At 63.9% G+C, this 64,025-nt stretch overlaps 5 protein-coding genes across 11 annotated transcripts; 2 read left to right on the top strand and 3 right to left on the bottom strand.

Annotated features, from left to right (window-relative positions):
• Window positions 1–14,164: 14,164 nt before the first annotated feature.
• Window positions 14,165–17,024, top strand: LOC111146743 (IQ motif and ankyrin repeat containing 1). Its single transcript, XM_022502418.1, has 9 exons — window positions 14,165–14,536; window positions 14,594–14,950; window positions 15,028–15,153; window positions 15,478–15,617; window positions 15,696–15,750; window positions 15,888–15,980; window positions 16,143–16,251; window positions 16,349–16,655; window positions 16,721–17,024. The coding sequence occupies exons 1-9, from the start codon at window positions 14,165–14,167 to the stop codon at window positions 17,022–17,024; spliced, it is 1,863 nt and encodes a 620-aa protein (XP_022358126.1).
• A 48-nt stretch (window positions 17,025–17,072) lies between these two features.
• On the bottom strand, window positions 17,073–36,634 carry LOC111146525 (scribbled planar cell polarity protein). 3 transcript variants are annotated; one of them, XM_022502082.1, is made up of 37 exons: window positions 36,466–36,634; window positions 35,320–35,437; window positions 35,128–35,206; window positions 34,946–35,035; window positions 34,778–34,834; window positions 34,615–34,678; window positions 34,445–34,519; window positions 34,232–34,376; window positions 33,729–33,847; window positions 33,348–33,547; window positions 33,093–33,259; window positions 32,856–32,986; window positions 32,639–32,764; window positions 31,830–31,976; window positions 31,312–31,704; window positions 30,626–30,688; window positions 30,166–30,255; window positions 29,634–29,711; window positions 28,768–29,091; window positions 28,585–28,665; window positions 28,248–28,502; window positions 27,792–27,902; window positions 27,401–27,694; window positions 27,110–27,298; window positions 21,301–21,411; window positions 21,164–21,217; window positions 20,891–20,965; window positions 19,850–19,912; window positions 19,060–19,167; window positions 18,812–18,971; window positions 18,596–18,710; window positions 18,289–18,492; window positions 18,059–18,201; window positions 17,945–17,982; window positions 17,758–17,832; window positions 17,543–17,594; window positions 17,073–17,455 (listed from the first exon to the last, which is right to left on the bottom strand). In XM_022502082.1, the coding sequence occupies exons 1-37, from the start codon at window positions 36,622–36,624 to the stop codon at window positions 17,310–17,312; spliced, it is 4,899 nt and encodes a 1,632-aa protein (XP_022357790.1). In that variant the 5' UTR covers window positions 36,625–36,634; the 3' UTR covers window positions 17,073–17,309. The 3 variants fall into 3 exon arrangements, with proteins under 3 accessions (XP_022357790.1, XP_022357792.1, XP_022357791.1); XM_022502084.1 differs by lacking the exon at window positions 17,758–17,832; XM_022502083.1 differs by lacking the exon at window positions 17,758–17,832 and having other exon boundaries at window positions 18,289–18,480; window positions 18,590–18,710; window positions 21,170–21,217.
• A 925-nt stretch (window positions 36,635–37,559) lies between these two features.
• Window positions 37,560–49,927, bottom strand: LOC111146593 (poly(U) binding splicing factor 60). Its single transcript, XM_022502213.1, is given in 13 exon segments — window positions 37,560–37,984; window positions 38,075–38,310; window positions 38,478–38,613; window positions 38,761–38,856; window positions 38,858–38,952; window positions 39,045–39,258; window positions 39,409–39,501; window positions 39,584–39,745; window positions 41,896–41,946; window positions 42,880–42,969; window positions 43,085–43,180; window positions 45,418–45,501; window positions 49,851–49,927. Coding segments are annotated over 13 exon segments (1,677 nt in total). The 5' UTR covers window positions 49,875–49,927; the 3' UTR covers window positions 37,560–37,684.
• On the top strand, window positions 39,752–41,886 carry LOC111146594 (cuticle collagen 40-like). The gene has a single exon (XM_022502214.1). It carries the CDS (start codon window positions 41,186–41,188, stop codon window positions 41,852–41,854), a length of 669 nt encoding a protein of 222 aa, XP_022357922.1. The 5' UTR covers window positions 39,752–41,185; the 3' UTR covers window positions 41,855–41,886.
• Window positions 49,928–54,011: 4,084 nt separating the features above from the next.
• Window positions 54,012–61,213, bottom strand: LOC111146570 (nuclear receptor binding protein 2). Of its 5 annotated transcripts, none has more exons than XM_022502166.1 (18): window positions 61,050–61,213; window positions 60,433–60,555; window positions 60,261–60,362; window positions 60,062–60,151; window positions 59,865–59,905; window positions 59,682–59,776; window positions 59,536–59,559; window positions 59,381–59,464; window positions 59,253–59,308; window positions 59,075–59,170; window positions 57,893–58,025; window positions 57,700–57,802; window positions 57,541–57,591; window positions 57,331–57,466; window positions 56,273–56,326; window positions 56,104–56,167; window positions 55,950–56,005; window positions 54,012–55,863 (listed from the first exon to the last, which is right to left on the bottom strand). In XM_022502166.1, exons 1-18 carry the CDS (start codon window positions 61,170–61,172, stop codon window positions 55,795–55,797), a joined length of 1,500 nt encoding a protein of 499 aa, XP_022357874.1. In that variant the 5' UTR covers window positions 61,173–61,213; the 3' UTR covers window positions 54,012–55,794. The 5 variants fall into 5 exon arrangements, with proteins under 5 accessions (XP_022357874.1, XP_022357875.1, XP_022357876.1 ...); XM_022502167.1 differs by having other exon boundaries at window positions 57,893–58,022; XM_022502168.1 differs by lacking the exon at window positions 59,536–59,559.
• Between the last annotated feature and the right edge of the window lie 2,812 nt (window positions 61,214–64,025).

Here is a 64,025-nt window from a genome sequence, read left to right as displayed (position 1 = left end):
CAAGAAGCACCTGGTCTCCACGTGGCCCATAAACGCCCGGCGGTGGGGGGGTGGTGGGTGGTGGGGGGAGTAATGGGAAGGGGTGGGGTGGGGGGAGTGATGGGAAGGGGTGGGCCCACGCCTCCACCGCACTGAACGCCCCTCCCCCAGGGAAGCCAGGAGGGACACGCCAGCCGCCGCCAAAGACCGGCCAGTCGGCCAAGCAGCCCGCCGACCCTGAGCGCCCAGAGGCCCCCGCAGGTGAGAGCCTGCGCGCCCCGCATCCGCTCTCGGCCGGCGGGGATGGCCGGGACTGGGGGTGGGCTGGCGGGAAGGGGGCTGCCATGGGCTGGGACACGCGTGCTGCGTGTGAATGGGAGTGTGTGCGCGCTCGCGGAGCCTCGTGGTGCTTCCTGGAGCAGGAGGAGCGGACCCGGCCCTCTCTCCCACAGGGTGCTCCGTGCTAGTCCGGCCAGGGCTGGGCGGGGTTGGCGCGGTGCCCGGCTTCCGGGGCTCCGCCTGCCTGGGAGTCCCTCTCCCTCAGAGCCTTTCACCCGCTGTTGGGGGCGGGGACGCCCTCCTCCCGCCGGATCCGTGTCAGCTGGGGCTGGTGGGCGTCCTGGGGACTGGAGGGGGGACACCACCTTAGTGTCCCATTGTGCCTCTTCTCGCTCTTGGGTGCCCTTTTTTTTTTTTTAATTTTAAAGATTTTATTTATTTATTTGTCAGAGAGAGAGAGAGAGAGAGCACGAGAGTGAGCACAAGCAGATAGAGAGGCAGGCAGAGGCAGAGGGAGAAGCAGGCTCCCCGCTGAGCAAGGAGCCCGATGTGGGACTCGATCCCAGGACGCTGGGATCATGACCCGAGCCGAAGGCAGCGGCCCAACCCACTGAGCCACCCAGGCGTCCCTCTTGGGTGCCCTTTTAAAAGATGTTTTTATTTGGGCGGAGGAGGAGAGAGGAGGTAGAGAGAGGGAGAGTGGGGAGTCCCAGGTTGGGCTGGATCTCTCAGTCCTGAGCTGAAGTCTGGAGTCTACCGCTTGACCAACCGCGCCCCCAGGCACCCCCAGTCCATCTTCTCAGGGAGGCCATCCTCCACCTGGTCTCTGGACACTGACCTCCAAGCCGCGTCTTTACTAGACCATTGTCCTGTGCCTGGAGTCCATACTCCCGCTGCGGCCCCCAGCCCGGCCTCACCACATCCAAATGCAAACCCCTCGTCCCATTCCTCTCCGCTCTCCGGTCTCCCAAGCCTGCACCCTGGTGACCCTGTGCCCAAGGCCTCGTGCCCACAGAGAGGTCCTTGTGTTCTCTGTTTCCCTCCCAGGTTCCTAACCCCCATTTGGCTCCTGGCCTGTCCCCCACAGAGTGACTGGTCTCGACCCTCACGCAAGCTTGGTCTCGTGTGGGTGGTGCTGCCCTTGCCCCAGGATGAGCCCCCAGCACCGTACGCACACACTGGGGGCTGGGACAGGAGCCTGACCTTGTCCTGAGGACAGGGCTGGACCACAGAAGGTTTGTAAAGTCCTAGCCACTGGTTTTAGAGAAGTTACATGTGCACGACACATTAATCGTGGTTCTGGATTAGGCCTAGTGGGCTGCGGCTCTGCCATTTAAGCAGAAATGGAATGTGCTGGAAGGAGGTTTGGGCTGGGAAAGAGGCAGAAGAGGGAGGGAATGGACGAGTCTGAGCAGGATGCCCCGTCTGTCCCGTCTATCCCTAGAAGCCAGGGCGGGCTCTACCCTCCACTCGGCAGGTCCGCCAAGAACCGTCTCCTCCTGTGCCCCTGGCTGGCTCTCAGTCCCAGGAGAAGCCGTCCACGCTCACGACACGCTCGCCCTGTCGGTGAGGGAGAGACAGACGTTTGTCCCCAGGCCCCCGTTCCAGTTTCTGTAGTAGGCAGAGGCTCCCACCAAATCCCTCAGAACCGCCCCCGGGCCGCCCAGGTGGGGGTCCCGAGCCTCCGGCTGCCCAGCCCCCCTTCCCTAAGGCCGGCTGTTCTGGGCGGCAGAGTGAGCTGGGCAGACCCACTGCCCTGCCTCTCTCTGCTCGAGGTGGGGGCTCTGACTGGGCATTTGGGGTCGGCAGATGCGGGTGCGAACCACTGAGCCAGTAGGAAACCCCTCAGGAACCACGTCAGCGCGGACGATGTCTGTTCAGCTGCCGCATTCAGGCCGTGGGCACCTGGAGGGTGAGGATGCGCCACCCCCGCCCCCACCGCCGTAGCCGCATGGCCCGTGAGCTCTGGGAACCGTGTCCATCTGCTAACCCACCGGGTCTGCACCACATGGGTAAAGCGTTCTCACAATGCAACTGTATTCTAGAAGTCCCTTCTGAGGGCGTCCCCTCCCCGGTGTCCTCGCCACCACGCACGTTTCCAATCGCCTGTCCAGATCCTCAGCCAGAGCACAGGAGGCGGCATCAGGGAGGTCATCGGGCCAGACGGTGTCTGATCGGCCTTGACGAGCAGGGCTCGTGCTGCTTGTCCCTGCCACCTTGGCCACTCTGCAGTGGCCTTCACAGCAGCTCTGGGTGGCCGAGGAGAGAGGCCGGCCGACATCAACAGGGCACTTGTGATGTCCACCTGGGTGTCCGGTGGCTCTTCTGCGGTGGCCCCTCTCTGGGCCTGGCACAGTGAGAGGCAGAGCCGGCCCCACACCGGCACCCCACTCCCCACCCCTGCTCAGCCTGCCGGGCCCCCGCGTGCGCCTTTCCCAGCCCTGCTTGTCCCCATTGTTCACTTCTGGCCCCTGAAGAGCCAAGCCTTTCCCTGTTGTCTTGGGCCCCCCTTCCCACCTGCAGGGAGCGGATGAGCAGGTGCCCCCAGAGGTTGCGGCCCCGCTGCCCACAGGGTCCCCGACGGAGGAGCTGCAAGGTGGTGGCAGCCCGGTTCAGGCTGCAGGTGTGGCGCCACAGGGACCCTGCTGTCGGGGCTTGCCTCCAGCTGTCCTCCTGGGAGGCAGCGGCTGTGGGCTGAGGAGTGGCGGCGACGCCAGGGGAGGGAGGAGAGTGTGGCGCGGCTGCTTGCGTCTCGGAGGGCCTCATGACTTCTGGCTCATGCGACGGGTTCCCGCTGTGTCTGCCCGGTGCCGGGGTCCCCGCGGGGGGACCGCAGGTCGTGCGGCTCCTGGGCAGCACGTGCTCTCCTGCCCTGGGGGACCCTGGCCTCCACCAGGCTCTCCTCCACACTGAGACCAGCGTCCTGCCATGGAAGGCACAGCCGCACCTCTGCCGGGGAAGGGGGACTTGCCAGCGGCTCCGCGGGGCCCCCTTCTCCCCACAGACGCCTGCAGCTTGCCGGACCCTGCCGATGCCTCAGCCACAGCCTCCGGGCCCCGCTGGGACCGTTAGCCCGCTGGGCCTCCCAGGACCCGGGGTGGGCGGTGTTCCCAGCCTCACGACGCTGCTCCAAAGTCCTGGCGGGCTTGCCTGCGGCCACGGGCCACTGTCCTGATGCAAGGTCGTACGAGGCACAACCACTTATCTTTTACCGCCTGACGTCCGGGCAGGTCCCAAGTCTGTGCACCATGAAAGCGTCCCCAACAGGTGGTTTTGTCTCTGTCCATCGGGAAGATGGAGGGTCAGCGCACTGCCAGGACGATCTTGGTTCCTGTGTCAGTCCCCGTGTCGGTCCCCACGGCCTCTGTAACCGCCGTGCGCTGGTCAGTCAGAAGCACTGCAGACTGGTCGTCTTGCTGTTCCGTGAGTTAGACGACCAACACGGGCCACAGTGGCTTACGGGTGCCGCCTTGGGGACTGTGACCCTTTCTTATGCTCTCGAGGGAAATCCGTGTCCTTGTCCTTCACCTTCTGGAGGTGCCGTGTCATGGCCTCTCGCTGCCTTCCAGGTCAGCAGTGTCGTGTCTGTCTGACCTCTGTCCAGGTCGCAGCCCCAGTGGGCTCTTCCTTCTCTCTCCCACGTTCAGGGACCCTTGTGATTCAGTGGGCTCTGTCGCATAGCCCGTTCCCTCCTGCATGTGACGCAGCTCGTGCCCAGGCTCCAGGGAACACGACGTGGACATCTTTGGGGGGACCCTTGTTCTGCCTCGTGTGGCCCCATGAGCCATCGTCTTCCAGGAGCGCCGAGTCTGGCGGCAGTCCTGAGGAAGGCAGTGAACGTGGAGCTGTCCTGGCCAGGTCGGGGGACGGGGAGCTCCGGACCCTCCCAGCGAGGGATGTTGAGAGGAAGGCGTTTGCCAGACCCGCTGTTCCACACCGGAGTGCCAGAGGCTGGGTTGCTCTGCCTGCACGGTCCCTCTGACCGGCTCTGCCACTGTCCAAGTTCAGTGTCGTCTGCCGTCTTCCAGGGCTCGTTTGTCTTCTGCGAAGGCTAGACCAGCGGGTTCAACAGGCGCCTGACGGGAACCTGGGCACCTGCTTTCCTCAAACGTGTCTGTCTGGTTTTCTTTTTCTTCAGTTAAGGCTTTATTTGTTTTTTACGATTTTATTTACTAACACAGAGGGAGAGAGAACAAAAGCAGGGAGACAGAGGGAGATGTCGATTCCCCGCGGAGCAGGGAGCCCGATGCGGGGCTCGACCCCAGGACCCTGGGCCACGACCCGAGCCAAAGGCAGACGCGTAATCGACTGAGCCCCCCCAGGTGCCCCAGGTCTTTATTTTTCAGAGCAGTTTTAGGTTCCCTTCCCTGGGGGAAAGTACAGTGATTTCCCGTGCAGCCCTAGCCCAGCTCCCGTGCAGTCTCCCCAGCTACCGCCATCCCCGCCGGAGTGGTGCAGGGCTACAGCCGATGAGCCACGCGGCTCGTTCTGCTCTCCCGCCGGCCGGGAGTGCCCGTCCCTGCTGCCCCGCGTCCTCGCCGGCATCTGGTGTCGTGGGTGCTCTGGATTTTGGCCATCCCAGCAGGTGTGTCGTGGGATCTCACTTCCCCGAAGCATCTCCCCGATGACGTGACGTGGAGCATCTTTTATTTGGTCATTCGCCACTGTACGTCTTCTCTGCCGCGTCGGTGAGCTCTCCGGCCCGCTTCTTAACGGTGCCGCTTGTCTCCTCGCTGTCGAGTGTCAGGACTCCGTGGTGGGTCCCTGCAGCCCGTCTTTTCCGGACGCGCCTGTTGCAGACATTTCCTCCCGTCTGCGGCTGGCTCGTCTTCTCGCTCTCTCGACCGCGGCTGCCGCAGAGCGAGAGCCCTGACCGTCAGCTCTTTCTTTCGTGGATGACGGCTTTGCTGTTGTATCTGAGAATCGTCGCCACGCCCGAGGTCGCCCAGGGTTTCTCCGCGCTCTTCTAGGAGCCTCCTAGCCTTCCGTTGAACATACGGGTCTGTGATCCGTTGTCTAAGAACATTTATTTACTTGAGAGAGAGAGTGTGTGAGCACAAGTGGGGAGAGGGACAGAGGAGAGACTCTTCATGCAGACGCCCCACTGAACGCAGAGCCCAGCACAGGGCTCGATCCCACAACCCCAAGACAGTGACCTGAGCTGAAACCAAGACTCAGACGCGTAACTGACAGAGCCATCCAGATGCCCCCGTGGTCCATTTTTTAAGAAATATTTCATTCTTAAGGGACGGTCTATAGCTCAAACCCACAACCCCAAGATCAAGAATTGCATAGTCCACAGACTGGCCCACTGGGCGCCCCTGGTCTCTGACCCATTTTGAGTTAATTTTTCTGTATAGGGTGTAACGTGTGTGTCTAGATTCATAATTTTTTTTTTTGGTGGGGATGGCGGTGGTTCTTCCACCGTTTCTGGGGAGGACGGTGGCTCCTTCAGAGATCCACTGGCTGTGCTCCCATGGGTCCTTCGGGCTGGGGTGTCGCCGTTGATCTCGGCGGTTCCCCTAGGAAAGTGCCGCTCCATCTTGCTCCCTGTCTTGGTGGGCATGGGGGTTCCCTGGGCTCCCACTTGGCTCTCCTGCCGTAATGACCCCATTGGTTAAGGACCCGACATGAGTATTCTGCAGAGGCTGAGCGTACCCGTCTCAGCTGCCCGGATGGCCCCACGGACCCATGCCTGGTGGCGGTGGACTCAAGCCAGGCGCCTACTCTGATTGGCCTCCAGTGCATACACAGAGGCCTCTGGTGCTGTCACAAATCCACACGGTCCATGTCCGTTTACGTCCTGTGCCTGAGTCCTCTCTAAGTCCGTGCATTCCCCTTGCCCCCCGGGCACGGTTCATCCTTGTCAGTGGATGCCGGCTCCTCCGAGGGCGGACGGGGAGAGTACCCAGTGTCGGGAGAGAACTGCGGCGTTGCTGGACCCTCCTCCAGGGGCAGCTGGCTTCCCCCCCATCTGAGAGCTGCGAGTCTTTGACCCTGGCCCTCGCCTGGGAGCAGTGAGGGACTCTGACGGCTGCTGTCGGACTTCTGATGGGCCAAGCCTGGTGTCTCTCTGGGTTTACAAACCTAGCGACTCCTACAGATGGCCCGTCCGCCCCACTCCCGGCCAGAACGTCCCAACCGCCAGTCTGGCTTGTGGCACCTCATGACCGCAGATACCGTCTTACAGCTGCTAAACGGCTTCTCAGAATCTGGCCGTCTCCCCCTCCAAGAGTGAGCTCTGCATTTGCTCGCAAGTGTCTTTCTTCTTGTCCTGGTGAAGAGATTCCCCTCTGAGCCTTTGCAAGGACCCTAGTCAGGTGGAGGGTTTACAGACTAACATTAACCATTTCCTGGAAAAAAAGAAAAAAAGCTTTTTGGAAGCAGCTGCTTCTTTCTGGAGCTGACTTGCACTTCCCTCTCCATTTGTTCTGACTCCGGACTCTGGTTCCCGGCCTGGGTACCAGGAGGGGTGACGGGGGCCCCTGCTTCCGGTGAGGTCATGACAAGGTTCAGAAAGACTGCCCTTGTCCCGGCGCAGAGCCCACTGCGTGGCCGTGGCTGGGCTGGCGGGAGGACCGCAGACAGGAAAGAAGAAATGCATTCTCCCTTGTCCCGCCTTGTCATCCCCCTCACGTGCCCCATCGGCAGACCACGGCAGGGAGCCGCCGGCCGAGGCCCGTGTGGCGCAGGCCCGGCAATCCAGAGCCCCGCAGAGGAGGACCTGCTCAGGCCCTTGCACGTGCCCTTCACGCGAACGTGAACTTTCACTTGCAAGTGCCTCTGCCTAACGAGACACGTCTTCTGTCGGGAGGAAGACGTCCTCTGTCCGTCCTTCAGTGCGCCACTGGCTGGTGTGCCTCCCACCCCGAGTTGCTCATGTCCCACTCGGAACTTGGGTTTTCTGAAACTTAAATACTAAATGGTAGAGTTTACCAGAAGCAACAAGTCTTACATAAAAAATGAGAAAATCGGGGTCTGGGTGGTGCAGCCGGCCCAGCGTCCAGCCCTGGGTTTCGGCTCAGGCCGCGGTCTCAGGGTGGCGGGGTCGCGCCCCGTGGCTCCATGCTCCGCAGGGCGTCCGCTCGGGACTCTGCCTCCCTCTGCGCCTCCCTCCTGCGCCCTCTTTCTGTCTCCTTCTAAAATAAGGAAATTCTGTAAGAAAATATCAGAGACCAGAATAGAGTAGAAGGTATCAGTTCATCTCCGCAAACACACAGAACAAACATGGAGGAAGCTTCGCGCCTGTCGCTACGCTTGTTCCTGGACCCGTCGCGGCCGGAGCTGCTGCTCAGACCTTTCCCCGCCGCCCCTTCCACGTGCCCTTTGCCCTCAGCTGCGGCGTCTGCGGGGCTGGGGTCTCTCCTGGCAGGGTGTGACCCCTCGTGGTCTCTCGCCCCCCAGGGTCCAGACACAGTCCTCACGGTGCCTGTGAGGACCAGGCAGCCAGCCCGCGCCGGGGGCAGAGCGTGTCACCCCGGCCGGGGTAGAAATGCCCTTGGCTTCCTTGTTGGTCAGGTCTGAGCTCGGGCAGCGGCCGCCGTCCGCGGTTCGAGCCGTCCTTCCGTCGCCCGGAGGAAGCCTTCGCTGGGAGCCGGCCCGTGCCCCGGCAGACCCCAGAGCCCTGCGGAGGAGGAGAACTAATGCGGGTGGGTCCCTGGGGTGATGGCGACAGGAGCCCCTCCTGCTTCTGCCTCCTGGTCACCGGCCGGTGTTTGCCGGCTGCCGCATGCATCCCACGTGGGGGGCTCCGGCGTCCTCTCAGTCCTGTGGCCAGGCGTCCAGGCACAGCCCACGGGGGTCTCCCTCGGCTGCGGTCTTATCCGGGGCTTGACCGGGGAGGGGTTTGCTGCTTTGCGGGCCGTGGGGTGAGAGCTTCGCTTCCGCCTGGCAGCCGGTCCCACCGCGTGGCCTCTCCCGAGGGCGTCTGATGGTGTCCAACACATTCAGGGACTTGGGGGAGCAGCCAGACGGCGGGTCCACGGGCTGCAGCCCGAGTCCCACCTTCTCCTGCCCAGGAGACGTCCCCGTGCTCGCTGGGGGGCCGTCGCAGGGTCGGGGACCCCAGTGTTTAATCCCTGAAGTCTGGCTACGCCTTCCTCCAGGGACAGTCACCCGCGTCAGCTGTCGGGGCTGCCTGGGAGGCAGGTGGGCTGTGCACACTGTGATGGGCGGCTGGCTGCCTCCTGGAGGGATCCGCAGGTGCTGATGGGGTCACTGTGGTCCTGTTTCTCACCATGGATTCCTGGCGGCTCACTTCCTGTCGGCAAGGAGCTCAGCAGCAGGGTAAAGCAGGGGTTTTACTTCAAAATCTCATCGTTATATCAGAAATCGGGATCCTTTACAAACTATTTAAACTTGGTATGAAAAACTTTAAATGTCAACTTCAAAATGGGCAAGGAGGAATATAGTTTTGCATTTTTTAAAAAAATACTTTATTTGAGAGAGAGCACAAGCAGGGGGAGGGGCAGAGGGAGAGGGAGAAGCAGACTCCCCGCTGAGCAGGAAGCCTGACGCGGGGCTCGATCCCAGGACCCTGAGATCATGACCTGAGCGGAAGGCAGACGCTTAATGACTGCGCGCCCCGGGTGCCCCTTTCCTTTGATTTTCTGTTTTGGTGGGAAGTTCACGGCTCTTCCACTTGGCTTTTCTTACAACAAACACTTACTGAGTGCTTACTGTATGCGACACCCCATCCTAAGTATCCTAAGTATCCCAAGCCCGCACCCTGGGAAGCCAGTGGCCGGTTCTCCCTGTTCTGGGGGCTCGCATGCTGATTTCCCGACGTGCACGGCCACACCTCGATTTTGGGTTCATCTGTCTCAGTCTTGCGCCTTTGACACCTAAGAGATTGTTGTCACAAGGTCACAAAAATCTCCTCAGGTTCCAATGCGGGAATTCAGGGGTGTTTCGCTGGCCGCGGCTACACAGTTCTTGAAACCTGCATGTCCCGATCCCCCGCTCTAGCAGCGAGAGCAGCAGCGGGGGGAGGAGGAGGGGGGCCGCCGGTGCAGAAAGGAGGCACAGCTACCGGACGGCGCCCCCGAGTCCGTTTCCTCGTAACAAGGGGAGGCCATGCCCGAAGGTCGCGTGTCATCTCATGGTCCGGCACGGGGTAGCGCGGAATGACGGCCTCATGGCCGTTGTGTGGCCGCAGGTGGCTCTGCGTCAGGAGCCACTGTTGGCGGTGCTTGGAGTCGCCGCTCCGGCGCCGGGTGTCGCCTCCCGGTTCTCTCTTCTCCCTGCGGTTGGCCGTGGGCGCCCGAGCTTGACGGGCATCTCACGGAGGGGATGTGGCCGCGGCCGGCGGACTGTCCTCCGCCCGAGGCGGAGTTTCAGCGCCCACGGCCCTCGGATCTCAGCCGCTGTCCCTCTACTATGCCATTTCGAAGGGTCCTGGCTTCTGGCCGCCTGGCCCTGGGATCCGCGGACGCGGAGCGGCCAGTTGTACCCGTGTGTTCACGAAGAGCCTCGCTGGAAGCAGCCAGCACCACCGGTTGTGGCTGCACGCGCGTTCCTGCCGAACGTCCGAGAGCTACAGGTTCGGTCTGTCCTGGAGGGTGACCCTGATGGCTCAGCGTGTTTCCTGCCAGTGCCTGGGGCCGCCGTCCCCAGCCTCCGCCTGGAGCCCAGGGCCCTGTCCCCGTGTGGGGCCTGCCGCGCTGTGGCCCGCCTTCCGCTACCCCTTTCTGAACTGGTCAGGGTGGGCTGCGTCTCCAGCACCCGGCTTCCTGCTTTAAGAGAACAAGCTTAGGGTCACCTGGGTGGCGCAGTGGTCAGACACTCAGCTCGCGGTGTCGGCTCAGGTTGTGGCCTCGGGGTCGTGGTCTCGGGGTGGTGGGACTGAGCCCCCGCGTTGGGCTCTGCATTCAGCCGCGAGTCTGCCAGAGAGTCTCCTTCTCCCTCTGCCCCTCTGCAAAATAAATAAATAAATTAAAAAAAAAAACAAAACAGTATAGAAAACCTGAACTCCCACCCAGGCTCTGCCGTGGGGCCCAGATACACGGACGAGCTCACCACGCTCGGCTTCCCTGTGGGGCGCGGTCACAAACGTTCATGTCCGCGTCCTTTATCGTTTTCTCCTCTGACACGTGGGCTATTATAAATTGTACTTCAGGATTTCTAAATATATGGGTATCTCTAATTTTTTGATTTTCTGCTTAGTCTAGCTATATTCAAAAAGCATATTTTTTAAATTTTCTGTTCGTGATCCCAGCAAGGCCAGATGCCCAGCCCCTCTAGGTTCTGTTTGCCCAAAGGTGGGTTTATTTCGCCTTAATTTTTTTTTAAAGATTTATTTATTTGACAGACAGAAATCACAAGTAGGCAGAGAGGCAGGTACAGAGAGAGGGGGAGGCAGGCTCCCTGCTGAGCAGAGAGCCCGAATCAGGGCTCGATCCCAGGACCCTGGGATCATGACCCGAGCCAAAAGCAGAGGCTTAACCCACTGAGCCACCCAGGCGCCCCTCGCCTTAATTAAAAAAAAAAAAAAATTTATTTATTTGAGAGAGAGAGCGTGAGTTCACCCACAAATGGGGAAGAGGCAGAGGGAATGGGAGAAAGAGAAGCAGGCTCCCCGCTGAGCAGTGCCCCCACGCGGGGCTCGATCCCAGGACCCCCAGATCATGACCTGAACTGAAGGCAGAGGCTTCACCGACTGAGCTGGCCAGGTGCTCCTTAATTTTATTTTTTACCCCTTTGGAGGTAATGTATCTTTTTTCCTGTAAGCAATTTATTTTCTTTAGGATTTATTCACTTTAGAGAGAGGAAGACGCACTGCCCTGCAAGTGGGGAAGGGGCAGAGGGAACGAGAGTCCCGCAGGCTCCCTGCTGAGCGCCGAGCTCAATGCGCGCTTGATCCCGGGCCCTGAGATCGCGACCTTAACCGAAACCGGGCCGCGGACGCTGGGCGGACGGACGGAGCCCCCGGCGCCCTCCTGACTCAGGAAGGCCTTTCCTGCTGTGCTCTGGCTTTAGCCGCTTTGCTAATAGCGCTTGTCACCGCTGTGACCTGATGCCTGCGAGTTTTGAAAAGTTTTCTTTCACTGTTGCTGCCTCCTGCCTGTCTTCCGTTTGTGGCGCGAGTCCCCTGTGCCTCAGACCGGTCCTGGCCTCCGCACCCCGACACCCCCGCGGGTGTCACGTTCCAGCTCCGGGGCTCCCGTGCGTCCGAGCGCAGCTGCGTCTGTGACGCCACCAGGTTTACCTGTTGAGCTCTTGTATGTCTAGTCCTTGAACTTGCTGTCGGTTCTTCGTTGTTTCCGTTCTCCGCCCAAACTCTGTAATCTTTAATTCCCTGAACGCGTGCCTTGAAGTCGGCCTCCAAGAGCAGCGCGTCCGCTCCGTCCAGGTCTCCTCTTGTCCATCGTCTTCCTCGTGTTTGGGTCGGACCGTGTTTCTGCACTTGCCCGATTATCTTGGGGGTGCCGTACGCTGCATAGTAAACGTTTTCGGGGGTGCCTGGGTGGCTCAGCCAGTTAAGCATCTGACTCTCGACTTCAGCTCCGCTCGTGAGTTCCGGGTCGAGATCCAGTCCCGTGCGGGGCTGTGTGCTGAGCTGGGGGTCCGCTTGGGACTCCCTCTCTTCCTCTCCCTCTGCCCAGCCCCCGACTGGTGCGCGCACAGTCTCCTGCACGACACCCTGCTCCTGCCACTGCAGATCGCCTGCCCCCATCAAGGACTGAGTGGCCTGCAGCTGGGCTGTCTGTGCCCACAAGGGCGGTCATTTCCCGGAGAACGGAGTTCTTCAGGATTTCTACCCAATCCGGCCACCAGATAAGACACGGCGCGCATTTACATTGGAATTTCAGATAAACAACAAATCCTTTCGCGTGTGCGTGTCCAAAGCTGCGTTGTGTAGTTTTATCAGCTCAGCCCAGCGAGCCCAAACCCAGGGCTTCCTGGGCACGCCGGTTGTACCCTCTGGGCACGGTGGTCTGCCCAGGCCTCGCCAGCTGTTGGCCCCCCGCCGTGGGTGCTACTGGGTGAAGCCCACCTTCCCGGGCAGGGCCCTCCCTCCCGCACTCCCTGCGGCCTCCACACAGACTCAGGATAGAGTCATTGTGTCGTCTTTCTGTCGCTGTCAGTGGGGAGGCCGGGAGGAGAAGCCCCGAGTGGTTTCGAGCTGCTGGCTTCCCGTCAGAATCCCACAGACACCGACACACAGGCTTGTCACATTCACCGTTGCCATGGCGGGCGAAGTGTCCCAGGAGACCCCGCCGTGGCGTCCCCCTCGGGCTGGGTGCCCGGCGCTGTTCCTGTCTTCCTAAGGCTCAGCGGCCTGGCTAGGGCGCGACTGGTGCCAGGATTCCTGATTCCTTGTGCACTGTTGTCACCCTTAAGATTTATATCAGGAACATTTAAAAAAGATTTATTTATTCATGAGAGAAAGACAAGAGGGCCAGAGAGGCAGGCAGAGGGGGAAGCAGCTCCCCTACGAGCAGGGATCCCGATGCGGGACTCGATCCCGGTACTCCGGGATCATGACCTGAGTTGAAGGCAGAGGCTTCACCGACGGAGCCCCCCAGGTGCCCCAGGCAATTTTTCTGTAGTTCGTCTCTAATTAGCCTCACAGTCTCGTCTCCCCTGCTGCTGCTGCACTTCTGCTCACGTCCCCCACGGTCACCACCCGGTTCGCGCCACTGGCCGGCGAGCCGAGTGCCCCTTCCCTCCGTGGCCACATCTGTGCCGACTCCCCTCCTGTGGGCTTCGCCTTGTCTCCGAGCCCTTGTCTCCCTGAGTCCCACTGAGGCTCTGCCATGGCTTGGGGAGAGGGGGCCTCGTGGACTGGTTCCGTGGGGTCGCCGTGCCATCCGCTACGGTCCCTGCCGACTGGCCTGGCCCTTTCTTCTCCCACCGACAGCGGTCACTGGCACCGTGACGCCCGGAGAACTGCAGCAGCCGCAGAGCAGTTAGGATCGTCCGGGAGCCGCGGGGCTCTAGGATCAGACAGCTGGACAGGCCTGTGGGCTGTGACTGCCCCCAGGGCCCTGTTTCCAAGAAAGGCACACAGAAGCCCCAAAGCTGACCGACCTGACCTCAGGTGGGCAGAGCGCCTGCTCTACCTCACGTCAGACCTTCTGCTGGGGCTGGTGTGCGGGGAGGTGACACCCTGGGTGCCCTCTTCTGAGTCCCAGTGGGCTGCTGAGTGGAGACCCCCACTTCGGCCTGGCCGGCCCAGCCTTGGCACACGGGTGCCTGAATGCTGTGGGGGCCTCTGGCTCCGGGGGGGGGAAGGGTCCTGTGGGGGTGCACGGGGCTTCTCCGCCAGGGGCCACCTTCCTCACCATGCCTCAGGTACCCTGGCGGCTCTCCAGCGGGACCTCCGCAGCTGGTCTCCAGGGGTCCCTGCCATGTCTGGGCTGGGGAAGGTCAGGAGGCCCTGGGCCCGCCTGTGCTCCCGGCTCAGTTCTCACACCTCTTCCAATGCTTTCTGCTGCATGGTCTCAGGAGCAGATTTTAAAGATTTTATTTTTTTAAGAAATCTTTGCAGCCAATGTGGGGCTTGAACTTACATCCCTGAGGTTTGTTTGTTTGCTTTTTAAGATTTTATTTACTTGAGAGAGAGAGCAGGAGCGGGGAGAGGGAGAGGCAGGGAGGGAGAAGCAGGCTGCTCCACCGAGCAGGGAGCGGGATGCGGGACTTGATCCCAGGACCCCCAGGATCATGATCTGATCAAAGCAGATGCTTAACAACTGACCCCCCAGGCGCCGGATGTGGGACTTGATCCCAGGACCCTCAGGATCATGATCTGATCAAAGCAGATGCTTAACAACTGACCCCCCAGGCGCCCCCGAACTTAAAAACCGTGAGATGGAGAGTCACAGGCTCCACCACCTGATCCGGCCAGGCGCCCCTGCCTCTGTGGGTTTTAGACCGTGTCTGGCCCTTGGCTGGGTGGGAAGGGATGTGCGGCTGCACGTGCCATGTGGACCCGGAGACCTGGCGCGCCTGGAACGGGAGACCCCAGTGGCTGCGGGAGGCAGCTCGGAGGGGACCGGGACCCCTGAGCCCCCTCTCCCCGCCAGGGCCAGCCATGGAGGACCGAGCGGCCACCGTCATCCAGTGCGCCTTCCGGCGGCTGCTGGCCCGGAGGGAGCTGGCGCGCCGGCGGCGGGAGCGGCGGGACTACCGGCAGCGGATGGAGCAGCTGCGGCGGGACGTGAGGCGGGGCTGCGCGGCGGTGGGGGCGGCCGGGACCCCCGGAACCCCAGGGGGCGGTGCGCGCGCGGGTGGGGGCTCCTCGGTCCACGTGTGCCCGCAGGCCTTCGTGGCCCTGGTGCGCAGGGAGCAGGAGGCGGCGCGGCGGCGGCGGGCGGCGGCGGCGGCGGAAGAGCGGCGGCGGCGGGAGGAGCGGCGGCGCGGGGCGCGGCTGCGGGAAGCGGCCTTCGACGGCGACCCTGGGCGAGATCCGGGCGGTGCTGCAGGAGGTGCGCGGCGGCGGCGGCGGCCGGGGCGGGGGCGGCCGGGCTCCCGCGCGCTCACCGCGGGCCGCGCGCAGGCGGACGAGCTGCTGACCCGCGAGGGCCTGGGCCACGACGAGGCGGGGGCGGCGCGGCGGCGGCGGCGGCGGGTGGCGCTGGTGGAGAGCGAGGACGCCGGTGGGAACACGCCGCTGTCGGAGGCGGCGGCCGGCGGGCAGCCCCTGGCCATCCAGCTGCTGGCCGAGCAGGGCGCCAGCCCCAACAGCAAGGTGGGTGCCGGGCCGGGGCCGGGGGCCACGCGCCACGGCTGCCCCCGCGGAGCCCAGCTCAGGAGCCCCTCGCGCAGGGCGCCTTCGGCCGGACGCCGCTGTACCGAGCAGCCTTCGGGGGGCATCTGGAGGCCGTGGAGGTACTGCTGAAGCTCGGAGCGGACCCGCGGGTGTACGCGGATGACGGCAGCACCCCGCAGCAGGTGTGCGCGCGAGCGCGGCCCCGGGCAGGGCGCGGGCAGCTTGGGCTGAGGCTCAGAGCCACGCTTGCCTGCAGGGGGCCTGGGGCACTGGCCCGCGGGGAGGAGGAGGAGGGAGGGATCCGGAAAGGGACGTGGAGACTGTGTGGTCTTGGCAGGGGAGGCCCAGAGGACCCCTGGGTGTCTCCTTTTGGGGGCAGCTGTGCCGTGATGGTCATGGCTTTGGGGCGTGATTCTGCCAGTTGGCGCCCTTTTTTGTAAAATGGGAGAGTCAGGGGGAGCACGGAACCCAGCACTGAGCTCCTGGCCAGTGTCATCCATCCCTAGGTGGCCTCCCTGGACACTGTAGCCCATGTGCTGCAGTCGTGGGACCTGGACCTCACAGATGCCATGCTCCAGAACATGGACGCTGAGAGGCAACGCCGGGCCCGGGAGGCTGAGCAGCAGGAGGAGGCAGAGGCCAGGCGGTGCGCCCTGGGGAGGGAGGGAGGGAGGCAGGGGGTGGCGGGGAGGGCCTCCGATGACTGGGCTGCTCTCCCTACCAGCATGAACCTCAACGTACAACAGCTGGTGAAGGCACAGCACCAGCGGCAAACGCAGGTAAGCAGGCCCTGGGCCCCGGGAGGTGGGGACAGGCGGGGTTGGTGGGGTGGGGGATGCCCTGCAGGCCCGGGCCTCTGTGGGATGGAGCTGGTCTGGAGAATGCCGGGACAGCCCGCCTGGGCCCTCGTGTCCAGCTGCAGCAGGCCTACTGCGAGCTCAACCGGAGGACCGCGGAGCACGAGGAGTGCGCACGGAGGGACCCGCGCCGGGCCGATCTCACCCTGCAGGTGAGCTGTCGCCCTCTTGGGCCCGGGCTTCCATGGCCTGCGTCCCCCTCCAGACCGTGGGCGCCACCTTCCAGCAGCAGCCTCTGGGGGCATCTGGGCCGCTCCGCGTGGAGGGGGGTAGGCTCACTCAGAGCGGAGCGTGGGGCCCTTCCTCTCGTGCAGGCCATCGAGGATGCGGAGGCCCGAGTGGACAGGCTGCGGCTGGAGGCCCGGGAGGCTGCGGAGGCGCTGGCCATGGCCAGGCTGGAGCTTCGGGAGCAGACACAGGAGGGTGGGCAGTGCTGGGGGGCAGGGTGCCGGGCCCAGGGAGGGGTGTGGTAATCGGGTCCTCCCGTCAGTGGCCCGCCCCACTTGTGACTCCCCCATAGGCGGGGAGGAGGAGATGCCCGGGCTGAAATGCCGGGTCCCCGAGCTGCACGACGTACTCATGAAGGACGTGGGTGGCCGCATCCGCGCAGACGGCCGGTCAGTGGTGGTGACTGGGTGGGCCGGCGGCCAGAGGCACTGGGTGGGCAGCAGTGACCCGGTGACCACTCCCAGGTGGCCACTTGTTATCGACCCTTCGGGCCAGGCAGCCACCTTCCTGCGCTACCAGGACACCAACTACGTGGCTGCAGTGAACCCGGCGCACCTGCGGCCAGAGAGGCTCCGGCTGGCGCTGCTGGGGGCGCTTAGGTAGGCTGGCGGCATGGGGGGGGTTTCCCCCGGGCCGCGCACCTCACCCACGGCGCGCCCCGTAGGTACGGGAAGCCGCTGGTGTTCGACCTGTGCGAGGTGGACCTGTTCCCCGTGGTGCAGCAGCAGCTGGAGGCCGTGCGGCCGGGGCTGGCGCAGGAGCTGCTGGGCGGGGGTCTCCTGGAGCACGAGCGCTACCTGTCGCTGCTGCGGCCGGCTGACGGGCCCGAGTACAGCCCCGCGCAGTTCCAGCCCGCGCGCCTGGGGCGCTTCCGTGCCATCTTCGTCACCAAGGCCCAGTGGTCGCCGACGGAGCAGCTGCAGGTGCTTCTCCCCGTGCGGGTGCTGCTCCCTGGCGGGGGCCTCTAGGGCCTCGGGCCCAGCCTTGTGGCGGCGGACAGATGGATAGACAGGAAGTAAAATGTAGTCAATTTTATTCCTCTTAAACCACAAAATAGAGTCTTTGGTTGTACAAACGTCACTAGTTACAGTCTTGCCGACGGGTCCCAGCGGGGGAGGGGTGGTTAGTCAGCGGCCGGAGCTCCCGCCGGGTCTCTTGAAAACGCTAACACCCAGGTTAAAAGACTCGGGGTCAGGGTGGCGGTGCGGCTGGCAGGGTCCCCTCCCCAAGTCGAGAGGAGGCACCAGGAGCCTCTAGGAGGGCACAGGGCCCAGGCCGCGGCGTCCAGGCCTCATGGGCCGCCGGCTGCTGCACAGTGTCACCTCCTCGGGGCCTGCGGTGCCCGGCGAGGGTCTGCCCAGGAGCACCATGGCCACTTCTCCGTCCTCCTCCTGCAGGCCTGGCAGGCAAGGCGGGCAGGCAGTGAGTGATGGGGGGGTGGGCAGTCGCCCTGAGCGCTGCCCCGGGGCCGAGCCTGTTGACTCACCAGGGCTAGGAGACGGTTCCAAGGACCTCAGCTCCTCAGCAAAGTCTGGGGACTGCGAGGGGGAGAGGGGGGGGTCAGGACTGCAGCCCGGGCCTTGCAGCCGCCCCCAAGAGCCTGGGTGGGGGTCCCCGCGCCCACAGGCCTCGAGACAGGCAGAGAGGGGCACGGGCCAGGCTAGCAGGTGCGCGCGGCTGTCCTGCGGGCGGGCCTGGTACCTGCAGGTCATGGACAGGTCTGGAAGAAGGGAGGGCTGCGAACACCCTGTAGTCAAACTTCCTCCCAGACAAGGCCTTGGAAGGACAGCGTGAGGGAGAAAGGCAGAGAGTGTGAAGAGGGCGAGAGAAGGAGAGGGGAGGGGAGTCTGGGGAGGGGTGCAGGGTAGCAACAGCTGTGGCTCCTCACCAGACGTCCAGGGGAGCTGCCGGTCTGGGGCCCGAGGTCTGAGGGGACAAGAAGTGGGCGTTGGGAGAGGTCTGGGCTGTGGGGCAGGCCGCCCACCTCTGCCCGGCCACAGACCTTCTACAGGGGTGGGCGACGGGGTGGGTGCGGGCGAGGGGGCCTCGGCCAGCCGCTCCAGGGGCCCCCGCCTGCTCCGGCCGTCCTGGGACTTGCTGAGAACCATCTGGGCGCGGAGAGCGTCCTGCTCCAGGGACTTCATCCTGCGGGCCGAGGGGAGGCGGTGCTGGGCGGGTGGGTGGTGCAGCCGTGGGGCTGGGCTCGGCCTCACAGGGCCACCAGGGCCTCACCTCGCTGCCCTCCAGAGTGCACGCTTCTCGGCCTCCAGGGCTCGCCGCTCGGCAGGGGACAGAGCCCGGTCGGGCACCTGCATGGACAGCTCCGGGCTCTGAACGCGGAGCCGCTCCTGCTGACGGCGCTCGGCTTTGGCCGTGCGCACCGGGGCGCTGCCTCCGAGAGGCTGGGGGGATGAGGGGCTGAGCCTGGGATGGGGGACAGGGCGGGAGGGGCAGGTGGGTGAGGTGCAGCCAGCACAGGGTCACCCGGAAGATGGCGGGGGTCCCCGACTCAGCTCAGCTCAGCTCAGCTCACCCCGCGGCAGGGCCGGCCCAGGGTGCTGGCTCCTCCGGCTCCTCCCCGTCCAGGTCCAGGGCGAGCCCGCCGGCCTCGGCCTCCCGCAGCAGCTGCGCCCGCTTCTGCTGCAGCTTCCGGGCTGGGGGCGCGGGCAGGGCCGGGGCGTCACGTCAGGTGGGATGTCCGCCCGGGCCTTCCTGCCCAGCCGCGTGGCCGCCCACCTGGCCGCCCACCACCTACCTTCCTCCTCGTGCATCTTGCGCAGGTCGTCGGCACCCACCAGGGACACGCGCTTCGGGGGGCCCTCAGCCTGGGGCACCCGCACCTCCAGCTCAAAGTACTTCTGCCGCTCACGGAAAGACAGCTGCTCCGGGGAGGCCGTGGCCCCGGGGGGAGGGGGCTGCGGGAAGTGGGTCCTGAGACCTGGCGCCTCCGGGCACACGGCCCAGAGGCCCTCGCGGCCGAAGGGCGGGTGGCCCGCTGTGTACCTGGGTGGGGGTGTCCTGCGGTGGGTGCGGGCCAGGCACGGCGGCGAAGGTCCTATAGGCTTGCTTCACGTTGGTGGGCAGTGCGTCGGGCGACGGTGGGGCTGGGGGCTGGGGAGGGACCACACGTGAGCAGAGCCAGGCCAGGACAGCTGTCCCCGCCAGCTGCCTCTGACTGCCGTGCCCCGTGGGCCCGAATACTCACAAAGTGGGGTCCCCTCTATCCCTGGGGACCAGGGAGCCTTCGGTCAAGCCCAAGCCAGGCTTCTCAGCAACAGGCAGGGGCGGGGACCAGGAGGTGGCACTGGGGTTCTGGTAAAGGGCTGGGGGGCGGGGCGGTGCTGGAGCAGAGAGACTTGGGGCCAGAGGGGTGGCGGCCGGGGTGGGTGTCCAGGGGCACAGGGCCGACACTCACCTGTCTGCCGCCTGCTGAGAAGGGGCAGAGGCTGGCAGCTGGCCTCCAAGCTGGGCCTACCAGTGCTAACCCCCAACCACGGGCAGTAAGAGTGGGAGTGCCCTGGCCTGGCCCTCCCATGCAGCAGACCCAGGGAGCCTCAGAAGGACCACGTTGGCCCCCAGGGACTCAGGCACAAGTGGGCAGGTAGAGGTGAGGCAGCCCTGAGCCCCCATTCTGTCCAGGAGCCACAGAGAGCTGCCCCCCCACCCCACCCACACTGCCAGCCACCTCTAGCTGGGGAGGTGCTCACAGGCTGTGCCCTCACAGGAGGAGCAGCTGGGGGGAGGGGCCATCCCCTGGCACCCCTCCCTGGATGGGGGTGCCCCAGACACTCACCTGCTGGCAGCTGGGGGAGCAGGGGCTCTCCGCCATCTTCCCTCCTGTTGCCCCAGATTGTATCTGCAGGGGTCAGGCAGTGCTGGGGTGAGGGGCAGGCAAGGCTGGGGCCCCACGAGAAAGAGCTCTTGGGGTAGGGGGTGTTTGCCCAAAGCTGCTGCTCCATTCCCCAACCCAAGCCCAGCCCAGAGCAGGTGCACTATGGCCTAACCACGGGTCAGCCAGCATGAAACTGTTTTCCCTAAGGGACTTGGAGTCCGCCAGGCTCCCTCTGCCCCGATTGTGCCAGGGAGACAGGAAAGAGGCTCTCCCCACACGGGGCAGGGGGGAAGCAGCTGTTCCACGAGCAGTTTCCCCTGCTACCCTCCCCTGAGGGTATGACGGGGGTGAGCCAGGGAGGCCCCAACTGCCCTCTGCCAGCCCCGAGCGAGGCCCCCAGCCCTCCTGGGCCTCCCCGGCTGCTGGAGGATGCACTGAAGCCCACAGGCCCTTCCCGCACAGCCCCCACCCTCCCTGCGGTGCCTCCTAGAGCCCAGCAGGCAGCCACTCGCCTCCCTGAAGGCCTTTGGAGGACAGCCGGCTGGGCACAGCCTCTGCGAGGGCTATTCACAGCTCTTGTGGGAGGGACAAGACCAACTATCCATCCTGCCCGGTGCCTGCCGCCCCCACCCCTGGCCCCGGTCTCCACTTCTCAAAGTTGCTCCAGGCTGTTCCCGCGCAAGCCCACCATGACGCCCCAAAGGCCACCGGGGCCTCCAGCTGCCCGTGTTCCCCACTCTGCAGCCGGCTCGGTGAGTCTGGGATGAGGTGGGGCTCCCGGGACCCGGGCTGAGCCCTCAGCTGCCTCATGGCTTGGCTCCAGGTGAAGAGGGACCTGGGCCGGATCAGGAGGCAGAGCTCCGGCGTGGACGCCCGTGTCCTATGTCCCCTGCAGGCCCCATGCCCCAGGGTCTCCGTGGCGAGCGGGGGCTCGGGCAGGGGCAGGACAGAGCTCCGATGGGGAGGTGGACAGCCGGCCGGGGACGTGACTGGGACACTGACCCTCTGCGTGCTGCTGGCGCTGGGGACGGCGGCTAGAGTGCGGTAGTCCAGCTTGAGGCTCTCCGAGCTCAGGCCCTGGGGGGCAGAATCCACAGTGCTGCGAGGGGCCGGGTCTGCGCCCGAGCGGGGCGCTGGTGGACGCCACCAAGAGTGCCTGCCGCCCCCCGCCGCCCGCCGCACTGTGTCCGCCCTCGGGCCCCGCGGTTCTTCGGTGGGGGGCGGGGGGGCAGCCAGAATACGAGAAGCCGGTGCGGAGGGTGGGGACGCCCAGACACTCACCACAGCCTCCAGTCCCCACGGTGGCGTCTGTCCCGGTGGCTCCTTCTCCTGCGAGCAGAGAGGATGCCGGTCAGGGGCTGCCGGCCTCGGACCCCCCAGCCCCGGGGCTGCCGGCTGCCGGCGCTTCTGACCTTGGTGGAGCCCTCGGGGCTCAGCTCGCGGTCGATGGAGGAGACGCTCTCCAGACTGTTCCGGCGGCCGAGGCCTGCTGCGAAGGGGTTGGCGATGACGCCTGGGGACACCTGAGGAGAGGAGCAGGCTAAGGGCGGGGCCCCCCGTCTCAGGGTCCCTCCAGTTGTTGGCTACAGCCCCAGCCGAGGCGGCCTCCGGGGCAGGGAGGTCTGTGAGCGGTGCTGCTGGCCACAACCCCGTCTGCAACACGGGGTGGCTACGGGTCACGGAAGCACGTCACGGGCACCGGGGGCCGTTCCAACGCGTGGCAGGAGCAGGGGAGGCCGACTGTGGACACTGAGCCGGAGGCACCTGGTGGCTGTTCTGGAATCTGCAGCGCGAGCACCCAGAAAGGACTCTGAAATAAAGGCTGTGATGCAGGAGAAACCTCGCAGCTCTGAGCAGGGGAGAGCCCTCGGTCCGGTGGCCAGGGCGGGGGAAGGAGGGCGCGTGGCCCACCCATGAACTGTGCTGTGACCGCGAACCCTGAAAGTGATCACAGGCGACGAAAACACAGACGAGGGCAACATCTCGGCCTGGGCTGAGAGCAGGAGCCAGAGCGGGGGCGGCACGGAAGACCCCCTCCCCCCATGGGAACGGCCCATGTGGCTGAGACACAGACCGGGTGCGGCAGCCACTGAGAAAGGCCGAGTGCGAGAGAGAACGAGGTGATGGCAGGGCAGTGGCACCCCAGGAAGCAAGGCCAGGAGAGCCCCCAGCTGGGAAGAGGGAGCCCAAGGCTGAAGGCATCAGGCAGACACGGGGACGCTGTCACGACAGATGGGGCCGCTCACGCGGCGGGTACAACGGCCGTGAGCTGTGGACAATGACCCTAGAGAGGCCCGGCCACGGCTGCGATTCTGACGGAAGCAACTTTAATGACACTAAGGAACCCACCTTCCCACCTTCTGGAATACACTGGGCAAGAGGCTGCAGGGAGGCCCTGGTGTGCTGGGGCCCTCGGTCCGGGGAGGACAGGGTGCGCAGCCCGGCCGAGCGGAAAGCACCCACGCGAGGCCGCCGCCTGGTTTCCCTCGTCAGAGAAGGCTGCGCGTGCACCGAGAAGGGCTGTCCCGGGGGGCAGGTCATGCGCTCTGGTTTTCCAGAGGGGGAGCTGCTCCCGCTTCCCGGCCTCAGGCCGCGCGGAGGCCCCGGGCCCAGACCTTGGCTTCTCAAGACCACTTTCCAAGAGGAGCCGGTGCTCCCTCGCGAAGCGGGACGTGGGGCTGTGCGGGAGAGCGGGACACGAGCCGGGAGCACAGAACCAGCAGCCACAGCGACACACCGGCCCTGGGAGGCGCCGTACCAGCCAATGGGGAAGCCCCTCAGCGCGGGGAAGGAGCCCCGAGTCAGAACCCGGCTGCGGCCGCCACTGTGCTGCTTGCGCTGCTGAGGGAAATGGGACGGGGAACCCCACAAAACACACGCTGGTTTCACAGGGGAAAGAGCCACTCTGCGGTGGGAAACGGGGCGACAGCCCGTGGAGGCCTCCGAGGACAGGACACACTGCCACCTGTGCGCCCGGTCAGTGGGTTCCAGCGGGCAGCGGTCATCCCAGCAGAGCTGCGCCCCTGAAGCCTTCCTGCGCGGCCCTGGGACCCTGCACTCGGTCAGGGTCGGGGAGACGAGGGAGACGGGGCAGCTAGACACTCGCACACCCCTGGCCTGAGGCCTCTGCTACAGAGAATGCTGTGCACGAGGCCTCGGAGGGAGAGTCTGTGGCCTGTTCTTGCCGCTCTTCTCCAAGTTTAAAGTTATCTTATGTATTTGTGTTTTGCAAAAACAAAGAATGGGGGGCGCCTGGGTGGCTCAGATGGTGAAGCCTTCAGCTCAGGTCATGATCTCGGGGTCCTGGGATCAAGCCCCACATTAGGCTCTCTGCTCTGCAGGGAGCTTGCTCCCCCCCCCGCCGCTGCTCCCCCTGCTCCTGCTCTCTTGCTCTCAAATAAAATCTTAAAAGAAAAACGACGGCAAGATAACCCCAAATGCACACTACGACGGACTGGAGTGGGGCGTGGGGACGGTCGCAGGTCAGGTGGCGAAGTCCCTCGCAAGAGCCGGCAGTGGTCTGGGCTTGGGACCACGTGAAGCCACGCTCCAGCACAAAACCCATCTTTAAAACCATCCTTAAGACCTGAAAACAAGGGGCGTCTGGGGGGCTCAGTGTGTTAAGCCTCTGCCTACAGCTCAGGTCGTGATCTCAGGGTCCTGGGATCGAGCCCCACGTGGGGCTCTCTGCTCCACGGGGAGCCTGCTTCCCCCTCTCTCTGCTTGCCTCTCTGCCTGCTCCTGATCTGTCAAATAAATAGATAAAACCTTAAAAAAAAAAAAAAAGCTGAAAACAAGCAAGGCCAACTGTATAGCAAGTGGGCGCCATATCACACAGAATTACTTCACGTGACTTGAAGACTCAGTATTTTGGTGACGCGTCCCAGTGAATAAATCTCAGGGACGCGGGACCTTACCTCGCTCTCAGCGGCCTCCTTAGCGGCAATGCTGCTACTGCACTTTGAATCGTTAGGAATAACGTTACTTGAAAAGAACTTCAGTATGAGAAAAAGAGACACAGACATGAAATCAAAAGTTAGTGAAAACGCTGCACTTCTGGCTGGCCCAGTTGGAGAAGCCCATGACCCCTGATCTCGGGGTCATGAGTTCAAGCCCCACGTTGGGCATGGAGCCTACTTGAAAAATAACAGTACAAACTAACGGCTTCTCTCTTTCTAGAAATATCCACATTCCAGGCTCCGAGGGCTCCTGGACCCGGCTGGGTTCTCAGTGCCGGGGACCCCTGGAAACGGCTGGCTCCAGGGCTGGGGCAGGAAGCACCTGGATACCTGCGCAGTCCAGAGAGCAAGGAAGCTGTCAAATGGCACGTGTCGCGCTGGACAGACAGCCGCACGCCCGACGGGGGCACAGTGCGGCCACAAACATGCAGAACATACGGACCCATGAATTCAGCAAGAGAAAAACACTTCAGACCTCCCGGGCCCCAGCTCGCTCCCGAGAAGACGGACAAGATGAAGGAGACCAGTGTGTCCCGCAGGTCCAGGTGGCGAAGCTGGGGGGAGGTGCCCCCCTGCAGGGAGCGGGGCACAGAGGAGGCGAGGGGAGCACCGTCCCCTTGCGCGGGAGGAGGAGGAAAGGGGAGCGAGGACGGGGCGCCAGCTCTCCGGGGAAGCTGGTGAGAGATGCGCTTTGGCAAGTGAGAGCCAGAGGCCAAGGATGTGAGCAGAGCGCTCCCACGTCCGGCGCGGACAGGCTGGCGGGCACGCGGGTGGGGCTCCTCGGTCTGAGCCTCCCTGGGAGTCCCGAGAGGAGGGCACAGAGCCCAGGCAAGCCCACCGGCTGCATCTGCGAGGCCGTGCAGGTGCCCGAGGAGGCCCCGGCCACGAAGCAGGGCCAGCAAGTGCACACGCGTCCCGCCTCCAGCCACTGTGCAGGGCACCAGAGGACAGACGTGGCCAGGCACGAGCCGGCACCAAACAAGCCTGGAGCTCAGAACCCAAGCGCAGCTCAGACACTTGGCAAACCCGGACTCCTACAGGGTCAGACGTGCTCACGTTAAACAAGAGAAAAACACAGCAGATGAGAAGAGCAGGCCGGGGTTAGGGAGAACCGGGGTGGGGGGCGGCGAGCGGAGCCGTACGAGCGTCCCCCCCTGCCCCGGGGCTTCAGACACGGAAGCAAACACCGAAGTGCAAGCTGAAACCACCCCTTCAAGTTGGCACGAGGCAGGGCCACTGGCCGCCATCACGGCCCCCGACACCGGGCTCCCTGAGCGACCGGTGGGGTCTGACCGGGATGCAGGGTTTCCAAGCAGCTTAGCAGGAGTAAGGAAAGCAGAGTGAAGACGCGGCCCCTCGGGAAACAGGTTCTGAAAGCAAAGGTAACTGTCGAGGCCCCGCTGACTTGTCAGAGAACCCGGCGGGCTCACCTGGCAGAGAACACGCTTCTCTGGAATTTTTTAAAATACAAAATGCAGGGCGCCTGGGGGCTCAGTCATTAAGCCTCTGCCTTCAGCTCAGGTCATGGTCCCAGGGTCCTGGGATTGAGCCCTGCACTGGGCTCTCTGCTCAGCGGGTAGCCTGCTTCCCCCTCTCCCACTCCCCCTGCTTGTGTTCCCTCTTGCTGTGTCTCTCTCTGTCAGACAGATAAAATCTTTAAAAATAAGTAAATAAATAAAATAGGAAAAAGCAGCAACGTGACCAATTAGGGATCAAAGCACACGGGAAAGCGAGTGTATTTAGGACACAGTGAGCACGTAAGGGAGGCCCCATGTTCAAACCCGCAGGGACGACGGGAGCAAAGTCCCCACTGCTGACACGACATAGCCGTCCAGCCGAGTGCCAGTCCCGGAGGACAAAGGAAACGCAGGTCTGCGTAGGGTGGGGGAGGACCTCAAAAATGGGGAGATATTGCAAAGGAAAACCCCAAGTCCACAAGGCACAAAGGACAAGATCAGAACACGTAATTCATAGAAAACTCAGATTTCTAGATCCTCAGACACACCGTTCTTAAAAATCACGAGCGACAAAGACACTTGCATCCCATCAGACAAAAGCCCGACGCGCAATCACGGGACAGACACGCGCGGCGCCCAAGCTGGGGCCGGGGACGGGGGCACACAGGGGCAGGCCTGCGGGTCTGCCCACCACCGGTCCCCAGGACGCCCTCCCGCACAAACTCCGCGGAAGCCACGGTGGGCCTGCTGGCCACTGTGCTGGGAAGCCCCTGAGAGCCGCCCGCGGGGCACAGCCAAGTGCGCGCACCCCACCTGGAACCCGGCGGGGCTCACACCCTCCACCGTGCAGCGGTTTTCTTCTTTCTCTTCAGACAGAAAGCTTTAAAATCAGCAAACGTGCTGATCGAAACACCTCTAAACACACATAAGAGATAAACAAAGATAAAGGTGTCCTTGGGACTGCTCGGTCCAGCCTCAAGGCCTAAAAGAAACTCCTCGCAGAAACCACCAGGATTCCCATGAAGACGGAGGTGTGGGCGCGGGGCCCCCAGCACAGTGTCCGGGCCCAGAGTGCGGGCTCCCTGCACGTCAGTGGACACGCGATGATGGACAAACCCTTGCCGGCACTGACCCCCACCCCAGGGACCAACCCCCGCCACGGGCCAACCTGCAGTGACCGCCTTGTCCCCCTCCAGGCGAAGAGCCCTCAGGGACCTGTGTGGGCTGCGGGCAGGAGTGGCCGCGTCAGCTTCCACCCGGGGGCTCCGGGGACAGCAGTGGGCGAGGAAGGACTGCGTGGGGAGTGGGGGACCCTCCGGCACAGAGGGGACGCTGAGGCTCAGAAGCCAGAGCCGCTCAGCACGCAGGCCAGGCCAAGGGTCGGGGCTCTGGGGGGCCGGGCAGGAGGACAGCTGGTGCCCCCACGCCCCACCCAGAATGCTGCTCTTAGGTAGACGGTCCCAGGGAGTGCACCATCTGGGGAGGAGCCGCCAGCAGGGGACAGGCCCTGGACAGGCTGGGGGTCCCTGGGTGGGTCCGAAGGCGCCATCCTGCAGGGCCGCAGCCTCGCCATGCGTCTGATTCAGATCCCCTCCACCCCTGCCCAGATGCTGCCCGGCTTGACCACACAACTGCTCTCGTGGACTCGATGCCAGAGGCTCAGTGTGTGGTCGTGCACAGGTGGCCGAGAGCACAGCCTGACCCCGCGGCGCCCCCGCCCGCCGCCTCCCGGCGCCCCCCGACATGCACACGGTCCCTCACCACACAAGCCGAGCCGCACACGCACTGACGAGGCAGGCACTGACCTCGGCCGGGACCACGGGGCTGGCGTCGAAGCCGTCGCAGACGAGCACGGTGAGGGTGTCGCCGACGCCACGCAGCAGCTGCACTGCCTCGCCGTGGGTGAGGCCAAGCAGGCTCTGCTGGTTCACCTCCAGCAGCCGCAGCCCGACCCACAGCCGGCCGTCACGCCCGGCCGCTCCCGTGGGGCTCACCTGCAGAGACCGGGCCTCGCACTCCAGGATCCACCCGGACCCGGGCCCTCGTCCCCTCCCTGAGCAGCCGGTGCTGCGGGGATGGCCAAGGACGGGCCTCACCTTGGAAATGAAGATACCCTCGTCTGTGGGGTCACAGGGGTTCCCTGCATGGCCCTTGGCGCCCCCTCGGATGCTGATGCCCAGCTTCTCCCCGGGGGCCTTCTGGATACAGAGTTCCCGCATGCCTGGGGGTGGTGGGTCCCTCCTCACGAGCAAGACCAGCTCCAGGCAGGGCCGAAGCAGGGCACTGACAGCCTCCTGATGCGTGGCCTCCCGAATGTCCTGCCCGTTCACTGCCAGGATGCGGTCCCCGACCCGAAGGCCACTGCGCGCAGCCAGGCCCCGCGGGAGCACCTGTCAGGAGAGGGCTGCTGAGCGGGCTGGAGGCCTCACTGCCCTGCGGCCAGGCTGGGCCCTCCTGGCACGGGACCGCCTATGGGGCCTGATCTACCTTGGAGATGAAGACACCAGGCTCCTGGATACCAAACGGGTGGCTGGAGTGATCGGAGCCCCCGACGATGCTGAGTCCCAGGGGGCCCCCGGCTCTCGGCAGGCAGATCTCCTGCGGGCACCAAGGGGCCTGAGGGGCTGGCTGGGATGAACCCGCTAGAGCAACAAAGCGGGGCCTCTCCGGCTCAGAGCGCGTATGGGCCTAGGTGGCTGCAGTCAGCTTGTCAGGGATGGTGGGGGGCTGGGGAGGCGGGGGGCGTCCCTGCCACATCACGGCACACGAGCACACAAAGGCCACGTGCGGATGCGGCAACCTATGGAACGGCCCCAGAGGCCTGGCCCCGGAGCAGAGGGCGCGGAGCCCGGGAGCACCCGCTCTCCTGCCTGACGGGTAGATGCGTCACACCAAGCTTTACGGGGGGTTAGGGTACAGGCAGGGAGAAGCCCGGGGTCTTACCTCCACCGGGTACGGCCCCTCTGAGGCAGCAGCTGGCAGGCCAGGGGCCAGCCTCAGCAGCCCGGATTCCCCAGGGGTGGCAGTGACCACGGCGGTGGGGGCTGCAATGGGGGGCGGGGGGGAGTGTGGCAGAGGGCTGGGGGGAAGGGGCCCCCCGGCCTCCCGCTCCAGCAGTAGGGCGATGGTGGGGGAAGCGGCGGTCAGCAGGGAGACGGCGTGGTCGTGCCTGGCCTCAGTCATGTCCACCCCGTTGATCTGCAAGAGTGCGGCCAGTCAGGGTGCCCTGTGGTGAGTGGAGCAGAGGGGGCAGTGAGCAGGCCCCGCTACCCCCACTCACCGAGAGGACACGATCGCCGACCTGCAGAGTGCCCGCCCGGTGGGCAGCGCCCCCCTCTGCGATGCGAGAGATGAAGATGCCCTGTGGGCGGGGGTGGGGGGGAGAGCCAGGCACAGTGAGTCCGAGTTCCGTCCTGTCCCCTGGCCCTGAAGGACCCCCTTCCCCCCACCACAGCCACCTCACCCCGTCACCAGCCCGGTAAGGCGTGGAGCCCTTCCCACCGGCGATGCTGAAGCCCAGCCCCTTCTCGCTGCGCACGAGGCAGGCCACATGGCGCTGGCGGGGGGCCCCGGCCGACTCCGGCTGGAGCAGGGGCAGGCGCAGGCCGGCTCCCCGCCACTCCCGGGGGCTGTAGTCGTCCTCGGGCCGCAGAGGCGTGACGGTGACGGCATTCTCGGGCTCGACCATGCGTTCGCGCCACAGCCGCATCCTCACGGTGCTGCCCGCGCCCCGGAGGGCCTCCACGGCCTGGTGGTGCTCGGCGCCGTGCAGGGCCACGCCGTTCACCTGCGAAGCCCAACGCCCATCAGGACAGGGCCACAGCCCTGTGAGTGCTCTGTGCACCACTGTGCAGACGGGACTCCCAGTGGGCTTCACCACGCCCACGGCCTGAGCAGCCCTGGGGGTGGGGGCAGGGTAGGACGCGAGCCAGCTGATGGGAACACAAGGGTGCCCTTCCTGCTGGTCCACACCTAGGTCCCCAGCCCCGCAACCCCCTGCCACCTATCCCTCATCCAAGCAGTCCCGTGACTAAGGACACCCGAGGCCCCTGGCTGTCTGAGCCCGGCTTGGTGAGGCTCCTGCCCCACCGCCTGTCCGTGGGCCCCTCCAGATCCTCAGGCTCCATCCTGGTGCGTACGCATCATCACAAGCACACAGCCTCCCTGGGGCCCTCCCGACACACCTGCCAAGGCTCTGGGGCAGGACTGAACCTCCCACCCAGCTTGCTGGAGGGCTGACCACCTCCCCGGCCAGCCTCCAGGGGCAGCATCTGCTCCAAACACAGCTGGTGCCGTTTGTGTGAAACCGGAGACGTGTCCCCAACTCACCTCGAGGAGCTTGTCCCCCACTCGGACCCCTGCCCGGGCTGCAGGGCCCTCTTCGGACACCCGAGAGATGAACACGCCCTGGGGAACGAGCGGGGGCTGAGCGGGGAGAGGACGGAGGCCATGAAGGGGCCCCGTCCTGTCGTGCTGGGGGAGCAGCTGGCCAAGACCTGGAAACCCCCTGGGGAGCCTGCAGAGACGCCCAGCGGCACGGGAAGAAGAGGACGGGCCGGGGCTGTCATGGGCCGGGCTCACTGCGGCCAGGCCCACGGAGCCAGAGGGCCCAGGTCAGTCTCCAGGTACGATTTGCAACCCCAAACCCAACAGGGGCAAATGCCAGGAGTGAGGCAGAGTGCCGAGGAGAGCGCCAGCGCCCTGCACTGCCTCTGAGCCATGGAGCCAGTCCTGGCCGGCAGGCGGGGGCCTAGAACGAAGTGAGCCGCGAGGTCTGAAGGGGCAGCTGGAAAACCCTCAAAGCCACGACCGGCTCTTGGGGAAAAGGCAGGGATGCGGGGAGAAGGATGCAGCCCCTTACCTCATCGCCCCCCTTGTAGGGTGTAGAGCCCCGGCCGCCAGCGATGCTGATACCCAGGCCCCCTGTCTGCCGCACAATGGTGAGCATCAGCTGCGAACAGAACACACGGGGGCCGTTGGGGGCTGCCTGTGGGCCCAGCACGGCGCGAGAAGGGCCTGGTTCCGCCCAGCAGCAGAGGTGCCCCGCGGGGCAGGGCACCGCCCAGACGGAGGCCAGAGGCCTTGCCCCCGCCTGCAGATGCCGCCTCAGAGCCCCGCAGATCTCGAGGCACCCCGGCACCCCGACGAGACTGGCTGCCTTCCCAGGCCCAACGCCACATCTGTCTGTCAGTCCGCATCAGAGGGCACCCAGGCCCCACCCGGGAGGGGGAAGCAGCATGGACGGGCGTGCGGGGCAGGGGCAGGAAGCGCGAGCGCCCACAGCCCAGGACCCAGAGCACAAGCAGAGAGCGAGTACAGACCTCCTCCTCCTCAATGCGTGCGGGCTCGATGAGCAGGTTATTGGCCGGGTCAAACGACACCCCCTGTCAGGACGGGACCAGCATGCAGTGAGCCGCGCCCGCCACCGCCGCAGCCGGCCCGCCACGAGCAGCAGGGACAGGAAGCACCCCACGACACCGCCACCGCCTGAGCACCGGCCCCTCCCCTCCAGCCCACAAGTGTGGCCGCCACCACCAAAGGGGGCAGACTCCGCGGGGCGGGGGACCCCACAGCGGGCAGAGGCCGTGTCTGACTGTCCCGGGCCCCTCAGCTGCCACGGCCTCACGCCCGTGCTCGGGATGGAAGCTCGACGTCAGATGCACAGAAGAGCCAGGGGCACCACGTCCCCAGGGAGCGGCCAGGGACAGGACTGGCATGAGGGGCCACGGTGGCCCAAAGGAAGCTCTGAAGAGGACCCGAAACAAAGCAGGCATCCAGGCAGCAACGCGCAGCTGCCAGACCCCAGGGCCCCAGTCTGAACGTGGCCCAGGAAGACCCTGGAGTCAGCAGGCCTTGGGGCGTCCGCCACTCCACCGAGGGGCAGTCTGGCCTGGGACGTGGACCCAGAGCTGCTGTGCCAACTGCCGGAGACCCCTGCGTGGGCCGCAGCCCGACCAGGAGGGGCTGGCGTAGCCCAGCTCAAGCGGGTTTGTGAGCAGAAGCCCACCTTGATGGAGGGTGCGGGCGCCAGGGTCGCCTCCTCCTCCTCCTGCTCGGCCTCCGCGGCCTCCTCCTCCTCCTCCTCCTCGGGCTCCTCCTCTTCCTCCTCTTCCTCCTCCTCTGCCCTCGGAGCCCAAGGTGCGTGGGGGCCATTGTGCCAGCCCGAGGGCGCTCCGAGGCCTTCACCATCGGGCTGCGCCCCCTGCAGCAAGGCCACGACAGCCTCGGGCTGGGGCAGCTTGGAAATCTTGAAATGCTTCTTGTAGTGAGGCGTATCCTTGCGGATGAGGCGCTGTCTCCCGCCAGGCAGGGGCCAGGGCGCCTCCGGCTGGCCCTCTTCGCTCTCGCCGTCCTCCCCGGGAGGCAGCAGCAGCGTGTCCTCCGCGAAGCGCACCGTGGGCTGAACAGAGGCAGCCGTGAGGAGGGACCCCGTGCTCGGGGCTGGGAGGAGCCCACCCAGGAGGCCCAGCCGCGTGCGCACGGCTCCCACCCCCATGTCTGCCCGACCCCCCGCGCCAGCCTCACCTCTTCATAACTCTCCTCTGTGGCCTCCTCCTGGGGGCCGGGAGCGGCTTCCTGCAGGCTTGGGCCCTCGGGCTCTCCCTGGGAGGCTGTGCCGGCGGACGGCTGTGAGTCCTCGCTCAGACCCGACTCGGTACTCAGCCTCTTGTCCTGGAGCGGAGCAAACACGGCTCAGTCCACGGCGGCCGAGGTGGGCTGCGCCCTGCACAGGTGGGGGCCGGCCGCCCCAGCTCACGGGGGAGCCACACCGCCACCCAACTCGACAGCTGTGTGCCACGGCCCCTCGCAGACCTTCCCCGGACAACTGAAGGACGAGGGCCCATAGGCTCGCAAGAGACGCACTCCCACCTGGGGAAGGTCCGGGGCCTCGCGGGCCGGGGGGCCTGCCCTACAGTCCCCAGCTGTCCCCCTCGGGATCCCAAAGCTTCCCTTCCCAGCTCCTGTGGCCCAAAGCCTCCAAGGGAGCAGGAGGGGCGGGCGCTCCCAGCTCCCGACGCCGGATCTGACCCTGCCCCCGCTGGCCGCGTGAGCACCTCCAGCCCTCGCTCTCCATCCCCTGGGCCACCAAGAACGCGGCCGCCTTGGGCTCCCCCTGCACATCTACACTACATGCTCTCCTGCACCCATCCCCGCAGCCCCTGTGCAACACGACCCCGCCCCGTGGGAGGGGGCGCTCGGCCCTGGACAGCACCCCCAGCCACCCTGGGGCCTCCAAGCCCCACACCCAGGATGACGAGACGCTCAGGGCTCCCGCGAGGTACGAGCCTGCAGGGCCGGTGTCCCCCCTGTGCCAAGCGGGTTCCCACAGGCACCTCCTCCAGGGGCGAGGGCGTTTTGGACTCTGGCCGGCGGGTGTGGGCTTCTCCTCGACGCTCCTCAACGCCCCTCTTCATGACCTTCAGCTCACTGGGGTGAGGCGTGGCTCGACGCTGCAGGCCCTGCGGCACGCACAAGGGCGCGCGGGGGGGCAGGCAGGGGTCAGGAGAGGGCAGGGAGGAGGCAGCCCGCCCAGGAAGCCCCCCGCCATACCCGCTTCTCAGCAGCAGCTCCCTCAGCGCCATCGCCGCACGGGGGGACCTCCAGAAACTGGATGACGCTGACGCGGCTGGGTGGGACGTCACTCCAGCTCTCCGAGGGGCTGCTCCGCTGCCCCTGGTCCTCTGAGGGAAACCAGCGTCAGGGCGGCTGGGCTTGCCTGGGGCTGGATGCCCCCCCCCAACCCCGCTCCCCCTGCCGGCTCACGGCAGCCTATCACCAGCAACCTACCGAGGCTGGGCGGGGGCTGTTGGGGCAACAGGTAACACGTGAGCACTTTCTCGCCGGTCTGAGCGTCGTCCTCGGTCTGGAACCGGAGCATCGGCTGGGCCTGGTTCTCGGCCAGCCAGAGGGCCTTGAGGTTGAGGTGCGTGAGTGCGAACGGCAGACTCCGCAGCCTGGTGGCCGGTGGACACGGTCAGCTCGCCGGCGGCCGGCGGGCACGGTCGGCTCGGCGGGGGCTGGGCAGGGCGGGCGGGCACTCACCGGTTCCCGGCCACATCCAGCACGTGCAACTCCGCCGTGTGGGCGAGCTCGGGCGGCAGGGAAGCCAGGCGGTTGTCCCTCAGGGAGAGAACGCTGAGCGCCGCGCAGCCTCCGATCTCCGGTGGCAGCGCCTCGAGGCGGTTGCGGTCCGCGTTGAGGTTGGTCAGCTTGGTCAGCTTCCCCAGTGAGCGAGGCAGGGCCTGGCCAGGGAAAGGGCGGGCCGGGGGTCCACCGAAACCTGCTGGGCTTCAGAAGGAGACGGGCGCCCCCCCATCCCCCATGCCGCGCCCACCGCTTCCTGCCAAGTGCCTCCTGCCAGCGACCTCCCACCACACGGCTGACCCCAGCCTTGCACCCCTAGTCCTGCCAGGCCGGCCGTACCGTCAGCAGGTTCTCCGTGAGAACGAGCTCGGACAGGTTCTCGCAGTCGCCGATAGCCTCAGTCACCTCGCACAGCCGGTTCTGGTCCACCTTCAGGATGGACAGCTGCTTCAGCTGACCTGGGGCCGGGGACACGCGGTGCCAGGGGCTGAGTGGGGGGGAGGGCCCGGCTGCTCAGGCAGCACCCAGCTCGGAAGAGGGCAGCGCTCCTCCCTGCCACCTACCCTGTCCTCCTGCTCTCACCGTCCATCGAGCTCCCCAGCCCCAAAGAGCACAGCCGTGCGCACCTGCGAGCCCTCTCCTGCTCACTGTCCCTACCCTGTCCCCGCGAGACGCCTCGGTTCCTCAGGTGCAGCACCTGGTCACCCCGACCCCCAGCCTCGGCGTCCTTTCCCCCTCTCGGGGGCCTCTCTTGGAACCCAGGCGGGGTCACGGCTCCCCCCCCCCCCCCGCCCAAGGTTCATGGCAGCCACGCCCCTGCCCGCGCCCAGGCCAGTGCTGACCGATGCCGTCAGGAAGCCGCTGCAGCAGGTTCTGGGAGAGCAGCAGGTCCGTGAGCAGCAGTAGCCCGCCCAGCTCCGCGGGCAGCTCCTCCAGCCGGTTCTCCGACACGTCCAGGCACACCAGGCGCCGCAGGTTCCCCAGCTCCTGAGGGCGGGCACGGAGGGTCAGGGGACGGCCCAGCGCGAGGCAGGGGCTCCCACACCCTCACTCACCGGGGGCAGTGCCGACAACTGGTTCCGGTCCAGCCACAGCTCACGGAGGTTGGGCAGAGCCCCGAGGGTGTCAGGCTGCGATAACAGATGGGGAGAGGGGATGGGCTCGGAGGGACGGCCGGAGGATCGGCGGCCCTGCCTCGCCCACGACGGCCCCGCCCTCTCCGCACCAGTACTTCCAGCTCGTTGCCTCCCAGATCCAGCTGCTCCAGCTTGACCAGGAAGGACAGAGACCTGCGGAACAAACCACAGGTTTTGCCGGGGCTGCGGGGCCCAAGGCGCCCTAGGACTGTGGCGCAGGCAGAGGCCAGGGGGAGACCCGCACCCACTCACGCGGGCAAGGACTTCAGCAGGTTCTCCCGGAGCTCCAAGGTCACCAGATTGGCGAGGCTGAAAGAGAGACCCGGGTGGGGCGTGACGGAAGCAAGGACAGTGGGGAGAGTGGCGGGGTGGGGCTGAGCCTGTCCCCCCCCCCCCGCCCCCCCCCCCGAGGGCACCCACTTGCCCACGTCCCCAGGCAGCGCTTGTAGGGACACGTCATTCAGTGCCAGGTGAGCCAAGCTGCGGAGTTGAGTGAAGCCTTCAGGGAGCCTGCGCCAGGGGAAGGGGGATCCCAGATGTCAAGGACAGGGCTGTGGGGGCCCCCAGGCCCACCACTGCCCCCTGCCACGGCCACCACCCACCTGGACAAGGGGTTCCCGCTGAAGTCCGCGATCTCCAGAGCCTTACAGAACTTGATGCTCTCGGGAATCTCGGGGATGTCTGCGAGAGGGGGGGGGGTCACCGAGAGAAAAGGGTCACCATGGAGATGCACCCAGAGTACCCACGCGCTCAAAGCCCTTCCTGCCAGCCCCACCCTGCGCCGGGTCCCTCACCGTTCCGGGACACGTCGAGCTCCACGAGCTGCATGAAGTTGGCCACCTCGGGAGGCAGTCGCTGGATCTCGTTGTCACTCAGGCCCAGCTTGCGCAGGTTCAGCAGTCGGAAGAAGGGCTGTGGGCAGGGAGCAGGGTCAGGGGAGGGCGGACTGGGCGGCCGCGCCCCCTCCAGAGCAGACACCAGTCACAAGCCACGGACCCCGTGGGTCTCTGCCTGCTCCAGGCCACACAGGAACCCTGGGTCCTGCCTCATCTCCCCTGTCTGCAGCAAGAAAAGAAGAGAAGAACGTGTATGCACGCCTTGCCGCACTTCCACCTTCCTAACTTCTGGCACCCGGTCTCTCGAAGTCACTTCAGATGCCTCCCCTGCTGCCGTCTCGCCATATGGCCGACCTCGTGAGCCCAGATCTCAGCTGGGAAGTTCACCTGCTCCCGACCAGACGGCTCTTCCTTCCCTGCGTGCTCCCTCAAGACTGCCCTCGCCCCCCGAAGCTCCTCTCCTACCCACCCAGGAAGGGAGCCCGCCAAGACCCACAGTGCCTTCTGCCACAGCACCCGACCACCCTGGCCCGCCTCTGTGGCAAGAACTTGACAACCACCAAGAAGAAAGAGGCAGTAAGTGACAGGCACACAGGTAGTCAGTCAATCCCGGAGGCTCCTGCACACCGCAAGGGACAGAGGCCTCCCAACCAAGGCAAGGGATAGAGCCCTCCCAACCAAGCCCCGGTGGGCCACACCCTTTGTGGCACACAGCCCCCAGGCACGGGGCCACCAAGCACCCTGTCTCCAGAAAGGAAATCCTTTTATGACCTGCTTCCTTTAGTCTCCCCCGCGGAGCAGCCTTAGAAGGAAAGCAAGCGGACCAGGACGCGCAGCAGCAGCCGACAGAGGCGGAGAGCCTGCGGACCCGCCTCGGGGAGAGCTCGCCGCCCCAGCGCGGCCGGGGCGAGAACAGGCCGAGCAGCAGGCGGGGCTGCCCGCCCCCCGCGCGGCGCGGCAGGTTGGTCCCCACCTGCCCGGCTCAGGTTCCCGGTTTCCGGCCCCCGTGGCCCCCCGACCCCGCCGCGCCCTGCCGCCCGCTGCCACCTGGTGCCAGCGCCCGAGGCAGGCGAGGCCGGCGCCCAGGTGCGGGCGGCCGCTCACCTTGGGCAGCTCGCGCAGCTGGTTGGCGTCGAGCAGCAGCTCCTCCAGGCTGCGGCTGTAGCGGTAGATCTCCTCGGGCACGGCCTGCAGCGAGCAGTGCCGCTTGTCCACCGACTCCACGTGCCGGTTGCAGCGCCACAGCGGGATGCACTTGAGCATGGTGCGGGCGGGCGGGCGGGCGCGCGGCGCGGGCTCAGACGCGGGCTCGGGCGGCGGGCTGGGCCGGGGGGCGGGGCTCGGTCCGCATGAGCGCCGGAGTCGGCCGGGCGGGGGAGGGGCGGGGGGGCGGCGGCGGCGGCGGCGGCGGCGCTGGGCCCGGGCCGCGCTAGGAACGCTCGGCCCGAGGCGGTCCGAGCTGGGGTGAAGGCGAGGGGCGGAGGTCGGCCGAGGCGGGGGCCGGGGGCCCGGGTGGGCGCGGCCCGGCCGGCGCTCAGAGTCTGGGGAGACGGCGACGGCGGCCGCGCATCCCGCCCAGCCCGCTCGTCCGCCACTGTGCCGCAGCCGGAACAGCCGCCGCTGCCCGCCGGACTGCCCCGCCGACAACCGCCGGCCGCCGCGCAGCCCGCTGGGAAGCCGAGGCCCGCCCTCGCCGCTGGGAACTGCAAACCCCACAAGTCCCCGCGCTTCTGGCGCCTCCGAGAACCCGTAGCTGCCCCACGCACAGCCTGCCGGGAAGCCCCGCTCCCGTCCGCAAAGCACGCCGGGACATGAAGTCGGCCTAAGGCCCGCGCTCCCGCAGGCGTCCTGGAGGCTTCCTGGCCATCAACCCCCACCCCCCGCCTCGGTCCCCTCCCCAGGATGGTACCCACGAACCCCACCGCGGTTGGCCAGCCGTCCTCCCACCCCGCCCGGCTCCTCCCGCGGGCCTTCTCCTAGCACCCATCGGGTACAGGTGACACGGTGGGGGGGGAGGGCGGGGGTGCAAGCCCCGCTCGGGGACCGCAGGGGAGCCCCAGTGTACTCCGCAGCCGGCCCGCCTCCCCCTCCTCCGGAGAAGGGGGGCGCTCGCAGGCCCTCAAGGACCCCTGTCTGTTCCTTCCCCCAGGCTTGCCCCCGGGAGCCCAGAAGCACAGGACCACTGTCACACAGGGAGGTTGAGGGCCAAGGCATCTGCACCTTTATCCCCACGTGGGCGGCTGGGCCTGAGACACCAACACATCACTCTAGAGAACCCCGAGGAAACAAGGAGCAAGTGCAAGTCCGGGCAACAGGGCCAAGGTCACGCAGAAAGGTCACTGTTATCAAAACGCTCCTGGTCATACACTTCAGCCACCACCTTGCGACCAGCAAACCAGCGCCCATTGAGGGCCTGGATGGCCTTGTGAGTCTCAGAGGCTACGGAGAACTCCACAAAAATCTTGACGATGATCTCCGCATCCTCCTCCTCGCCTTGCTTCTCCTGGTAGATGATGACGCGGTTGACAGCACCAAACTTGCCACACTCCTCGGTCACCTCCCCCTCCAGGTCATCATCGATGTCCTTGGGGTCCACCATGTTGCGCAGAACCATCACTGTGGACTGTGGGGGAGGGGACAGCTGAGCGCTGCAGCAGGCTGAGCCACCCCCGCCCCAGCTGCCCCCCCCCCTGCACAGGCCCCCACCGCCCACCTCCTGCTTGCGCAGCAGCTTCTGCATCACCATGTGGCGGGCGCTGCTGCCGGAGATGCTCATGTGCTCCTGCTCGCTCAGCATCTCCGGCCGCTCCGATTCGGGGAACAGCTCTTCCTCTTCCTTCTCCTTCTTGGGCTCCAGGAGACCCAGCGTTGGAGGGCTGGCCAGGATGGGGTTGACCACTCCCACAGAGGGGATGGTGACCGGAATGGGAGGCCGGGCTGGGGTCACACCTGCAGCAAACCCACCAGATCCAGCAGTCACGCTCCCCCCTCTCTGCCCCTCCCGGGAAAGGGCCCCTACCCCACTCAGCCACGGCTGAGCAAGGTCCTACCCACCCAGGGTTATGCCCAGAGAACTAACAGGGGAAGGAGGGAAGGCATGACCCATCCAGGCTCACCTGTGATGACTCCTGGGGCCTGGGCAGCCATGACTGCCTGGGGCAAAGCCCCCAGAGGCTGGGCCAGAGTCAGTGCGGGGGAGACCAGTCCAGGCGTGGCCAGGGTACCCAGCACCGCTGCTCCAGCCACTGCTTCCTGCAGCCCCGAAGATCACCACACTCAGTCCCCAGTCTGGCCGCCCCCGCTCAAGACCACACCAAGAGCCAGCCCCCAAAGGAGGACGCGGGAGGGAGGGAGGGGCTGTCACCCACAAGTGAACTATGTGGCTGGGCCATCCCTCACCTGAGCTGTGATCTTGGCTGTGGCGGCAGCTGCAGCCACAGCCGCAGCGGGCGGGAGGCCTCCAGGGCTGGCAGGTGTGAGCAGGGGCATGGGGGGGGGTGACAGCCTTGCCCACTCGCAAGTACTGGCCACCCAGATCAAAGAGGTTCATGGAAGACACGGCATCCTGGGACGACTGGGCCTTCTCATACTCTGCAGGGCAGGAGCAGCGGTGAGGGGGAGCTACGGTGCCGGGTGGGCCTCACCCGTGGGCCCCACCCTTGCCACGCTCTCTCCAGACTCACCAATGAAACCATAACCCTTGTGCTTGCCAGTCGTAGGGTCCCGGGCGAGCGTGCAAGATTTGATCTTGCCAAAGGCCTCAAAGACGCTCTTGATGTCATCATCTGAAAGGTCCTGGTGCACAGACGCCACATAGATGCGGTTGAAAGCTCGAGCCTCCTCAGCCAGCTGGTCTATGATGGGCTGGGCCTGGCCTATGTTGCTGGGTCTGCCCACCTGGGAGAGAGGCAGGGCACAGAGTCCCCAGTCAGCAAGGCCTGGCCACGTCAGACTTCAGGCTTCTAGAGAGGCTGCTCGGCGTTGCCTGGCTGACTGAGAACAGAGAACACACGTGCCAGCCCCGAGGCCCAGCTCCCTGGCCCTCACCTTGATGTTCCTGCCTCCTAGCATCACCGAGTTCATCTGCTCCAAGGCGAGCTGAGCAGCTTCTGGGACCTCGTACTCCACAAAGGCAAAGCCCTGGGAACAGGAACGTGCCGTGAGGCCAAGAGAGCCCAAGGTGGGGAGGGTGGGGCCTGGGGAGGGGCAGACTAAAGCCCACCTTGTGCTTCATGGTGACGGAGTCCCAGGACATGTCAATGCTCTTGATGGGTCCAAAGGGAGCAAAAGCCTGGCGGATGGTGTCCTCCCCAAGCTCATAGTAGATGGACCCCACGTAGACCCGGCACATGATGGCCAGTGCCCGCTGCCGCTGAGCTGCCATCTGGAGCAGGACACAAGGGGAGAGAGAGAGCCCCTGGCTTGTGAGGGGGTGGCAAGAGGCTGGGCAGCCCACTCCCCTCCTGGCCCACCTACCCAGCTCCGCCGGGGGGAGGGCTCCCCACGCGGCAGCACGGTGCAGGCCCAGCTCCTGCGGTCAGGGTAGCAGGGGTCAACAGCACCCTACCCCCAGGAAGGAAGGTCAGGCCCAAAGGCAGGACACGGACACACCCCGGCCCATCCAGGTCCTGGGCAGACTGGCAGCAAAGCTGACAGGGGCCAGGAGGCAGGGCTGCACGCCCTCCCACCATGCCCACCTTCCAGTCTGGGGGCCAGGTACCCCAAGCTGGGCTGGAAGATCCTCCCAGGGTCCTGGGCGAGTGCTCCGACAGAAGAGGGAAGGGGAAGCCATCCAGGCTGGAGGGACCCGCTAGCGTGGAGGCAAGAGAAGGGGCACAAGACAGGGCAGCTACTGCCCAGAAGAGAGCCCAGGGGAGGAGGTCAGGAGCCCAGATGGGGGCTCCCCGGAGAGAGAACAAAGAGCAGCTGCTCAGGCAGGGCCAGCTCAGGCGGGGGCTGGGCATTCTGCAAGCCCCTCAGTGTGCTCAGCACCTGACCAAAAAGGGCTGGCTGGAGCTCATGCCGGCAGCCCCGAGGCCAGGCCCCCAGGAACATCAGAAGGTGGCAGAGCCGCCAAAAAGAGAAGCCCTGGGGCTCCCTGGAGTAGGGAGATAACAGGCCCAGCAGGCCCAGAGCTCTGCTTGGACAGACACTGCCTCTGCGCTAGGGCCAGCCGGGGCCAAGGGACCTTTCCACGCCCTCAGGGATGGGCTTCCCACCCAGGCCCCCTCTGCACGGTGTGCGAGGCGGGGGGGGGGGGGTGTCCCACAGCCACACGCGGTGGGCCACCAGGAGGAGCTGAGCCCTGGGGAAGACCACAGACCCAGGAGAGGCAAAGAAGATGGGGCCCTGGCTCTAACTTCTCCATAAACAGGGGCTCCCCTCACCCTCACAAGGCCCCCATAACCGGGGGCCAGTTTCCCTCTTTAGACACCACCTGGCCTAGTATATAGACCAGGCCTCCCCTTCCCTCCGGGAGGAGCCTAAAAGTAAAGTCCGCATATCCCCCAAACTAGGAATCCCCCCCCCAATGGGACTGCCCTCCTCAAACTGGGCTCCCAACAGTATACCTCAGGCCCCTGCTGAGACCGAGGACCCCAAAAGTGGAACTATGTCCCCTCTTGCACCAGGCAGCCCGAAAGGAAGCCACATGCCTCTCGGGTCACAACTCCCCAAAAGGGAGCCTATCTCCTCTTCAGTGTGGGCTTCCCAACAGGTGGGCCAGGAGCCCTCTCCCTGACACCCCCCGCCCCCGACAGACGCTTCCCAGAGAAGACACTGGGTCTGTCTGGCCACACCTCCTGTGAGAGCAGCACACGCAGGGATGAGCCCCGGAAGAGCCATGCTTCCCCTCAGACTTCCTGGAGCAGGGCCTGGCCTCCTCCTCAGCTGGCCTCTGGGAGATGGAGGAGCATCTCCTCCCCAGACTCCTCCGCCCAAGGCAGCCAAGGCCTCAGGCGCCGCCTCTGCCTCCTCCCGGGCCCACTCTGGGCTCTGCACGGCCCTACGCGCTGCGGACAGCCGGGCCCAGCGGACCAAGTCCTCGCCCTCCCTCTCCTGCTTGCCTGGTACCCCGGGCCCCACCCCATCCAACCTCCCTCCAGGGTCTGACGGGGCCGGGGGCCAGGACTCTTCTGCCCTCGGGGGCCTGACCCCTTCTCAACACAGGAGCCCAGGCCGGCCCGGAGACCAGCAAAGCCGGCGGCCCAGGCATGGCACCTTGTGCGTGCGGGCGACATGGATGCCGCTGGGCCTGGCGTGGGCAGCTGCCGTCCTGGCCTGCTGCCCTCCGCAGTTACCTGGCCGGTTAGTTTTAAGGCGGGACCTCAGAGCAGATGGAGGCCTCCCCAGGGGCGGTCCCGGCTGGGTGCCCGCCCACACCACTGGCCCCGCCACGCCTGGCGCTGTGCTGCGCTCGTCCCGAGCTGGCGGGCAGGGCCGGCTGGGGGAGCAAGGTCCCCAGCGCGGGCTGCACTGCCCCCCTCTAGCCTGACTAAGGACATGAGCCCGGAAGAAGTGAGCATTTCTATTGACCGATTGCAAAGGTGAGAGAGGATCTCCAAAGCCCATTGTCACTGCTGCCATCTGAAAGACAGTAAACACAGAGTTCAGTCTGTTGCGGCCGAGCAGCCTCCCGCTCTCGCACCTCACGCAGGCGGCGGCAGGGCCCGGAGTCCCGCCCTGCCAGGGACGTCCGCCTGCCTTCCCAAACTGCCAGCCGCCTGGCCAGCCACCGGCACCTGCCCGGGGCGGGCCTCAGAGCCCCAGGTGCCCCGCCCCACAGCCTGGCCGGCAGGGCAGAAGGAGGGGAGGGGGCGGAGGGAGGGAAGGGAGGAGGCGGCGGAGGAGGAGGTGGTGGAGGAGGAGGAGGAAGAGGAGGGTGCAGGTGGAGCACAGTGAAGAGCCAGGGTGTCTCCTGAGGGCCGGGCAGGGGGCAGGGGGCTCAAGGCCCAGGCACCTGTCAGCCTCGCCCTGGCCTCTTCCCCACAGCCGTGGCTGCTTGTGGCCACAGGGCTAGAGCAGGAGGCTGCTGGAGGCGCCCCCAGCCCTGTCCTCTCTGTCCTGGACCCCTACTCAGGTGGTCTGGACTCACTGCAGGGGTCGGGGCCTGACCGCTCTCATCCGAGGCCAAGGGGATGGGAAGGAACGCCCCTACATGCCGCACCGCCACCGGCGCACAGGCAACCTGAGGCAACAATTTCAAGTCCAAGAGGAGGAGCCAACTCAGGGGGCGGGGCACAGCTACAGCGCCAGGGCAGGGAGGGGCCCATGGGCATTCAGCGGATGGGTAAGGCTGGGCCACTCGTGCCCCACGGAGGAGCCTGGGCGCCCCAAGAACGAGTCCTTGAGAAACAGAACCACAACAGCTTGTGGGGACGGCCACAGGCACAGGAGGAAGAGAAGGAAGAGGAGGCGGAGGTGGCGGGGAGGGGCGGCGGAGGTTCCCCGGCCCAGGCGGGTGGGGCGGCCTCCAGCAGAGCCAGCAGCAAGCCGGAGCGCGGGGGCCCAGGGGCTCACCTGCAGGTTGGTGAGCTGCTGCTGCTGGTGCGCGATGGTCTGCTTCACCAGCACGCTCTTGATGCTCTGCTCCATGGCGTACTTCTTGGCCTGCGGAAGGAGGTGGTGAGGGGCAGTGGGGGGCCCGGCCTACAGGGGGGTGCGCCCTCCTCCGCCCTCCGCCCCCCAAGCCCTGCCCCCGACTCCCCAGGAGGCGCACTCTCACCTTCTGGAGGGCCTCTTGCTGCTCGGGCGTCAGAGGAGGCAGTCCCAGCTTCGCGGCTGTGCTCTGCCCATTCTCCATCTTGATGGAGTCCGTCCCCTGCAGGTGGGCAGCAGGGAAGTCATTAAAAACGAGCTTGAGAGCTCCCCCACACGGCCCCAGGGACCCCCCCCCCACCCCACAGAGCTGCACAAGGCCTCCAGGCCCAGCCCATTCCCCAGGGACAGGCAGCTCTGCCCTTTTACTATCTCCCTGTGCCTGTCCCTATGCCTGTCTCTCCCAAGACCCATGCCACTGAGGCAGGCAGGTACCTTGGGGGCCTTGGGACAAGCCAGAGCATTGGCAGGGCCCTGGCCACAAGGCCTCCTCAGGAGTTAGGAAGACAGGCAGGAAGCAGGAGGGCCCAGTGCTCGTCGCAAAACCGAGCCCAGAGCTTCAGCCCTGAGCCGGGAGAGAGCTGGACCCAGCCACCCTTTACAAGGCAAGGGGGCCATGGTCCCCTGGATGTGCAGGGACTCCTCATTCCTGGACCACGTGGCATCCACCCCCGCCCCCCACACCCTCCCTCAGCCCCAGCCAGGCTTGCAGACTCGACGTCCCTGCTTGGGCAGAGTTCTAGGGGCCACTCAAGGAGCAAGTAAGGGAAAGGGTCTCCCTCCCAGCACACCTCCATGCAGCGCCCCACCCCCCCCACCCCCACTGTTGAGAACCTGGAGCTGCTCTCCCTGGCCACAACAGCCCATCTCCACCAAACTCCTCCCTGGGCTGTGCTTAGCCCCTGGGAAGAGAGGCCAGGAGCAGACCAGCCACAGAGGAAAGTGGGGCCGTCCGCACCCTAGCCCGGCGAGCATGGGCACCCGGAGATATTCTGGGGGAGGGGGGAAGGCAGGCACAGCCCGCCACAGATAGATTCAATGCAACCAGGATTAAGTTTACATTCCTTCTGCCAAAATCCACGTCTAAGCTGTCCGCAGGGGAGAGAACAGAGCCGTGCAAGGAAAAAGCGAAGCACAGCTACTGAGCCAAAGAGTGTGCACCAGGGTCGGGTCACAGCAGCCTGCCCACCAGCTCACAGGGCCTGGCACCGCCCAGCAACTGCAAGGACAGACCACCGCCAGCCCCCGCCAGAGGAGGTGCTCTGCGGCAAACAGCACACAGCCTAAGGAGGGACAGCGGAGAAGGCAGATCCCCAGTGCAGACGTGAGGAACAAGGACAGAGTTTCGAAGGAGGCAGGAAGGGGCCAGCTGACCCAAACCCCAAGGACCACCATCCTGACCAGCCCAAGTATTGGGTTTCCAGCACAGGGTCAAAGGGCAGGAGGGGCCTGGAGGCCCCCAGTCTGGCCCCTAAAGCCTGTCCTCTCCGCCCTCCCAGCTGGCCCCAAGCCCGGTTCTTCTTAGTGGGACAGAGGCCCTGAGAGCCAGGGGCTGTGACTCTAGAGCAGGCTGTCACCATGGTAATCAATGCCAACCCCCTTCCAGCCCCTTAGAAACTTTTCAATCTCTTCTTTGTCTGGATAAACAAAAGGCCCTTCTCCCATCAACCAGGGCAGGGGAGGGCTGGCTAGAGGGACGTCCTGGCCCTTTTGCCCATCTGCTTCAGCCCCCGTAATTTCTCAGGATCCAGGCTGCATACCACGGCCAGCCCTCCCCTGAGTGTGCCGGGGGGCCCACAAGAGGGCCCAGCTCCAACAGGCCCCCAGGCCACCTTGTTGAGCCCCCACTACAGCCCACGGTAGGCAGGCGCTGCCATGGAGAAGCACAAAGAACCTTACTACCCAGCAACAAGGCCTGGCTCCACCTCCTATAGGACATGCTCCCAAGGGCAGAACCACCCCAGCGGGACCAGGCCTGCCCACACCCACTCTGAAGCCCGGCCCAAGCCCCACACAGACCCCGGGCTCTCACTTGCACGTTACTCTGCTTTGTTGTTTTATCTAAATTTCAGATTTGAAATGAAAATCTGTGTTTCTGGTTCTTACTACCCATCACGTTCTGCAACAGCGCGGCTGCCCTCTGGAATGGCGTGACGGCTAACAACTGACACCAGCTCTGGCTCAGCCCCCACCTGACCATCGTCACCACCTGCCCGAAGTCTGAAGGCGCACGACGCCGCGAGCCACCGCAGAAGCAGGGTGGACGCTATGGGGAGAGGCTGGAGCCAGGCATGGGGCTGGGCGGTGAGGGAGGAGACAGGCACCTCTACCCAGGAGGCAGAGAAGAATCCCTAGGGCTCCTCCCACCCCACCCCCATCTCTCTGGGCCCAGGGACACGCAGGCAGGCGGGCGGGCGGGCGGGCAGGCGGGCCTGAGGGCAAGGACGCTGAGGTCAGTACCTGTGGAGGTTTCCATTTGTCTCCCGCTGCCGCCACTGCCGCCGCCGCCGGCTCGGACCCCCCTCCTTGCTGGCCATTGACCTGCTGCAGGCAGGAAGGAGATGCTGTAATGGACAATCGTAAGACCACCCGCCCCGGCCCTCTCCCTTTCCCCGGCTAAGGGCTAAGTGCCCATGGATGAGAAAGAGAATCCAGCTGGGGCACAGGGAGAGCCCAGCTCTGGCCTGGCTCCTGGACACCCCACGGTAGCCCACTCACCCCACTCATTCTGCCAGGACACCTGCAGCTGCCCAGGGCCTGGCACAAAGGTAGCCTGGCCTGGCAGAATCTAGGGTAGCCCGGAGTTGGCAGGGAGTCATCAGGAAAGGACAGGACAGAGAATAAGAGAGCTCCTGCCCATGTCAAGGAAAGGCATCCTCCCTGCACCTGAAGCTGCCCCCTGGCCACAGAGCTGAGGTCCTAAAAGATCAGTTCCTTCCTGGCCAGCAGGCTGGGACAGGCCAGACGGGATGACGAGGGGCACAGCTGGCCATCTTCCTCACCCCTCCTGAGGCAGACAGGGGCACCTCTCTAGCAGCAGCACGCCCCCTCCCCCACTGAGCATCAGTCCCAACGCCTTCCACAGACTCTGGTCAAGCCCACACCCCAAGCCCCTCGTGAAGGCCCTTCTGAGGAGGGCTGCGCTCTGCATCACAGGGCCAGGCAGGTGGTCTGTGTGCACAAGCCTCCCTCCCGCAGCGGACAAACTGTCCAGGGCTGGCAGCTGAGAGCCTGGCCATACCCCACACCCAGAGGGGCCGTGGAGGCACTGCCACGCAGCACCAGCCTAACGGAAGGAAGAGCTCCCAGCTCAACTCGGCAGAACGGCAGGAGCAAAGACAGGCCAAGGGCAGGAGGTGGGCCACGTCACGGGGAAGGGAGACTTGGTGAAAGGGCCTTGAGACCTACTCCACCTTCTCGGAGGCTACACGGCCGGAACTGAGAGCAGAACACACTTACCCTGCTCCCATCTTCTAAGACCTACCGCTCTCTAGGAACACAGGGGACAGCCATGCCCATCCTTGGAGCCCCGTACACAAAGTCAGAGGCTAAGCGGACGTGACCAGAGCGTGTCTGAGGCCTTCGAGCCCCAAAGGAGACAGCAACACAAGCCTGTGTGTGCTAGAGCCGTGGCCAGCGGACGGACGCTGCGGCTGACGCCCAAGCAGAGCCTCGGCTGAAGCTGCTCTGAGCTCCGCGACGCCGCTACATCAGAGAGAGCCGAGGACCGGGGCCCTTCTGACATGGGTCCCCCCAAGTGGGCATACGGCAGCTGGGGACAGTGCCTGTGTCCGGCTTGCCTCGAGTCCTCTGGCACCCCAGGAGCACATGTGGAGCGGAGGCTGCCCTGTCAGGGCCCACAGCAAGGACCACTTCAGTCCGGGGGAGCAATCCCGTCTCTTGACCCACGAACACAGCCAACCCGAGGGCGCGTTCATCAACAGCTTCCTGCTCTCCCGAGTCAACTACCAGCCCGCACAGGAAGCGGGCGTCGCTGCGGCAGAGCACAGCTCAGGGGAGACGTCTAAGGAAAAATCAGTCCAGGAGCAGGTGCTACACAGGACCTCCCACTGCCTCCAAAAGAGACCACGTCCCTCGTCCCACAGAGCCTCAGCTTCCGTTCTAAGTACACACTAGAAGAGCCTGGAGAAAACGGTCACTTATCATCACAGCTGGTCACACGCTGCCACCCTCTGGCAATGAAAGCAGGAGGCTCTGTGATCACCAAGCTCCCCAGCACCCGGCAACAGTCTGTGCCTGAAGGGGTGAGAAGTGCCCTCTGGGAGGCAACACGGCCCCTTGAGTCGGGCCCCAACTCCAGCACTGCCACAGCTCACCAGACCAAAGAGGATCATTTCCATCAGAAAACCAGCAACGTTAAGCAATTCCTTAACATTCCCAGGTTTCTGGCTCCTCAGGCCTTGTGCCCTGGGGCTGGCACGAAGACCCACTCCGTGCGCGGCAGGCAGGCCATCAGTTCCGCGACCAGCAGCACGGGCGTGACACCCAGAGTCCAAGCCACAGAGCGGAGCCGCTGCGGGGCACTCCCCATCCACTCAGTCCTCTGCCCGTGGTGCCCTGCTCGCTGCCAGACGGCCAGGCTCTGTGCTGGGCACTGTGCGCGCAGCACAAACAAGACGAGACACTCGCCGAGTGGCACCCACAAGAGAGGACTTCTGTGGGTCATGAGCACTAGCAGCAAAGTCAAGCACAAGATGCAAAGAAAGGGACGGAGGAGGCACCTGGGGTCTAGGCAGCCGCGGAGGCCGAGGAGACAGTGCGCACACAGGGTCTTCAGGAGGAGGAGAGAGACAGTGGCCCCAGGGAAGGCAGAGGGTCTGATGCCCCTGCCAGATGGAACCCAAGGGTAACGGTCCCAAGCAGGAGTGAGCCCAGCTGTCACAGGTAGGGAAGAACGGACTGGTAAGTCAGACACACCGCGTCACCGGAAGACTGTGTCCCTGACGGGAAGGGGCTGTGGCCTGCTTCTGCAGCCAGCGGGTGGAAGGCACGAGTGACAAGAGCACTTCTGCATCCTCCTGTGTCCTTCCCTAGCAGATCACCAACGGCCCAGTTCAGTGCACTCTATCCTCCCAGAAGAGCCGAAACCCGTCTAAGGGCAGAAACCGGCGTTGTCCAGCAGGCGCCGGCTACAGGACACAACCAGTTCTCACCACGCCCAGCCGAGGCGACAAGAAAACAGACTGTCTGGAAATCTGGCCACTGAACAGGTATGAAGAGGAGCCCGTCAGGCCACAGCCTGGAGCCCATGCCCAGAATCGGAGACACCCCGGACTCTGGATCTTTGCAGCTTCCCGCACCCACGGACACATGCACGGGTTAACTCCCGGAGAGGACTCACGGGCAACACAGCCTACGGCAAACCTCAGCCTACAGGGTTCGGACCTCGAGCCCACGTCCGCCTCTACCGCGATTACGTCGGGCACTGTGCCGCAGCAGAGCGGAGACAGCGCTCCCCTCCGTCTGCAGCCGTGCCGGTGCTGCTGGTCAGAGCCTCCCGCAGCCACCGAGGCTGAGTGCGCTCAGGGGACACCCACCACCCACCCTCGTTGGCTCCTCTTCCTCCTCCACGTTCCACACCTTCCCAGGAGCGTGGGGCCCCAACTTCAAGCCGCCGCCTCCTTCCCGGGCCGAGTCTGGCCGCTACGTGGGACCCGCCGAGTCCTCCACCCCATCTCTTCTCTAACTTCCCTCCCGCCCAAGTCACGTGCTCCTGGGCTTCAACGGGAAGACGCGGTACAAAGCGGATGGCCGGGTCTCCGAATCCCACACTGGGCTCCCCTAACCGGGGACCTCTCTTCCCTGGGGGTCCGATCTCGCCCGGTGACACGGGTCCAGCCTCCCTCCCTGTGTGCAAGCCCCCAGCTCAGGGCCTGGCCAAGGCCTAGGTCTAGCCTAAGCAGACTCCCTGACCCCAAACGCCTTCCCTATCCTTCCAGCCTGCAGCCACCTGCCCACACTGCCTTCACAGACAGGCCCATCATGTCCCTCTGGGTACAGGTCGGTGGCAGGTAACGGGGAAGAAGGGACGCCGTGAAGAGTCCAGGAGGACACTCATTTGAGAGGAGAAGGGAGGCAGAAGGGTCAAGGGAGACGTCGCCATGGAAGCCCGGCACCAGGGCTCTCCAACTAAGCGACTCACTCGATGTCACTAAGAAGTAGGTGAGCACTGAGCGGGGCAGGGAGGGGCTCCCCCGTGGGTGCCCACAGCACCCCGAGCACTGGTCCCTCGGGCTCGCAGTCCGTGGTCTCCGTGTCCGCCAGACCCGCCAACAGGGCAGGGGGTGCCCGCGGCTCCCCACGGTGGCCCGACACCCGTGACCGCCCGAGAGAGTAACGGCTCGAGGAATGCGTGCTCAGCACGTTCGTTCCCCCCTCCTCGGCCGGGGCGGAGCCCCTGCTAGCCGGACAGCCCTCCCCGCAGAGCATCCGCGGGCCCCGCTTCCTGCCGACAGGCCCCGCACGCCCGGCGGCCCCTGCGCTCCGCCGGGAGGAGACACCATCGCTCCCAGGAGCCCCGCCGTCAAGTCCGAGCCACGGGGCGCCCGGGCTGGCAGAACGCTGCGACGGCCGCCTGGCGCCGCCCCGGCCGCTCGCCCCGGCCAGATCCGCCGCACCCGGAGGGGGCCGCGCCCCGCGCGCCGCACGGCCCCCGACGGCGGCCGCCGGAAGCCGCAGCCCGCGAGCCGGAAGCTGAGGCCGCTGGCCGGCCCCCGCCTCACGCCCGCCCCGCCCCCGCCCCGCGCGACCAAGAGCCGCGAGGGCCCGGGACCGACGGCCGCGTCTCCGAGGGGCCTTCGACGCCCTGGCCGGGACGACGACTGCCCCCCGCCAGCTGAGCGGCGGCCCGCGGTGACGGGCGGCTCACTTACGAGAGCTATGGTCGCCGTCGCCATCTTGCGTCCGTCGCGGCCGCCGCGCGCGCCACACGCTCCTGCTCCCTCTGTGGTCTCGCGCGATCTGGGCGCCGGCGAAAGAGCCCGAAGGAGATCGGAAGTCTCGCGATAAAAGGCTCTTTCGCCTTCGAAGGGGGAGGGGCTGGGGGAGGAATCAGCTTCCGGTGTGAGGAAGGCCCGTTAAGACCGCGTAGCAGAGCGGACGGAAGGGGCGGGGCCGGGGCGGGGCCAGGGGCGGGTCTAGTCCGGGCGGTGGCCGTGGCGCGCGTAGCTCTCCCCGGCGCGGTGCGTGTGCGGGCTCCGCCTGGGCTTCCCCTCGTCGGCGGAGGGCGGTCCCGCCTCGGTTCGTCTCAGCGAGCCCCTCGCGGCCCCTCCTGCCCCTCTCCTGCCGCTGCTCCGTTTCCTGGCGTCCTTCACAGAAGAGCTTCGGTGCGGCGAGGGCGTCCCGTGTCCCCGGCAGCACGCAGGCGGCAGGCGGAGCGAGTGCGGACCGCGGCGGCCGCAGAGATCGCATTGAGAGCGCGGCAGAGAGTCGCCGTGTTCCCGAGTCGCGCCCGCGCTGCTGCGCGTCGTGCCCGCCGGAGTCGGGACGCGCCGCCTGCGCACGGCGGGGCCGCGTCCGAGAGACGCGCTCAGGCCCCGCTTCAGCGTCCCCCGATGCTCCCCGCCGTGTTTCCGGGCGCCAGGTCCCCGTCGGGGCGTGGAGCTGCGCGGAGTCGGCCGCAGGTCACCCCCGGTCCCCAGGATCCTACTCGAGGAGGTCACATCCGCAGCCTCAGGCGATGAGATTTTCAGTCCAGAGGCGGCATTAGGCGGGTCGCTTTTCCGCCCTGGGAGGGTTTGAAGGGAGATGCGGACGCCGCTAGTAAACGCGGCGGACCACCTGCTTCACGTCCCTCGCATCTAAAATGAGAGGAAAAGAGTCGCGTAAAGGCAGAATCCCAGGAGCGCAGAAGTGGGGTATCGTGCAGCCGGAGGAAGGCGGGCAACCTCTAGCCCGCTGGAGGTGGGCTGCGACGCCGAGGGCGTGTGGGTGGAAACGGAGTGCGAAGAGGAGACTCCACTCGGCTTTCCCCGCGGGCGGTGGCTGGGCTGCCCCAGCGGGGTCCCGTTCCAAAAGCGAGGGACTTAGCGAGATTCCTGCCCTTTCCCCACCTCCACCCTAGCCCCAAGTCTACCCCAGCGTGCGCCGCCCGTGAACCTCAGAGCTGCTCTCTGCAGCAGCTCCTGGCTCAAAAGACGGGCAGCTGGAGGGCGCTCAGGAGAGTGGCCTCGCCAGGTCCCTGGCCTCAAAGCTCACCAGGCAGTAAGCCCCACCAGTAAGACATCACTCCTAGAAGCAACTGAGCAGCCCGGCATCACCAGAGACCTAAGGAGGAGGAAAGAAATAAAAACGGAAAGGAAAAGGGACTCAGAAGGAGCAGAGACAATAAAGCAAGAAGAAAACCTAAAACCATATCCTCAGAGATATCACAGAGGATGTTGCGTCCAGAGTCAAAACAATCAATATATTGCACACCCAAAACTAATAAAATACTGTATGTTAACTCACTGGAAGTAAAATAAAAACTTAAAACCAAAATCTAGAACAAGAAGGTTATTATAAAGAGGGGCGCCTGGGTGGCTCAGTGGGTTAAAGCTTCTGCCTTCAGCTCAGGTCATGAACTCAGGGTCCTGGGATGCCCCACAGCATGGGGCTCTCTGCTCAGCGGGGAGCCTGCTTCCCCTCCTCTCCTTCTGCCCGCCGCTCTGTCTACGTGTGATCTCTCCAGCTCGCTATTAAATAAAGAAATAAATAAAATCTTTAAAAAAAGAACAAGAAGCTATAAAGAAAAAATGTTCAATAACTGAGAAAAAGTACTTATAAATTAAAAATATGAGAGGAAAATGAACAATTAAATGGAGGGTTTAAAGATACAGTTGAAATCTTCCAGAATGTATAAAACAAAACCTGATAAGTAGAGAAGAGAAAATACAATCGGTCACACTGAGTGGTATTCTCCAGTGCTTAGAAATGACCTCGTACCTAACCAGCCTCCATGGGAGAGGGGGAATGGATGAAGTGGTGAATGGGCTGGGATTTGCCACCACCACTGCAGGGGGTGGAGGGCACAAGCACCACTTTCTGGCAGTAGCTTATCTTACGAGATTTGACACTGATATATAATAAGGCATTCAGAGTGCTCGGGTGCTGGGCACAGTTCTCATTACCTTACAAACATTACTTTGTGTGATCTTTACAACAATTCCATGAAGTGGGTACTGTTATTTTATTTTATTTTTTTTAACATTTTATTCATTTACTTGACAGACAGAGATCACAAGTACGCAGAGAGGCAGGCAGAGAGAGGAGGAAGCAGGCTCCCCGCTGAGCAGAGAGCCCGATGCGGGTCTCAATCCCAGGACCCTGGGATCACGACCTGAGCCAAAGGCAGAGGCTTTAACCCACTGAGCCGCCCAGGCGCCCCAAAGTAGGTACTGTTATTATCCCATTCTTCCAGATGAGGAAGTAGGGGCACCATATCCCACAGCCAGAAGCAGCAGAATGACTCAGAGCCTGTGCTCTTAACTATCACATATTGTGTCTCCTAAAAGATAATTCCAACATCTAAATAATAAAAGTTCCACAAAACAAGGAGGGGGGGGAAATAAGCAAAAACAAAAAACAGAGAAACCAAAAACCAAACAAAAAATGCCCCAAACAAAGTTTCCTAGAACTGAAGGGTAGGGATCTCTGGACGACAGATGAAACACAAGTTTTTAATCCAGAAATACCATTGAGATTTCCAAAGGAAAGGAAGGAGAGAGGGAAAGGAAGAGAGAGGGAGGGGAATCACCAATGGTTAGAATTCAGAAAGACATGGGAAGTCTTGGGATTAGAAGAAAATCACATGACACCCTCAAAATCCTGGGAAGAAATAGTTTTCAACTTGGGCAAACTTTTGCGCCTCGCTACACTAACGAGCAGACGTAAGAGTAGGCTAAGGACAAATGGGCAAAGACTCCCTGATTTCCCACGTGCTCTCTCTCAGGAAACTTGGAGGATGTTCTTCTTCAAACAAAGGGTGAATGAAGGAAGAGGAAAGTGAGGGATCCAGTAAAAGGAGGAAAGATGTACTCCGGGATGCTGGTAAAGGAGCAACTCGTGCTGGCGGCTAGGCCACAGGCCCAAGAATACACAGCCTGGGGCAGAGAGCTGGCATGGTGGCGGCTCCGGGAAAAGAGGAAACAGAGCAGTCCATTGTGCAACGAATCTCAAGTATTGACCGGAGAATCTAAGAACGAGTTAACGAGATGTGTACAGAAAACTAAGCAAACAAACAAAAAGGGCAATGATTAACTCCAGGCAAAACAAAAAGTTGTGCAAGAAACCAAATATAACCCTAGGACAGCTTGTTCTCTGCTGAGACCTGCAGTAATGAAGCTGTAATAATACACACCACACTGGGACGATGCTGGGTCAGGACCCTGAGGCCAGTGAGCCCCCTCCTCACCAAGGACACCAGCAGGGGACACCTTATGTAGAAAAACCAATAAAAAGCAGTAAAAGCATGTGCAGCTTGTGATAGATGGATTTTACATGCCTGAAGAAATAGCTAAGAGTTAAATCTGGGAAGGATCAGACTTGGAGACTGCATTGATCATTTATTGCTGGCTTAAAAAAACAAACATTCCACTTTTAAAATGATATGTGTATAACTTGGATAAAAGTTAAAATGAAAACCTCATTAAGCATGACTAACTGAAGCAATGATAGTATTGATACTTTTGAGTTCAGTTTAACGGGTACACAACCTGTTATGCACTCGACACTCAAATTGTTCAAGACAGCATCGGGATTTCCAACTAGACTTGAATGTTACTGTAGATTTGTTAAAGTTGAAGGAGTAACTCTGTAGGGTATTGGGGTGTTTAAGACAACTTAAGATTCACTATGGTTTTTTTTGTGTGTTTTTTTTAAAGATTTTATTTATTTATTTGACAGACAGAGATCACAGGCAGGCAGAGAGGCAGGCAGAGAGGGAGGAAGGGAAGCAGGCTCCCCGCTGAGCAGAGAGCCTGATGCGGGGCTCGATCCCAGGACCCTGAGATGATGACCTGAGTTGAAGGCAGAGGCTTTAACCCACTGAGCCACCCAGGTGCCCCAGATTCACTATGTTTTGATGTGTATTTGATACACCTTGGTAACTTTATTTTAGTTTTTGGTTAGGGTAATGTAGTAGGTGGAAAAATGATGCCCTCTCTCCAGGATGTCCATGCCCTAACCCCCAGAACCTGTGACTGTTTTTATATGGCAAAAGGGATTTCCATACATGATTAAGGACCTTGTGATGGGGAGATTATTCTCGATTATTCAGGGGGACCCAACCTAATTACATGAAGCTGTCCTGGCTGCAGAAAACCACAGATGGATCATGAGAAAGACTCAACCGGCTGTTTTTGGCTTTGAAGACGGAGGACGAGTACATGAGCCAAAGAATGGCGGTGCCTGTAGAAGCCAAAAATGACCTTCAGTTTATAGCAGGCAAGAAGATGGGGACCTTGGCCTTACTGTTGCAAGGAGATGAATTCCTGGCCAGTGCCCATGCTATCCCTGACACCCGCAAGCCAACAACCTGAAGCAGAAAATGGAAACCTAGGCAATAGTTTTAGGCTCACCTAGAACCTTCAGAAAGGAATGCAGCCTGGCTAACGCCTGGAGAGACCTGTACCAGACTTTTGACCTGCAGAACTACAGTAAATCTGTGGTATTTTAAGCCACTAAGTTTGTGGTAAATTCTTCTAGCAACAACAGAGAAGTAACACAGTGGTGAGCTTTCCTGGTTTGACAATAGAAATTCCTCAAAAGAAACCTGAATGCAGTAAGTTCATGCAATTTAAAATGTTGAAGAACGCTTAACTCATCTTGGAGACAGAGGGGAGGCGGTCTGGGAGAAAGGAGGCTCGGGCAGTGAGGAGTGGGAGGGAGTTGAGTGGGAGAGACAGGGAGTCAGGGGCTGCTGTCCTCGGGACCTGGGAGGCAGCTGCCACAGGAGGGGGTGAGTGACTATACGTGGGGGGTAGTGAGTTTGAGAGAAAGCACAGCGAGAGCAGGGAGGATGCCTGAGCCCAAGGCCTCCAGGTCTAGGAATGTGGGAGGGAAAACAGCTCTTTAGAGAGGGCTGTGGGGGGCCAGAACAGCCTGCAGAGGGCGTGGCAGGTCCCTGTCCCACAGCAGTGGAAAGTCAGAGGGGGTCTCCAAGGTGGGTCTGCGCTGGGCAGGGGCCAGAGGGCTGTGCAGGAGCCGTGTCGGGCTGGGGACTCATGAAACGTCTCTGCCATCTGCTTCTCCGGCCAGGTCGTGGCCCTGCCCAGTGCCCAGCATAGTGCCTCACGCCTGCAGGTGTGGTACCACTGGCTTAATGGGGGGTTCCCAGGGTGGGTCTGTGGTTCCAACAGGGTGTGGAGCGTTGCCCTGGGCAGGCATCTGTCCGGGACTGATCCCCCAGCCCCAACACGGTGGCTCCCTGCAGCGCAGCCTCTCCCGTGCTGAAGGCTCGATCACCCACCAGATATCTTGGGGTGGGGGAGAACTCTTGGCCAGGAAATACAGGATATGAGAAGGGACTGTGAGTTGTGCAAGCTGGCTAGGTGGGAAAATCCTGATCCGGACAACATGTGGGGCCTAACTACTCCCCTGAGCCCCAACCCAGGCTCCTTTGCCCCCAATGGGCCCCAAACCCACCACCCTCCCCACCCCACTCCAGGGCCTCCTTGAAAGCCATGGAAGGCAGAAGCTCCTCACTAGCCGGCATCTGGTCATCAACCCCCAGGCACGTAAGCAGAGGTCAGTCAGCCCCTGGTCCCCTAAGCCCTGGGCCAAGGCTGAGCTTCCCCACGTGGGCGGCCAGGGCCGGTGCCCGGGGACTGGGCTGCGAGGTCACGGCTGAGCTCCAAGGTACTTGAGGAAGGTGCTTTCCAGGAAGGCAGCCAGCTTGGTCCGGTCATCCTGCAGGGCAGGAAGGAGGCATGGGGTGACAGGGGTGCAGACTCTGCTGTCTCTCCCTCCCAGCCTGGCTAGGTCAGCCCGCACACCTCGTGAACGAAGCCATAGTGTACCAGCTCGGCGGCGAGGTCCTGGGCACTGTCGGCTGCAGCAGGGACATGGTCAGGGGCAGGACAGAGGAGTGAGGCCGCCGCCTGTGCCCACACCTGCACCCGCCCCTGCCCCGGAACCCGCCTGGCCTACTTGGGAGCAGGTCATAAGTGAGCTGCCTGTGCAGCCGGTCCTCCAGCACCAGGAGCAGAGTCAGCTGTGGAGGCAGGAGGGTGTGCTTGGCTCCCAGAGTCCACCCAGCACCCCCAGCTGCCTCCCCCTACCTTGCTCCTCCATGGGCCCCAGCCCCTGCCCTGCTCACATGCCAGCGGGCCTTGTCCTCGCTTCTCTCCAGGTTGCACTGCATCTGGATCACCTGGGGACAGGGTGGACCAGGGTCACCCACGAAGGCCTGGCCTCAGCAACTGGTGGCAAGCGCAGAGGCTGACTCGGGGCCCCGAAGGGACAATAAGGACTGGCAATGGGGGCAAAGCTCTAAGGAGAGCCTAAGAAGCACATTCACTACAGGTGGCCTGGCCAATTCAGGAACACTTCTAGAAGGGTGGACACCAAGTCTGGGTACTGAAGGACAAACAGGGTTTTCACAGGTGGGGAGAAGACCTGAATGAGGAGAGAGCTGGGAGAAGCAGCAGAAGGGACGGGCTGGCAGGGAAAGGAGCAGAGGCATACGACGCCAGCAGCGCCAGGCCTCAGGACACCTGGGGATCAGGCTGAAGACCCCCAGCATCTCTGGGGGCAGCTCTGGCTGTTAGGACATGAATCCTGGCTGGAGGGAGGAGGCTAGGTTGGCGGCTGGTTCAGCATCCAGGTAGGAAATGGGGGTGACCTAGATCAGGGTGGAAACCACGGAGACACACCCAAGGCCAAAGCCAGAGCCTCTGGAACCCAGTAAGTATGGACATGGAAATGGGGAGCGGGGCTGAGGCTGACCGGGGCAGGCCCCTGGCCAGGAGGGAGCCTTCCAGGAGGAGAGATTGGGGGAAACACAATGTCTGGGAGGCCTTGGAGGACGCACTGGGACACAAATGTCAGGGAATCAGCAAGCCGCGGGTGGGGGCATCAGAGAGGCCCGGGAGCAGGTGAGATTCCCGGCTGGCGGCTGCTTGGAGCCCAGCAGGACCCGGGCAGGGCCGGGGGTCTGGCACCAAGGGATTCGGGAAGGGTCTGCAGGGGGCAAAGAGCCTCTGAAAAAGGGGGTATCCTAGCTCGTCTCCCATCTCCTACCCCCAACATCAGGGTCAACCAGGACCTGATTTCTGGCAGCCTGGAGGAGTGCTGGGCTGGGAAGCACTCAAAGCCCCTGGCAAGAGACCCCTCTGGGCTGTGGATGGTCTCAGTGCAGCAGGAGCCCAGGCTCACCTTCCTGGTTTCAGAGTCAAAAGGTTCTGGCGTCGGGGTCTTGGCCTTCTGGGCCTCCTCGGGGGGCGGGGCCAGCACACGGGGCAGCCCCAGGGGCCGAGCAGCCGCGAAGTTCATCAGCGGGTAGATCCCGTTCCTGGGGATACACTGGGGTGGCTGGGGGCTCAGGCCCCGCAGCCCCTGGTTCCCCAGACTCACGGCAGCTCTCACCTGACATCCTCCAAGAATTTGTCGAGCTCCAAGCAGGAGACCTCCGAGTACCTGGCACAGGTGGGAGGGGCACGTGAGGGGCAGCAGCCCCCCTGCCCCGATGGCGGGGGCTGACCATGTGCAGAGGGGAGGCCCGGGGGAGGGGGGGCCCACGCTCACCGCCATTGCCGCGGGGGCCGGGGCGGCCGGGGGATCTCGGCCAGGACTGCGTGGAGGTCCACCGCCTTGCTTTTCTCCTCCACCACGTTCTCAGGCATGAGGTCTGCAGGTGGCAGGAGCACACCGGGTTCTGAAGGGAGCCCTCTCGCACCCGGAGCCCAGGCCCCCAGCCACCCCGCCCGTTGGGCCTCACGCTGGTGCTGGATGACGCAGTGAGCCGCCAGCAGCTTCAGCGAGTGCACCTCAAAGAGCACGCGGTGGAAGAGGAGGTTGTGGGCGGACGGCCGATGGCTGGGGTCCCGCGCCAGGCAGGAGAGGATGAACTCCTGGGGTTGTGGAGAGGGGAGGCCAAGGAGGGCACACAGTGAGGAGAGCAGGGCCCTGAAGTCCCCAGACCCCAGGGGTCCGGTCCTCGGGGGAGTCTTCTTGCAGGAAGGGGCAGAGGGACAGGCATACTGTTAGCAGCCAGGCCAGGACCCACATCTACAAGCGGGACCGTCAGGCCCTGGGTCCAGAACTGGCCGTGCTCTACCCCCTGGACCGCTCGCAGAAGTCCCGGGGGTCAGTGTGGTCGCCTGCAGCCCACAGATGAAGCCTGCGCTGCGGACGGAGGGCGACAGCCCCTGCCCTGAGGTTCTGGGCAGGGTAGGGCGGGTGGGGAGTGATGGTGCTGGGCAGAGGGCCCGATCAGCCCAGGCTCCTGGAGGTCTGTGCGGCCCAGCATAAGCCCATCTACCCACAGACGCTCCCTCAGCTCAGGCCCCAGCTCCAGAGATGCCCTGATGGGCCCGCGCCCCAGCGCCCCCACACATGTCCTCCGCTGCCCCCCACATCAGTTCTGGCTTCACTTCTTACCAGCCCCATCCGGGCCCCATCACTTCTGACCCTGATCCCCAGAGGCCACGTGGTCAAGTCAGATAGCCTAGACAGACTGTGGACACACCCTCCAACCCATGTTCCCTTTGCCCCCTCCCCGCCACGACCCCGACCTAAGCTGGGGCCGCGTCACCTCTAGCTGGCTTCCTGGAGGCTTTAAGCCAGGGACGTGGAGTGGAACACTGGCTCCACCCCTTATCCCAAAGCCTGAGCCTCTCTGAGCCTCTCTCTTGTCTCCAAGACGAGCATGACAGTAGTACTCCCAGAGGAAGGCTCTCTCTAGTCTCTCCTTCCTTAGAAGGACCTTTAGGGCCTGCAGGCCTGAAACTCCATAGGCACCATGCGTCAGGCTGTCCTTGTGGGTGAGCCTTGGTGCAGGGGGGCTGGCTCATCCCTCCGCGGCACTGAACCCCCGAACCTCCCGCCTGTCCTCAGCACCACACCGGCCCTACCCGGGACCCCTTGGAGCCAGGTGCGGGGGGCAAGGTCAGCTGCTCACCCGCATGTTGGGGTCGCTCAGTGAGTGCCTGGCACGAGTGATGGCCTCTTCTGTGACCCGGGTATCCCCGTTGGCTTGGATCTCCAGCACAGCCATCTATGGGGCAGGGTCAGGTCAGGCATGGAGAAGAGACGCAGGGTGAGCTAGCTGGGCGGCCGGGAGGCCCCTGGGCTAGTACCTCCAGTGCACACATCCCAAAGGAAAAGATGTCCACAGCAGTGCCGTCAGCAAACTCTGAAAGGGGAGAACGGATCAGGCTGGGCAGGGGAGATGCACGACAGCGGGGTCTCCAGTCTCAGGACTCACCGCCATACTCCGGCGGGAAGAAGTGCAGGTTCCGGACGTCCTCCCGCTGGGCACGGACTGGGCTTCGCAGATCACCTGGGAGCGCTGTGGACAGAGCAGACGGTGAGCAGACCGGGCAGCCCCGTGCCCGCCAGCCCCCTTGGGTCCCCACGCACCACTGGAGAAGACACGGTGCCACACTGCACAGGCCGCCACAGGGAGGAAGAATAGGCGTCAAGGTGAGGGGGCGTTGGGTGTCCTCTGCCCCTGGCTTCCGGCAGCCCCCTCCCCCGCCAAGCCCCCCCCCCAACCCCGCCAGCACCGGAGCCAATCTTGATGAGGCCGTTGTGCTGGATGAAGATGGTATCACTGGTCAGGTTGCCGTGGATGATAGGGGGACTGCACGCATGTAGAAAGCTGCAGGAGGGAAGGAGAGTCGGTGCGGTCAGGTGGGGGGGGGCACCGCGAGCATGGGGGCATGGCAGGGGCAAGCCCAGGCCCTCACCTGAGCGCGGACAGGATCTGTGTGCACCAGCGCTTCCAGGCCTGGTGGCGGATGGATTCCATCGGACCGGTGCGGAGAGGCGGCCGGGCCTGCGCTGCTCACCCACCTTGCATCCCTGCCCCGGCCCAGGCCCGCTCCTGTCCCCAGAGCTGCCTCTCACCCACACCCCTGATGCAGCCCCGGCCCACTCCCCATACCCGGGCGTTCATGGCCTTGTGGTTTTTCTTGGTCTTTTTGAGGAACTGCTTGAGGCTGCCCGAGGACACGTACTCAGTGATGAAGACGACCTGTGGGGCGGGCGGGCTCCGCCAACTGCAGGTGGGTCCCTACCACCCCCCACCCCCACCTCGGCTGCAGACGCCCCCCACCCCGCAGCGCCCTGTGCCCGTGGCTCACCCGCGCCCGGGCTTCTGAGGCATCCAGCCAGTATTTGTGCAGCTTGACAATGTTGGGGTGGTCCACCAGCACCAGCTGCTCAAACATGGTCTGGATCTTCTCCTGGGAAGGGGGGTGCGGTCACGGGGTGGGGGGGTGGGGCCCGGTCGCTCAAGGAGTGGGCAGGCCTCACCTCATGGGCTGCGAAGGCCTTCCTATCCCCGAAGTGCAACTCATTCCACACCACCTCTACCCCCTCCTCTGTGTCCATGGCCAGGAAGGTGCTCTGGACCCCTGGCATGTTGCCCTGGTTCACCTGGCAGTGGGGATGGGGGACATGAGTGTGCTGATATGTGTCAGGAGACAGAGTGGGGGCTTGGGCTCTGCCCACATCCTTGGAGCGGACAGCAAGCATGGGAGGCTGGCCCTCAGCCCCTCCAGAGGACTGGAGGAGGGGTGGCCTCTACGAGCCAAGTAGGGGTATCTAGGGGCTGGGCTGAGGGGGTTTGGAGGTTTCAGGGTATTCAGGATGGTCTTCATGGGTCTGGTCGCAGAGCATGGGGAGGTGGTCCTGGGAGAAGACTGAACCTTAGGGAACTGGGGGTCCCTCAGCAGGGCGTGGGGACCAGGCCAAAGGGGTCCAAGGCCCGGCCAATTAGGGGGCTGCCTGTGCAAGGCCACGGAGAGATTTCTGGCCTCCTGGATTGCCCAGCGCTCCCCTCGCCACGCGTGTCCTCCTCGGCCCCTCCGCGGGAGGTGGGCGGCGACCACCCTCTCCGCTCCCCGACCCCCCCGCCCCGCCGGGCCCACCTGCTCCCGCCGCTTCTGCCAGCGGCCGCACGGGCTCTCCTCCAGGATGTCGCTCTCGTCCTCGCTCTCCTCCTCCCGCTCCCGTTCCCGGCCCCGCCTCGGCGCCGGCTCTGGGGCCGCCATGGCTCAGCCGGCCCAGGACGCCGCCCTCCGTGGGATCCGCGGCCCCACGCCGCCGCCGCCGCTCCCCGCCTGCCCCTGGCCCTGCGCCCAGACGCCCAGGCGGGAGCGGAGCCGCCGGCCGCCGCCTCGAGCCCCCACGCTGCTCCTGGAATTGGGAGACGCGGCGCGCGGCCGGCGGGGGGAGGAACCCGCCCGGGAGAAACCCGCCCGCCCCTCCGGAGCCGCAGTTTCGGGCCAAAGCCCTAATGGAGATTCCCTGCTAAGGGCCGAGCCCGCGCCGCGCCCAGCCCAGGCCCCGCCCATTCCCGCGCAAAGCCCCGCCCCGGACCCGCCCCGCGGCGGAGACCCCGCCCACCACTGCCCCGCCCGACGGCGGAGGCCCGGCCCACCCCGCCTACGGCCACGCCCCACCACAGTCTCGCCCCGGCAGAGCCCCCACTCGCGAGCTCCTTCCCTTAGGAGTCCCCCTCCCTGGCCGGAGTTCTGCCCGCACCTGACTAAGGCCCCGCCCCACAGAGTCCGTCCGGGTCGGGGTCCCGCCTATCCCACCTAGGGCCCGCCCCTGGAGGTCCTGCTGGGGGCCTAGGCCCCCCAGCGCCTGCAGGAAACCTGCGCTCTCGGCTGCGGGGACAGCAGTCCCCGCCACCAGCCTGACTCCAGCGACCCGACCTCAGGGCTTTGGGTGCCCGCCTGGAGCCCGGTACGTCGGGTCCTCCCGGGGCGCTCGGCCACTCGCGTGGGACCCGGTCCGGGGCTCCGGGAAACGTCCCCGCCCAGCTCTGGGAGCTGAGCGTTTCTTCTTGCATCCCTTCCGTGCCTCCCCATCACGCTCCTGCTACACGCAGCCCAGAACCCAGCCCCAGACCGCCTTCCAGTCCCCAGGCATCCCCCTCCCCCAGGGAACAGGGGGGACGGTCCTGAAGTGACAAGGAGCAGGCTGACCAGGTGATTTTAATGCATGATCACAAGCGTCCCACCGCTCGCACTTGTGTTCTTTCCGTTTATTTGCACGTGTTTACTGTCCCACACTCCGAAAAGGCAATTTCTTCCCTTCTCTTCCCTTTCTGTTAACACAGAGGAGGCCAAAGTGGGGAGCGCCCCCCCACTGACCTGCAGCCACTTTCTCTTCAGGAGAGCCCTTGTCACACCCTCTGCCCATGTCAACAAGAGATGCGCTCTAAAATTCTTGCCTAAAATCTCCCTTTACCCCACAATCCCCACTGCCTTCCCACGGTCTCACACTCTCATACCTGCGGAGTTCCTCACCCACCCTTCATGGTCTCCTTCTAGGGGGAAAAGCAGTGCACACATGTGTCTTCTCTTTAATTCGAACCCCAGCCCTCAACTCCTACTCCATCTCTGTTCAGTGGTGTGTCAGAGACAACAGGGACACCTCCCTTACCCCCCCATGTTGCCCCGGATGACATCTCGCCCCTTCTACCCCGTCCCGCTTTCATCCTCACGCGACCCATGAGCTCATCAGGGCTGCTGCTGCCGCCGGCCCCGTGCCCCAGCTGCCACCCAGCACCAGGAGGCACGACCAGGGTGTCCCTCGGCTGCTCACAACTCTCTCTGTAGCAAAGAGGAAGACTGGGAAGGATGTGCCCCATGTCCCAACGAGACAATCTTCAATTAAGGACAGAAGTTCTAGAACCTTCCAGGGCTCACACTCAAGACCTGCACCATTCACACAGACTATTCTAAGTGCAGCTCCCTGCTGCCCTACGTTTGTCCCATGGTTTTTTTTTTAAATTGTTTACTGTCTCATCTCTACATTTAAAACATCTGAACACTCAAAAATCTGAAGACACCTTTGTGGGGGTGCCTGGGTGGCTCAGTCATTAAGCATCTGCCTTCGGCTCGAGGCATGATCCTGGGGTCCTGTAATCTAGCCCCACTTTGGGCTCCCTGCTCAGCGGGGAGCGTGCTTCTCCCTCTCGCACTCCCCCTGCTTGTGTTCCCTCTCTCCCTGTGTCTCTCTCTGTCAAATAATAAGTAAAATCTTAAACAAAAAACCAAAACAACCTACAAGCCCAGCTGGGAGGAAAGTTGGTTTCTTAAAAAAAAAAAAAGAAAAGAAAGAAAGCTGGTTTCTTAAAAAAAAAAAAAAAAAAGACCTTTGTGTATAAACATGAACCTTTCTCTGTAAATTATAAAAAATAGAGGGCGAACCATGCTAGCCACACAACCCATGAGAGGAAACACTCAACAAGAGACAGGTCCAAGAAACAGCTTCAGACAGAGCCCTCACGGAGCATACAGCACAGAGCACGGCCACCAAGAGGAACCCCAAGAGCCGCGGACCACTGACGGAAAGGAAATGAGTCCACAAGCAGGACACCACCTCTGAAAAGTATGGGAATGCATTTAATGAACACAGGAGAACAACGATTGCCAAAAAAACAAAAGCAAAAGAAAGGACCTCTTAAATCTAATTACAATGAAGTTCTTTTTTTTTTAAACATTTTATTTATTTATTTGATAGACAAAGATCAAAAGTAGGCAGAGAGGCAGGCAGAGAGAGGAGTAAGCAAGCTCCCTGCTGAGAGGAGAGCCCGAGCTGCAACAAAGTTTATCAGAAAAGTTTACAATATCTACACCGAGGTACACTAAGTAAAATTTCACAGGTAAACACTACAGGCGGGTACATGTGAACAGGGAGAAGGAGCCTGTTCTTCTATTACCACGGGAGGGAAAAGACGAGGACACTGGAGAAACTGGAAGTGACAGTTTTGTCAAAGAACATATAAAACAAGGGGAACAGATGAACCAAAAAGATTGGGAATTTTTGACATTGCAGATATACAACACAATGGCCATAAACCACACAAAACAGAGGAAAACCATCCTAAC

This window comes from Enhydra lutris, unplaced genomic scaffold, assembly GCF_002288905.1.
Source record: "Enhydra lutris kenyoni isolate GAN:26980312 unplaced genomic scaffold, ASM228890v2 scaffoldscaffold14, whole genome shotgun sequence".
In the NCBI taxonomy this organism is placed as follows: domain Eukaryota; kingdom Metazoa; phylum Chordata; class Mammalia; order Carnivora; family Mustelidae; genus Enhydra; species Enhydra lutris.
The sequence above is the reverse complement of the archived record's forward strand: the minus strand, read 5'-3'. Positions and strand labels throughout refer to the sequence as shown.

Coding starts and splice junctions, on each gene's coding strand:
- LOC111146743 (XM_022502418.1), top strand. CDS start 14,165: ATGTGCGGCTGCACGTGCCATGTGGACCCGGAGACCTGGCGCGCCTGG. Junction 15,751..15,887: donor AGCACCAGCGGCAAACGCAG/GTAAGCAGGCCC, acceptor CCTCGTGTCCAG/CTGCAGCAGGCCTACTGCGA. Junction 16,656..16,720: donor GCGCTGCTGGGGGCGCTTAG/GTAGGCTGGCGG, acceptor CGCGCCCCGTAG/GTACGGGAAGCCGCTGGTGT.
- LOC111146525 (XM_022502082.1), bottom strand. CDS start 36,624: ATGCTCAAGTGCATCCCGCTGTGGCGCTGCAACCGGCACGTGGAGTCG. Junction 30,689..31,311: donor CGCCCGCACCCTCCATCAAG/GTGGGCTTCTGC, acceptor CCGTCCTGACAG/GGGGTGTCGTTTGACCCGGC. Junction 17,595..17,757: donor GACCTGTCCATGACCTGCAG/GTACCAGGCCCG, acceptor TCCCCCTCGCAG/TCCCCAGACTTTGCTGAGGA.
- LOC111146570 (XM_022502166.1), bottom strand. CDS start 61,172: ATGGCGGCCCCAGAGCCGGCGCCGAGGCGGGGCCGGGAACGGGAGCGG. Junction 59,906..60,061: donor ACAAGGCCATGAACGCCCGG/GTATGGGGAGTG, acceptor ATCCGCCACCAG/GCCTGGAAGCGCTGGTGCAC. Junction 55,864..55,949: donor ACTATGGCTTCGTTCACGAG/GTGTGCGGGCTG, acceptor CCTGCCCTGCAG/GATGACCGGACCAAGCTGGC.
- LOC111146594 (XM_022502214.1), top strand. CDS start 41,186: ATGAGCCCCGGAAGAGCCATGCTTCCCCTCAGACTTCCTGGAGCAGGG.